The sequence below is a fragment of the Sorex fumeus genome, unplaced genomic scaffold (genome assembly GCF_029834395.1).
Source record: "Sorex fumeus unplaced genomic scaffold, SorFum_2.1 ptg000044l, whole genome shotgun sequence".
NCBI lineage: Eukaryota > Metazoa > Chordata > Mammalia > Eulipotyphla > Soricidae > Sorex > Sorex fumeus.
Genome location: NW_026606101.1, coordinates 65508526 through 65580614, shown reverse-complemented (window position 1 = coordinate 65580614; position 72089 = coordinate 65508526). Strand labels below are relative to the sequence as shown.

General features: G+C 40.2%; 1 pseudogene; it reads right to left on the bottom strand.

Annotated features, from left to right (window-relative positions):
• Positions 1-27533: 27533 nt before the first annotated feature.
• LOC130030682 (guanine nucleotide-binding protein-like 1) lies at positions 27534-51303 on the bottom strand (annotated as a pseudogene).
• Between the last annotated feature and the right edge of the window lie 20786 nt (positions 51304-72089).

Below are 72089 nucleotides of genomic sequence, written 5' to 3'. Positions count from 1 at the left end.
ATTCACATTTAGACTAGAAGAAGTTTAAAGGAAGCAAGAAAGGGCAGTTTTGGGGCTGGGGGTAAGACTTGACTGCAATGCCAGCTTTTATCTCACAGTGTCACACTATATGACACCTTGCTTCCAAGATGGCTGTGACGGTGTATTTAACTGTATCTACTGTGCTGTGGTCCAAATGACATTGCGGGTGGGGACTTCATGCTGAATACACTGTGGCCTTGAACAAAACAAGGATGAAGTGGATGTCATGGGGCTTTTCACAACCAGCTTCTAATTTTTTTCAGGTTTATCTTACCCATTTTCTCTTCAGAGAGTCTTTTTTGTGAACATTTTATCTAAGTACAATTCCCTTCCCCATTACTTTCTGTCAAAACCTCCTCTGGTTTTCGTTATAGCACTTTTTATAAAATAGTTTCCTTTTATTTTAAGTCAAATTTCATTGATTTACCATTAGTTTGCACTACTAAAATATTTTGGGAGTACAGCTTCACTTCTTTCTATGTGTGTTATTTAAGTCTCATTGTACTGGACCATCAAAGTTATGACGCAGTGTCACCCCACTCCACTCTTCCCACACTCAGCCCCTTCTCCTCTAGTAACTGCCATATATTTCGCAGAGCTTAAGAGTTCATTTTTGTTGGGTTTTGCCAGTTCTTTTGCTTTGCTTATTTATATTCCATCCAAGAGTGAAACCATTTGGTAATTATCTTTCACTGGCTTATTTCACTTAGCACAATCATCCCAAGTTCTTCATGGTTTTCATGATTTTCCTTTTTGCATCTTTGTATGTGTGGGGGGATGGGTAGTTTAATCTTCGTTCAGAGGTGCTCAGGAGTTGCTCCTGGTTCTGTGTTCAGGAGTGATCTCTGTGTTTGGGAGACCATGTGTGGTGTTGGGGAATTCAAAATATATAATTTGCATTATGTATAAATACATACTTGTATTATGTTGGTTACATAATACAAGTAACTTGCTTCTTCTACTATTTCTCTGGTCAATCTTCCTCTTTTAAAATAGTATGATTTTTGAATATGTATATCATAATTTTTTACTTAGGTAGAAAAGATCCTGCCTTTTTCTATGTTATTGGCTTGAAATACCTTACTTCAGCTTATCACTATAAACACAGCGGGTAGGGCGTTCGCCTTACAAGCGGCCAACATGGCCGACCCGAGTTCGATTCCTCCGCCCCTCTCGGAGAGCCCGGCAAGCTACTGAGAGTATTCGATATGCCAGACACAGTAACAACAAAGTCTCCAATGGAGACGTTACTGGGCCCGCTCGAGCAAATCGACGATCAACGGGAGGGCCTTTACCTTTTATCACTATAAATTTATGTTTTCTTAAAATTCAACATGAAGGGCCAGACAGATAGTACAGCAGGCAGGGTGCTTGCCTTGCACATGGTTGGCCTGGGTTATATCCTGGGCACCCCATATGGTCCTCTGAGCCCCTCCAGAAGTGATTCCCAAACACAGATTTCTCTCTACGGCCCACCTAAACAACCCAAACCAAAAAAGATGCCGTATGAGTTTCCTATATACATATTAAAAGTGAAACCTGTTTTTTGTTTTGTTTCGTTTCTTAGCCTGTGAAGCCATTTTGTCCTTTGATTGAAAATTTTGACAATTCACATTTAAACTGTTAATATCCAGAAATTTATTACTATAATTATGCCTTTTACTTTCTGTTTGTTTTGTACTTTTGATGTTTTTTTTTTATGATCTTTGGGCCATCTATGGTGGTGATTACTCCTGGCTGTGTTCTCAGTTATCACTCCTGGTGGTGCTCGGGGAATATGTGGTTTTGGGGATCAGATCTTAACCTCTATATTCTCACTCTGGTCCCTAATTTTGGTGTTTCTTTTCTCATAAATTTTTATCTGCATTTTATTTTAAGTGGTTTCTATTGGTGATCCCTTCAGCTTTTCTCCTAAGTGTACATACTCCAGCTTTCTCTTTTCCTTTTTGTGATCACCATTAGTATCATATTGTATTTTTGTGTCTGAGGTAGTCTCTTTTGTGTGCCAGGACAGACTTGTTGATCTTATTTATTTTTTAAAAATTTTTAAAAAATTTTTACTAGTGAGACATCATGAGGTACAGTTGTAGACTTACAAATTTTTGTGCTTGGGTTTCAATTATACAATGATCAAATACACATCCCTCCACCAGTGCCCATTTCCCACCACCATGGATCCCAGTATCCCTCCCACCCCCCCATCCCCCCATTCCACGCTGCCTCTGTGTCAGGGCATTCCCTTTTGTTCTCTCTCTCTCTCTTTTTTATGTTTCCTAGGATTATATATATATATTTTTAAATAATTTATTTATTGGATCACTGTGGGAAAAGTTACAAAGCTTTCAGGTTTAGGTCTCAGTCATGCAAATATCAAACACATTTCCCTTTACCAATACTTATTTTTTACCCCGAAGAACCCCAATAAAACCCCACCCCCACCCCTCCCAGTGCCTGCGAGGCAGATGAATTCTAGTTAACACTCTATCTGCTTTGATTAGATTCATTGTTTCAATAATAGATGCACCACTATTATTTAGAGTTTACCGCCCCCCCCAAATCAGACATGCTGAAAAAGCATTGTGAAGTGATTTGCTTTCTACAGCTGGGTTCAAGAATTAAATGTTGGTTTTGGATTTCCGCTATTTTACTTATTGATCCTGGAAGTATTTCTACTGAAAGTTAGATAATTAAGAGATTGGTTTCTGTGCTCTGGAGTCGTGGCCGTGCCGGAGAGACGCTCCTGGGGGGCAACTGGTGACCTCAGTAGGGCGTGAAGGACGGACCAGAACTTCCCCCTTCCCATGAGGTTTTAGTCGCCCCCAGCACCCGGCTCATACCCGCTCTCCACAAGGCTCCCATGTGGCCGCCATCTTTCTTTCCAGAGAGGAGAGGGCGAATGGGGCAACACCCTTTCCCCTCCGGGCAGACATGATGGCCTGGATTAACGTCTAGTCTGTTCACTTTTCTGCTCCAAGCTGCTGGGTTCTGCATTAAGTCCTTGTGCTTCTGGGGCTGTGGCCGTGCCGGAGAGCCGCTTGTGGGGGGCAACTGGTGACCTCGGTAGGGCGTGAAGGACGGACCAGAACGCCCCCCTTCCCATGAGGTTTTAGTCGCCCCCACACCCCCGGCTCATACCTGCTCTCCACAAGGCTCCCATGCGGCCGCCATCTTTCTTTCCAGAGAGGAGAGGGCGAATGGGGCAACACCCTTTCCCCTCCGGGCAGACCTGATGGCCTGGATTAACGCATAGTCTGTTCACTTTTCTGCTCCAAGCTGCTGGGTTCTGCATTAAGTCCTTGTGTTTCTGGGGCTGTGGCTGTGCTCCAACCTTAACTCTGATTTTCAGGGAGAAACGTTGGGTGATTTACTTGTCATTGATCACTTTGTATATACAGAGATGTGGCGCGGCCTCATAAGCGGCCGCTCGGTTTGGAGGAAAAGTCCTAGTTCCCGCATACTCGAGCTATGCTTGTAGAGGCTTCTGGTCACCGGGGTTCCATCTGGGGGAGGCGGGATGCAGCACCTACCCCATCTGGGACTTCCCGGTGGTCTCGGCTCTTTTTGGAACCTGGTGTCTTCTCCAGGAGCTGTGGAGCCAGCCCTCCATGTGGCCCTTCTCTGTGGCTGTATGCTGTAAAGATGGCGCTGGGGGCCGGGCCGTGGGCGTGACTTCCGGAATCAGAGATTTCCTGGGAGCCGGGGTGGTCCTGGCGGTTTGGAGGAAAAGTCCTAGTTCCCGCATACTCGAGCTATGCTTGTAGAGGTTTCTGGTCACCGGGGTTCCATCTGGGGGAGGCGGGATGCGGCACCTACCCCATCTGGGACTTCCTGGTGGTCTCAGCTCTTTTTGGAACCTGGTCTCTTCTCCAGGAGCTGTGGAGCCAGCCCTCCATGTGGCCCTTCTCTGCGGCTGTATGCTGTAAAGATGGCCTGTTCTCTCTCTCTTATTGGGTGTTGTGGTTTGCAAAAGAGGCAATGGGTGACAATCATGTTTGGCCTATAGTCTACTTTCAGCATGCTTCTCCAATCGTGGGAGGATCCTCCCAACACCCTTTATTTGCTGTTCCCTTCTCTATCTGAGCTCCCTTTTCCCCTAGCATGTGTGGCTGGCCTCCATGCCATGGAGTAAAATTCCTGGTACTAATCTTGGACATTCTTGGGTGTTAGTCTCCTATTTTGTTACTTTATCAGACTTGTTGACTTTAGAATAAACAATCTGTGTCATTATTTCTCCTTGGATGTTTTGCTGTGGTCTCATTTTATTTTTATTTCTGATTCTGTATTATTACTTGTTAGCAGACTTAAGATTTTATGTCTATTTTTTTTCTATCAAAAAAACTCCTTCCAGTACAAAGCTGGTGGCAATCGACTCTGTCATCCACACAGATGTGTGAACACTTCTCTGTGAAGGAGCTTGATGGTGCCTTAAAAACTTATCTTCTCAAGGCCCAGGAGTTTTTCTTGTTTGGAGTTAAGCCTATACAGCCATGATCACCATTATCTGTGTAAAGTTTCTGGGCTGGTTTTATTGACTGTGGTCCTGGCAACTGTGATGGCTTACCTCTGAGGGCCTTGGTGGGGGAGGGAAACACTCCATCTGCTATGTTGTGTTGCTAAAAATGATTAAGTTCAGAATCTAATACTACATGCAGAGTTTGGCAACCGAACAGGAGGACTTTCCCTCCTTCTTTAGAGGTTGCTTACTGGGATTTTGGAGAACAGAATCTCAAAGTCCTGTCCCTTCTAATTTATCTGAAATTCATGCTGCCACTGCTCTTTAGTTGTTGTCTTTTTCAAGAACTACCCAAAGCTGTGAATTACCTATCCTTTATTTCATCAACCAGTACAGGTTACAGGTTCCCACCGAAAATATAGGTGCTACAGCAGGTATCTTGTCGCAATATACTAATGCAAGTTGTATGAAGTCTATAACTGCTTTATGATTACATTTTAAGGACATTTTCCCCAAATGTGATCAGTTTCTCCATGCTTTATGGGTGTGCCTAATAACTTAATCCTTTAATTAATTTTCCTTATATCCCACTACATATAACATAGGAGTAAGTAGCATGCCTTTTTGATTCATTACAGAATCCTTAGAACCCAAGAAGACCATATAGAATTTTTTAAAAGAAACTTATTCATTGAATGAATGACTTAATTAACAATATTTTTAAAAATTCTAGCATATAGGAGAAATTCTTCATTCCCTTCTCAGGGTACTCCAATTAAGGGTAACCAATCCTCAGATAAAATTACTTAGTAGAAGTATATACAGTAAACTAAAGTTACTGGTGACTTTCATAAAATTAACAAATGACTAAATGCTCAAACTGTGGGATCTTATTACTACATATAGTCAATAATCAGCACTGGCCTATTGAGAGTTTTGCAGTTTGAATATGTAGAGATATAGTGCCTAAATCCAGTCATCCTGGAAGTGTTGTCCTTATTCCCACATTTATATTGTAATTGTAAGTATGCTACACAATGACCTTATTTTCCTATCTGAAAATAAACAAATTACCAAGGATGAGGACAGACTTCACTGCTTCCCTTGTATGTATGAGACCCTGGGTTCAAACTTGACCCTATAAAGCGAAACAACAACAAAACCACACTAACTTCCCACTTAAACCCCCTACTGACCCAGCACCAATGAATTATCCTAACAGCAAAATGATTACATCAAATCAGTCTACCACTAATTATATACTATAATGTGTTAACCGGGGCTGGAGCAATAGCACAACCAGTAGGGTGTTTTCCTTGCACGTGGCCGACCCGGTCAGCCCAGGTTTGATTCTTCCGCCCCTCTCAGAGAGCCCAGCAAGCTACCAAGAGTATCTCGCCTGCACGGCAAAGCCTGGCAAGCTCCCCGTGGCGTATTCGATATGCCAAACACAGTAACAACAAGTCTCACAATGGAGACATTACTGGGCCTACTCGAGCAAATCGATGAACAACAGGAGGACGGTGCTACAGTGCTACATGTGTTAACTAATCAAATTCTTAGAATAATTTAGAGAAGGAAGCTGAGTTCCTGATGAGGTGGTAGTTTTGGAGTGTTAGTGGAGCCTATGTTAGTGGTGGTGCAGAGCTTATTCTCTTATTGTTGTGTTGAAGAGTAAACATTTTAGTTCAATGCAGTTTCTCTAGGACATACCGTATCAAAAACCCATATTGTAGTATTCTTTTAAACTTGCAATATACATGGAATTGGAGCAAAAATGAATAAACTGCTTGATGTACCAGGGCAAAAACTAGTGATTCCATTGGGAGACTACAGAACAGGGAGAGGGGATATTTCTGTAAGCGTCTGAACCAGCCAACCTCGGTACTCATCCAGCCTGTATCTGTAATTGTCGAGTTATCACCCTGATTTTAATTCCAGGGCCAGCTCCCTGCTTTACTCTTATCTGTCTTTTATAAAGACATGTTAATATTGCTAATCAAAGTCCTGTGGAGTGATATTTTTTTTTCTTTAATATTGCTGCAAAGCAGACCTCTCAGAAAAACGAAATTCTACAACTAGTTTAAGGATGGGTCTAGGAAGTAAGTCTGGTAGATTTCAACTTCTCAAATTGGGAAAAACCTCTAGGGGAGAAGACAGACTGGCAAGTTGTGCAGATCTGAATTTAAGTCCTCAAGTCCTTATAATCCATCACATGTGTCACTCTCTTTAATATTTTTCTGGCTTCTCAAGTAGACCTAGCTGTGCTCAGGGACCATTCCTCGCAGTGCTCAGGAAACCATATGCAGTGCTGGGAATCAAAACTGGGTCACCAATTGCAAGGCAAATGCCATAAATAACCCTTGTACCTTGAGCAAGTCCCTCAAGTCCCTCAACCCTCTGAACCTTAATTTCTCCCCACTAAAAAAGTGCTTATGAGGCCCAATCAGTGGAGTATTGTAAGGATGTTAATGTGCTTCAAAACTCACACAATGCTAACCACTATCTAGCACCTCTCCCTTCCCCTTCAGGCACTGACTTCCCCTCTCTCTAAAAAAGCTTGCAAAGGGGATTCTTGTTCAAACAGCTTCAAGGAGATTTGACGGTGCTCTTGGTGAATCCCTCCTCCCTGTCCTTAGCAAGCCTCATTACTTGGTGTCAGTACTGTGCTCAGTGAGGAGGCTCACAGCTTCGAGGACACAAAGTGGAGGGTTCCCTGAAATGACCAGACAGAAGGCAAAATAGATGAACTATGAAGGCCCTTGAGAAAAAGAACTGGAGCTATTCTAATCACTCAGCCTGAATGTGTAGGCCTGACTTGGAGATTTACGAGCAAAGCTAGGACCTTGCTATGAGTGCAGGCTTAAAGCAAGAAGGAATCAGAAAGGAAGATAGTACAGTGGGTAAGGCACTTGCCACACATGTGCAAAATCCAGATTCTATCCCTGAGCACTACCAGGCATGATTCCTGAACTACAGAGTCATGAGTAATCCCTAAGCACTATGGCTTCAAACAGAAGGGGTGAGGACATGTGAATCTTGAAGACACACGGCTGTATAAGAGGCAGCAGGATCAGCCAGCTGCCACGGTGGGGATGAGTCACTCTGGGGGCACCTTTATCTATGTAGCACACACATCCTGAAAGTCCACCATCTCATAGCTTAATCTCAGACATGACTCACATGATTATCAACTTCCTTCTGAATTCTTCGCTAAATCTGAAAAACTATGAAATTTTAATAGTATATTTATTTTTTCAATAATTTTTCCCTTCCCTGTGTTTTTGGTACAATGTGATAGGTATTCTACTCTTTGTTGTGGTAGTCACTTCCTTAGTTGGGGCTACTGGGGGCCACTCACACTTGATTGTGTGACGGGATGCAATGCCCCGGGGGTCACATTTGTAGTGGTGCAGGAGATAATACCAACAGTGACAGTGCATTCTGGGCAATGTGCACAATGCTGGGGACCAAATGAATCAACTGCATACATGCAAGGCAGGACCTCTAACACTGAGCCCCAATCTTGGACCCTTCACTACAAATTTTCTGATGTTCCTCCTCCATATTAACTTTTCTCCACTGGTTCCAATTGAGTTCCCAGGACTCAGGCAGTATGATATCTTCCATGGAGTATTTCTGATGTTTAAAAATAGTAATCATATGAAACAGCTCAGGTCTTCACTTGTGATTTAATTAGTATGGTTTTAAACCACTTTCCATTTTACCCACCCACTTTTCTAATTGGGAAGTGGCTTGTTAACCACATACCATCAAATCTAGTTCTCACTAAAGAAAATGGCTCCAAATTCCCATACCTTCCTTTAGCCAATCTTCCCTGCCCTCTATTCTTGACGGAAGTTGAGCCTCACCTCAACTCTGTCCCTGAGTTTTTCTATTACAAGCTTTTGAGGAAGAGGCAAGTCTTCACATCTTCTTCTGAAAGTGCATTTGGATATTTGAATAAACCCCAAAGTTTGGAAATATAGTTGAAATCTCCTGACACATTTGAAATAATATAGCTGCCTGTCAAAACTGGTTTTGGTTTCCAAGCACAAAAATTTGTAAGTCTACAACTGTACCTCATGGTGTTTCACTAATAAAAATTTAAAAAAACTGGTTTTGCTTTGCTGATTCTGCCTTTACAACCCCGAGATAAACCCTTGAAGTCTTAAACCATGTAGATGGGATAAGCAGGCTCCAAGGGACAAAAACTTTTGTAATACTTGATAAAAATTTTGGACTGAATAAGTCAGAGTTTGAAATTCTTCCTTATCTCTTTCAGGGCATCCTGTAGGATCACATCACTGGTTAATCATCAACTCCAAGTTTTCTGATCATTTATAAACCCATTGAATGGTATTATCATCAGATAGGTACCTCTGTAAGTTGTTCACAGCACTACAGGAAACTCCATCAGAGATATTGCTAAAATCAATAGACACCATGCCTACTACATATCTTTAATTCTTTGTGGTTGTCTCACTGACAAATGTATCTAAAGTGCCGTGTTCTTTGTCAGTTTAAGATGATGCCAGGGAATGTAAATGCTCCCCCTCTGGGGCTTCATATGGACATATTACACAATCTGTTCTAAGATCTGATTGGCACCAAATTATTACTTTGCAAATAAGGTCCTATCCTCCTTCCAAAATTACATTAAATGTATGATGATGGGACAAAGGAGAAGGAGACTGAAATTTGTCAAAATAGATTAGGCATTAAGAATTATATTCTGATCAGACATTGTGATAAAATTCTAAATATATCTATGATATTACACACCATTAATGAATTGGTTCTATACTTGAGAGTTTTCTCTGCAGACCCAGGGGTGCAGGTATGGATGAGGGCACAGACTAGCAAAGGATTGCTGCTGGGAAGGCATCAGTGACTGGGATTCACTTGTGGCAGTACTGCTGCAAGCTAGCTTGACTGACATGTTATTCTGGGTTTGTGTTTTCTCTCAGAGATGCTATTGTCTACGTTTCAAGGGGGTTGTTGGTGGTTATTCTACCACCCCATCTCCCAGAGTGGTTGTGTGAATGCAGATGAAAGGCAGCATCACACCGAGTAAGAGGTTATTACCATGGCTTCTGGAGGAGTGTGTGTCTCCAAGTGGGATCCATGGCTGTCAGATGCATGATTGCAGCTGTAAATACTGGGCGATGCTGGAGACATACGTTGTTTAGAGTTGATCATCTTCTCTAATTGGGTGTCACCTTTCATGAGCCAAGCAGCTGCCAAAACTGATTGCCTCTGATTTAGTTTTTTGGAACTGATCAGCATATTGTTTTGTTAACAACTAACTGAGGTTCAAGAAGTCTTCTCAGTGGTGCCACTTGAAATATAACAGCTGGCTAGGGTGCAGTCTTGTGGTACACTCAATGGGATTTATATGCTATTCTCTTCTTATGAGCCAATGTGGTAACAAGCTTGAAGAGGGACTCAGTGAATCCCCACTGCCCTCAGTACCCTGTAATTTTCATATTTTGATACAGAAAATAAATCTTTGGCAATTTTTATATTATTCTGCCTCTCATTCTTAAATTTGACACTTAAAGTTAAGGAACAGAATGAAGACAAATTAGTCTTATTGTTTCTTTAATAGCAAGATAGCTGCCCCCGTGCCTGCTACTCTTTCATCTGCACTGCTGTCTATCCTCTCATCTGCACATCCATCTACCCAGGTATCTTCCCTTTCACCTACCCATCCATTCATCTACCAATAATCCACACGTGTATCTGTACCTCCATCCATCCACTCATCCATCTGTTCATCTGTCTACCAATATATCTGTCCATCTGTCCACCCACTCACACACCTGCCCATTTATCCAACAAATATTCAGATATCCAACAAAAATATAATATGCGTAAGTAGATACTAAGGTCTGAATCTTTTCTTCTAGAAATTTGTGTTTATGTAATTTATGGTAAAAAATATGGTATACAATCTCAGGGAGACATCGTTTAGTGCAGTGGAACTGGGGAACACTGGGACAAACCCAGGAAGCTGGCAAAGATTTTGATATATGAATGTTGAAGATAAAATCTTTCCAGATAGAGGGAAAGGTCAGTAGGAAAGTCATAAAGGACATATCCCATGAATACTGCATGGGAGAAAATGTTCAGTATTAAGCTTCCTAGGAAATTAATGAGAAATAAACAGGAAAGTCTGGTGGATAGCCTAGCACAGTATTCTTCAAACGTTTTAGTCAGACTGGCCTTTTTATACCTGAGCAGCATACTGGTCCAAAAACTGGCAACCTTAACCAGGTTGGTAGACCAGTGGTTTAAAATCTTGCTACACTTGTGAAACAGTGTTGGTGCATGGACCTGTGGTTTAATGGGAACCCATTAAGGATTTTTGAGAATTATTGAGGATGTAACCAGATATGTGCTCCCAAAAGACTATCTTTCTCCCCTATATCAGTGCTTAAAGTTAGAAGCAGTATGTAAGAACCTTGTTCTTTTAGTCCTGCCTTCTGATTTTTCATGTGACTGCTGCAAATGGCAAGGAAATCAGTGGTTCTATTTAGTGCAGGAGAAAGATGAAGAATCCAGTGGATTGGAGAGTGATATTCTGATTCCCCCATTCAGGACTTACGCTCATCCACTGCTGCCTAGTGTTGGCTGCTGAGGGCTCACCCTTTATGTAAATTGCCTTGGCCTAAAGAGTTCTCTCTCCTTCAAAACCTGGTTGAAGATGACTATTAAAGAAACTATAGTACATGGGTACATGCAGCTATTAGGAAAAATGAAGTCATGACATTCACTTATAAATTGATAGACGTGGAGAGCATTACGCCGAGTGAAATGAGTCAGAAGGAGAGGGACAGACATAGACTGATTGCGCTCATTTGTGGGATATAAAAGAAAAACATAATGTGAGACTAATATCCAAGGACAGTGGAAACGAGGGCCAGGAGGATAGGTCCACAATTGGCTCAAGTTCTGGGGGAGAAGGCACTTGGGATAGAGGTAGTTGGAAATGAAAACTCTGGATAAGAATTGCATGCTGAAAGTGGGTAAAGAAGCAAACACGATAACTTCTTAGTATCTGTATTGCAAACTATAATGCCCAAAAGGAGAGATAGAGAGAGACAAAGGAAGAAAGTGTCATAGAGACAGGCTTTGGGGAGGGAGAGGCATGATGGGAGGGAAACTGGAGACATTGCTGGTGGGAATTGCACATTAGTGGAAAGATGGGTGTTGGAACATTGTATGACTGAAACCTGATTGTGAACAGTTTTGTAACTCATGGTTATCCAATAAACAAACAAACAAACAAACAAACAAAAAACCTGGTTGATACAAGAGATACAAAGGCTTGGTCCTGTTGCATCAATATGAGGAGTAATTTTGGAAAACTCTGAATATCCCAGGTCTATTACAAGAACATCTCAAGACATGTCCCAACACACTTCCTGTAGTTCTCAATCTTAGAGTTAGTTTTCAGGATCAGACTTAAGGCACTGGGTCATTCTCTTCCCACTCCATCTGCTATTCACCTCTCCAGAAGATGGTGTGTTTCAGTCAAATGTCATTTTGTTGAAAATCCAGAGCTGGGAAATGCTGATCCACTTCTCAAAAGATGCCCTTTATCAATGAAAGGTTTTTGTTAGGTGGAAATCTAAGGTTAAGATCTCTGAAACTTCTTGGGTGTTATCCCAATTACCTTTGACTGAATGTTTATAAAGTACCTCCTTGCAAAAAAAGTTGTGATCAAACAAATACTCATGTATATAATTTCCAGAACTTTGTAATGAAAGGGGTCTTTATTTCATTATAAGAAGCTTTCTCCAAAATTATGAATTAAGAATGAGGGGATATTGCTCTAAGGCTTGAAAGGTTGTTTGGGACAAATTGCTTATTAGTAAAGGCAGACCAGTGTGAGAAGCAGAAGATTCCTCAGTATAATCATAGAAAAGGGGAATATAAGAATCAGAAGATTCCTCAGTGAGACCATAGGAAAAGGGGAATGTGAGAAGCAGCTCACTCACCTCTTCTCACTTTGGTTGTAAAAGTTGTAGGCAGCAGCTTTGGCCAAGAAGGATAAAAGATTTAACTGAGATAACTAGTTTACAGCAACAAACCCAGAGAAGATCCTGAAGGAACATAATGCCAGGAAAGGAATTTCAAAGAAGACCATCACCATTCCCAACCCTTCTGGTAACCGCCTTAGCAACGAACTTTTATCTAGGTAGAAGTCTATGTGGGGGCAGGTTGGAGGAACCCTATAAAGTCCACGTGCAAATGCTGGTCGAACTCATGTGCTGCCCGTGCCCACGTGGCTGAGCACATGTGCCCGAGCACATGTGTTGCCTGAGCACATGTGTTGCCCGCATCTCCCCAGTTGAGATGTATACTTTCATGCTTTCTTGTCTAGCTGATAAGATGCTTTCTTGATTTATGGAAACTGGGAATGTCTTCTTAGCTGGGAATGTTTGTTTTCTTGATAATTTGCTTTTGTATGCCTTTGTTCGCTTTGGACTCTTTTTAAGTTATTTTTGCCTTTGGAATTGTTTTTTGTGGAGCTCTGACCTGAGTCAGGATGTCTCGGACCCCACTAGCTGGTAAAATAAAATCTCAATGTGCGGTTTGCATTCCCGGCTGGATTCTTTGTCTCTCTGAATACTGAGGGCTGGTCTCGGTCCTAACACCAGAATGTGCTCAAGATGGTGGTTTTAAATCCAGGGTGAAACGTCATGAGCCTCAGCTTCCATTCAGTGACAATAAGACAAGCAGAGTGCGACCTCAAAGGCAGCCACACCCCCCATCCCCAAAGCGTTCAGGCACGCTTCCCTTGCTGCCCTTACCTTGGCACACAGGCTGATCTGGCTAGACCTTAGATTTTGCAAGAGAATCTGTATTTTTCCAATTTAAATCGCTTAAGTTTGAATTCAATTTTTTAAAAATACTGCTTTTATAAAGCAAAACAGATCTGAGTTAGATGTGGCCTAGGGGCTGTTGTCTGCCTGTATTTTAAATGACTGAAGAGAGCACTTGGGGGCAGGGGTTGGGATGGGGAAGTAAGCACATTGCTTTTCTTATCTGGAGGGGGAGATCCACCTACTAATGCTCTAAGGGAGGTGGGAAATGCTAGAGAAATGGGTGGGGATAGGACACCCCTGAAGAGCAGATAGCTGAAAACACGCTTCCAAATAAGTATTGGTTGCTTTTTTGGTGGGTAGTAGGGAAATCTGCAGGTTTAAAACAATCTTATTTGCAAATTTACTTATTTCTTCAATTCCTTTTTAAAACATTACTCTATGTTATTTAATCTTCATGGAATCCTTCAAGAATTCCCAGTTGTACACAGGATAACAGTTGGCAGTTAAGCCCCTCCTTATTAAGATTACATATCCAATCCATTCATTTATTCAGGTATGAATTCCTTTCTCTGACACATGCACACATAATTATAAAAATAATTATGCTATATTGCTCATCACCCTAGGAAGTGCTTTGGAGTAGAAAAATGAGTGTGATGGTGTCTCTTTCTACTTGGATGGCAACATAGAAAGATGGAAGAAAGATAATGTCTCATTTTACAAAGTATTTGGCATTAGTCATACTTTAAAAAATATTTTATTTGTTCTTTATATAACCCACCGAAAATGTGATTGTTAATTTTTTTCTACCTCAGAAAAGAATTGGAGACGCACGTTGTTTGGGCACTTGGCTTTATGTCAGACAGTAAGTTAAAGGAGCAAGTGCTTGGATAGGGGTCAGATATCCAAGACTTCCTATGACTCCATCTACTTGCTCACTGTCCTGTGCTTTGAGCACAGGTGAGCTCTGGAGTTGTATGGAATGGGGAACTGCACACAGGCCTGAGATTGACAAGTGGAGAGAAATGTGGGCAGAAAGGACTGTAGGCAAAACGGAGCACAGGCAAAAGTGGCAGGCTTAACAATGGAGAGATGAGAGTTGACCCTGGCATCCACAGGATAAAGGGAAGCCATGCTGGATAGTTGTGGGGTCACATGACCAGCCATAGCAGAGCCAGATTAGAAGACCCTTAGAGCTCACAGATTTTATATAGGGGGAAAAATAGAAAACGTTCATTGTTCTTATAGATGTAAAAAACAGAAACAGGCACATCATAATAAAATGGTACTTTCCTTCCCAATCAGTTTAATGAAGATTTAAAACCTTAATAATACTGCTCAGTGTTGGCCAGGGCTCTTTCTTTATTCAGTATCGGTGGGAGAGTCAATCGGGAAGTCTGGAGTACAGTTTGGCTATATATGTACATCCACATTTTTAAACTTTGACCCAGAAAAATCCATTTAGGATACATGTCTAGAAATGTACATACTTCTGAATGCACGTACTTCATCAGTGCTAGCACAAATGCTTGTACATACTCTCACAGATGTAAGGCATCATAACACACAGAGTTTAAAATGATCTTCAGCAGTGAGTGAAGAGTTGTGTAATTCAACCATAGTAATGTAAGCAGGGGCATGCTGTGGCTTCTTTTTCTCTTAAAATAAAACACTAAAACTTCGCATGGCCCACAAGGTAATCCTGTCACTGCATCCTTAATCAACCTCAGTTTTCATCACACCTCCCCAGCTCTACTCCATTTCATGGCTTCTGACTGATCTTCATTCAGACCAGGGCAGTTCCACCCAGAGGCATTTGCAATTGCTGTTCTTTCCCCCAAATATTCACACGACTTTCTCACTTCTTCTAAGTCTCTTTTCACATATCAATCTTCAGCTTCTCAGTTTTCCCTCGTTGTTTCTTCTACTGGTCCTTACATTCTGTGTCCTTGCTGTCTGTGATAAGCCAGGGATAGGTTGTGAGTTTTCTTAGGGAATCTGAGGGAAAGATCCAGCAAGCAACCAATGAGGCCTATGAGAACAGCCTGTGAGAAACTAACTCTTGCTAAGAAACATGTGAGCTTGGCTGATCACAGCGCCCAGGAGGAGAGAGAGAACAGGGGGGAATGCCCTGCCACAGTGGCAGGGGGGGATGGGGGGATGGGAGGATGGGGGGGGAGGGATATTATCCTGGTGGTGGAAAATGGGCACTGGTGGAGGGATGGGTATTTGATCGTGGTATGACCGAGATCCAAGCACAAAAATTTGTAAATTTACAACTGTACCTCATGTTGTTTCACTAATAAAAAAGAAAAAAAAAAGAAACATGTGAGCTTAGAAGTGGACCCAACCTCAGCTGAGGCTTCTGATAGCTGCAGGTCCAGCTGACACCATGATGGCAGCCTGTGAAATCCAGGAACAGAGAATGCAGCGGGGTCACTTGGAGATTTTTCCCATAGTAACTGTGAATTAACACATATGTTAAATGAAGCCATCGAGTTTAGGGGCACTTTGTTCTACAGCTATAGCTAACTGATGCAAAGCAAGCACAAAGTATTCATGACTGTGGTCTGAAATCGTATTCTCACAATGTGCTATTTCCTCCATGACAGTCTGTATCTCTTGAACGTTTTATGTTTTTCTTGTTAGTATATATTTTCCTTCCTACAGAAATGTGAAGGGTCATAAACAAACCATTGTTCTGCTCATCCTATATTCACGAGTGCCCAGAAGAGTGTCTGTCATTGATTGATTGCTTGCAATCAGTAAATATTTATAGATTAATGAAAATGCAACCCATTGAAAAAGAAAGAGCTGGTCATTCATATAAAGATGATAGAAAGTGCAACACTGCAAGGGGAGCAAGTTGTAGGTAATCTATATATAGCATGACCCCTCTTTCCTCTATAAAAATTTGTATAGCCAACAAAAATAGAAAAGGTATAATATATTAAAGTATTAAAATTGTTTTTCTATGGAAGTTGAAATTATAGATCACATTCTTCTTAGCTAGTTTTATAATTTTAAAATGTTTTAATTACTTTTAATTACCTTATCGCTGGAGTGATAGCACAGCGGGTAGGGTGTTTGCCTTGCACACAGCCGACCCGGGTTCGATTCCTTTGTCCCTCTTGGGGAGCCCGGAAAGCTACCAAGAGTATCCCGCCCGCATGGCAGAGCCTGGCAAGCTCCCTGTGGTGTGTTCAGTTTGCCAAAAACAGTAACAATAAGTCTCCCAATGGAGACGTTACTGGTGCCTGCTTGAGCAAATTCATGAACAACAGGAGGACAGTGCTACAGTTTTTATTATTATTCTGGATTCATATGGACTGAATGAAGACATCATCTAGACTTTGTAAGGCCCATGAGCCACTTGTGTTTCAGAATAATTCTCATCCTGAATTGGGTCACAGCTTCTGCCTGGGAGCCAACAGCCTCGGTGTCTGTGCTGGTCACAAACATCTCTCCCTGCACCTTCCTCAGCCACACGGCAAACCACGCAGAGGAACTTATCTCTCTCCCCCATGATGGACAGAACCCTAGCATGTTTCCCACAAATGTTTTGTTTGCAAATAATTACAGATTAGGAAATCAGCATTTGGAAAGAAATGAAAAGATAGTACAGCAAAAGTAACTTTTTTGGTAGTTAGCCTTGAGGGGCTAGTGGCTTCACAGGAGCTGATGTATGAAGCAGAGAGTTCTCATTTTCTGCTCAACTTGGGATAATGTTCTTGTGTGGATGCTGTGGTGAGGCCCAAGGGGCACATAGACTGGGATCTGGGAAGGCTGTGGTGAGGCCCCAGACACATGGGCAGGTTTCTCATCATCAGTACTGCGTGTGTCTATGCTGGAAGGTTCCTGGAAGAGGTCCACCTAAAACTTCAGGGTTCCATGTAGCCTTTGAGAAGTATAGGAGAGGGGTGAAGTCAGCCTTGCCTCCATCCTCGCATGACTTGGCTTAGGGATAGTTTTTGATCAAACCCTGTAAAATCAACTCTCCAACATCCCTACCACAACTTCCCCAAACTTCGTTTATCCCTGGGTCTCCTCTGGTTGTTGCATGGTTTTTGTGTGCTCTGATCAAGGGTGTGATGGAGAGAAAACTCCAGAAGAGGGTGTAAGATTTTCTGTCCTGTGGATCATTAGTGCCTGGTATAAGGACAGCGAGGTAGGTGTTTCAGCAGTTTTGATGATGGAACAGAGGACCACACTCACACTTGAGAATGTCCTTCTCAGTGTGTGCTCAGCGTGGTCTAGACAGCAGAGACAGCAAAATTGTGAATCCCTAGATTTCCATGAATGTATCCTAATATGATATTTTTTGGCAGTCAATTAATCAGTGACATAATTTAGTCGTTTTATTACCCTGACCTTGGGTAGTTCATTTAATGATTTTTTTCTTTAAATGTTGCATTTATGTAAGATAATTTAAAGCTACAATATTTTAAACATAATAAATGTTCATGGACTCTATCTCATGAACAAATATTTTATTTTCTTTTACTTTGCATTATAAGAAATAAAATCTACAGGTAAATTGAGGTCTCTTACCTTTTCTTTTTGTCTCTTTACCCCTAAAGGTGAATATTATTCTGAAGTTGGAGGGTGTCCTTTCCAACTGTGTTTGATAATTTATTTTATATGTATATATCTATAAAATAAAATGTCATATGTAATGTATCAAATCTTATTACCTGATGACTTTTATAACTCAAAATTATGTATTCAATATTGAATATATTGATTCATAGTACCTAAGGTATTCCTTTTAATTACTGAATTCTATGGATTGTCATAATTTGTCTACTCCCCAGAAGCTGTGTGTAGAATTTATCACATCTCCATTTTCATAAGTTCCCTAGTTTTATTGGACTTTAATAATTTGCCATCTTTATAGATATGAAAAGGGCTGGAGCGATAGCACAGCGGTAGGGCATTTGCCTTGTGCGCAACCAGCCAGCTGAGCTGGGTTTGATTCCTCCACCCCTCTAGGAGACCCTGGCAAGCTACAGAAATTCTATCTTATTTTATTTTGTATTTTACTCATAACTAGTCAGGCTACTGTTTTAGGCACTTATTTGCCTTTCAGGTATCAATTGCCTATTATTGCATTGTGAAAGGTTATAAAATTGACCCACAATAATTTCCACATAAGATCATTATCCCTGGGTAGTTCCTACTATACTGACTCCGTGCTTAGACATGGGACCATTTTTTGTGGCCCAAGAAACAAGAAAATGAAAGACTTTGAAAACACAAGAGATTAAAAGGACTTGTACCTGGCACTTGGTTTCTCTTGCTGTTTTTGGGATGAGTGAAACTACCGTGATAAATGAGTAGAGACTACCTGGCTAAATTATCAGAGTCACATTATCCAGTGTCTTCTCTTAGACCAGTTACCAGTTACCAGACCTGAGTGAGTCCATTCATTTGACTGATAGCTTCAGAGTGGGCCTTCCATCTCCTTTGGGCCCAGTCCAGACTGGAGACCGAGCAAGAAGAGGGCTATTGTTTTGTTTGTTAAACATCATTCATACACATTTTGTCCATTTCCCCTCTTTTTGTTTGTTTATACTTTTTATTTATTATTGATAATCTCTTTCTTATCATGACATCTCCTAAGACATTGAGTAAATTTATTAAGTAGACATTATCATTATTATAATCATCATTCTATAAAAGAGGAAACTAGGATTTTATGTTTATTGGTATTTCAAGTATCTTGCAAGTAGCAAAAAAAAAAAAAGAAGAAAGCGAGATTTGGATTTTTCCCTGACTACAGAGTCCAAGGTCCTAAACTATTTTACTACAATATTTCTCTCCCATATGAATTTCAGTGACTCAGACAATTGAAATTCATTCTGATAAGGCACTATGCCACACCTTTTCTCCCTTCCTTTCTTCTTTCTTTCTTTCCTTTTTACCTTCCTTCCTTCCTTCCTTCCTTCCTTCCTTCCTTCCTTCCTTCCTCCCTCCCTCCTTCCCTCCCTTCTTCTTTCTGGTTAATTCTTGGTGGTGAACTGGAACCAGGCCATTGGCTCATGAAAGATAGTATTGACACTTTTTCTTTATCAAATTCTGAGTTTAATGGCATCTTGGCATCATTGAGGTAGCAATATTTCTACCATAAAAAAATAGAAAAAACTGTAAATTAGGGCGTTTTCTTTTTCGTATTCTAGAGAACACCAAATCTATGTTCCAGCACACCAAAATCTGAGATGATTGTCTTCCTATATAATATGTACCTACCTTTAACTTGCTTGATAGGATAAATTTGTAATACGAGTTCACCATTGACATATTTGAAATCCATCTGCACTTCATGCTATAGGCAAATAAGTATATATTAGAAGCTTTAAGTATTAAAGCTTTAAGATTCAAATATTTTTAAGCTGTAAGCTTCAAATATTTAAGTATATATCTGAAGTTCTGAAGCTTTAGTGAAGACATCACTGGAGCTCTAAGGGCTGTGAGAAGAAACCTCTTTGAAGGTTCACTTGCTCTGTTAACCAAGACTGTATTCCTCTAATATCCAGCATTCAAAGGTATTTACCAAGTGCTCAGAACTATCTTAAATCTTTAACTTGCACTTAATGTATCAATCCCCTGAACTGCCCCACAGAATAGGGATTTCATACACAGAAGCTGAGTTATGTTCTACTTGGTATGGTGTATATTTGTTGACTGACCTGGGATAAAGACCCAATTTTCTACCTTTTTACCTTTCTTTATCCAAATGCATTTTGATCCATGAGACATGAGGCTCTATGTCTACCAAAAGATGCCAAAATTAGATTTGAATTTGGTGAATAATAGGATCTGGCAGGCAAGAGAGAGTCATGGAAAGTTTTTGAGTGAGAGAATGGTACTGTTCACACAGAATTTAGAATATTTAGTCCATCTGAAACATAACAGATTGGCTCCAAAAGGAGAAAGGCAAGGGGTAGGAAAAACACTTGTGTTTTATAATCATCATTAAAACCTTACGATATCTGTGGAAATGAAACCATTCCCACGTGGGCTTATATTCCAACTGGGTCAGGCTCTTACCATCTCAGCTCTGTTGCCAAAGTTCTGTTCATGCTATATCCCCGGGACAAATCCAGGACAAATCTCTCTATCAGCTTTATTTCTTTATATGTAAAATTAGTTAAAACATAACTACAGCTTATTATGATGTTGGCACTTTCCCACATAATTCCCCTTAAATACTCATCATCTGATTATAGAGTTTTGATGTAATACTTTCCTCCATATTTATTATTTCTCACCAGTGAGTCTTTAGGTTCCTCTAGGGTAGAAACTACATCTTAAACTTTGGCATGCTCTGCAGCACTATGATCTTCAGAGTTATTCCATAAATGCTTGTGGAATATAACAATACATAAATAACCCTCCTGTTTTTTTCCACTGGCAAGCTCATTGACAATAGGTGCCTAGAGTAATATAATTAGGAAGGTCCAAAGTAAAATTGTGTTAAGGAGCTACTTAAATGCTGTAAAGGAAACGAGAGAAGACAGCCAATTAGTACCTATGAGCACCCATGATTTCTACATAATAGAAGGAGTCATTTATTGAATTTAATTGACTTGGTTTTCTTGCTAGAGGATGTCCCTGGAGTCTTTTATTGCTTCACCCAAAAGGAGGAAGGAAGGGGCCCCTTCAGGTTATGAAGAATTCAGACTGAGAAATCCAAACCCTACTGGAAGATTTGAGAATGTAGCTCAAGAATTACGGGACCTGTGTAAGGGAAATAGCACTGTAACAAGACTAGAATGTATAGACCCCTGATAATAACTGTAATTTTCATCCTTATCATAAACTTGCTAGATACATTTGGGCTTCCCCTTTAAAAGATAAGAAAATATATTTCTGAAAAGATATGTAATTATCCCTGAGTACCTAGCTGGTAAGATGCAGAAAAGGGATTCAAATCCACTTCTGTTGTACTCTAAAAACAACACTTTGTTGTTTATTGAAAAAAAGTACTAGATTGGTAATGTAGATGTGATTTGGGCTACGTATAAGAAAATTTGAAGAAGTTTGTAAAACATGCTACATTTCATACCAGAATTTTAAAACTGCTAGTCAACAAACAAACAAACAAAAAACTGAAACACTGTCAACACAATAGCACAGTATTTTCAGGATAGACTTTACTATTTGAAATTCTTATTTGACCAAGAATTTACCAAGTTGAGGATGGGTGCCTTGGATTCTTGTGACTTTTTCTTTAGTTGTGTTTGTTAGTTACTAAGTCTAATCTAGAAACTCCAATAGCTTTTTTCAAGAGGGGAGAAGGTAGGCAACGCAGAAAGTGTCAGAATACTGAGAACAAAGACATTGTTAGGAATTCAGCTAAGGTAGACATCTAGAGTTGGACTGTGAGCCAACATGCTTCAGCCAAGAAAGTGGACAGTGAGAGACATGCCATTGTGTAGCAAAAATTCTGGAGGCCCTGGCCAATGAACTGTCAGCGGTGTTTAGAAGTATAAACAGGAGCTAATTCCAGAGGAAACTTAAAGTGATAGTAAAAGTGGGTTGAGGGAGAGGTAGAAATCGGTGGCAAACTCGGAAAGTAGGGCTGCAAGCCATAACCCCAAGGCTAATGATTCAAAGCAATGTATCTGGAGGTTGGGGAAGAGAATACAGGTTGCATCCTGGGGAACCAGCTGGGAATAGACAACCGAATCCTTTAGAAGAAAATAATATAATGATTTCAGAAATAAATTTTACAAATTAAAAAATCAATTTGTATTTTAAATGAAAATTTTAATTTAAAATGTTGTCACTATGATTGTATGAATGTTAAGGAAAAAGAAAGGGAATTAGACTCAGTGGAAAGACAGGAATAGAGTTCTCTAGTTGTTTTCTAGAACTTGCCCTGGGCAATAGAGATCCTGTTCCATTCCTTGCAATTTAAGGGGCATCTATATCACAGGCCTCTGTGAGCAGCACACACTCTTTCCCCACAGAATTGTTTCTGTCACTTGAGATCCAGTTGCTGTTATTGGCACTTCATGACCTGCAAGTCTCAATGCTTACTCTCACGGCTAACACCTTTCAGATCACAGGGAAACTTCTCCATGTCTCTTGCTCTACCTATCTTAGGTCTGCTGACAGGTAACTGTTGTCCTTAGGAAGAGTGACCACAGGGGAATAACTAGGTAAGAGAAAAGACAAATTAGCTCCCCAGTACTTTAAGATAGCAGGAATGTAGTAGTCTGCCATCAGAGAGAAAATTTTCCAGTCCTGTGTCACAAATTTGCTAATTTTTTTGGGTGGTGGGGTGGGGATGGGGATTCTCCTTTTCCAATTTGTGGTTCTAGGAGCTATCAGAATTAATATGGAATTAATAAATTACATATTGTCCATGAAATATATCTTGAAATTTTAGAGATTTGTATTACTCATAAACTCGCATTTATCTTGATCTAGACATAATGTGTGGAGCATGGTTTAGTCAACTATATGGGCATTGACTGTTCAGATGGAAAATAATCTTATTTTATAAAATATTAATTGGCTTTAATTAAATTTTTGAAACACTGATTTAAAGACTGAAACCAAATACTAAAAGAATAAAAAATTAAAGTCTATTTTGATGTTAATTGTAATTTATATATGATAATTTAACTTTAATAGACAACCAAATCCTTTAATTTGTAAAATTGTATAATGATTATATAATCTTATAAATAATTTAATGTTTAAATTTAAATAATATAATGATTGAGAAATTAATTTTACAAATTAAAAATTCTATTTGTATTTTAAATGAAAATTTTAATTTAAAATTTTGTCATTATCATTGTATAAATTTTAAGGATAAAAGAGAAAACTGTGAGTTGCCATATTTTTTAGCTTGTCCAATTTATACCTTTAGAGTGTTTAGATGCATACTATGTGAGTTCAGTGGCTTGAACTGTGGCTCTAATGAAACATGTCTAAGCACTAACCCATGGTGCCTAGGAATGGGACCTTACTTGAAAAGGGTCTTTGTAAATAAGTGAAGAATCTTGAAGTAAGACCCACCTGGTTTCCCGAAGGTGAGTCATAAGCCCAATGGCAAGTATCCTTATATGGAGGAGAAGACATAGCTTCAGAGAGAAGGCATGTGAAAAGGTAGAGAGCCCCAAGTCCAGGGATGCCTGGATTCCCCAGAAGTTCTAAGAGGTAAGGAAGAATAATGGTGCTGCCTCCACAAGAGGGTACATGACTCTGTTAACACATGGTAGCAGAGGTTTCTAGGTTTCTTAAAATGAGAGAAAATATATATATATGTATATATATGTATATATGTGTATGTACATATAATATATATATATATTCCTTGACCTACTTTCAAACTCAGTTCTTGTCCAGAGTGAGTGTTTCCAATAATGCTGTAATAATGGACTCTCCTCTATCTTAACCACCCTCCACCCTATCCCCACACCCTTGTACTAATTTCCAACCATGTTTGATCAGTTCTCCTGGCCAATTGCAAACCATAATGTCTAAAATGAGGGAGAGAGAGAGAGAAAGAGAAGAGAGAGAGAGAGAGAGAGAGAGAGAGAGAGAGAGAGAGAGAGAGAGGTGGGGGTGGGTGGGTGGGTGGGAAACTGGGAACTTGGTTTAGTTGGAAAATTACAGTGGTGGATAAATGGGTGTTGGAACATTGTATGACTGAAACCCAATTATGAAGAGCTCTATCTTATGGCGACTCAATAAAATAAAAAAATGAGAGAATATATTCTTACTACTTAAATCCAGACTGTGGTGATTTCTTATGACAACTATAGGAAACTAAGACAGTGGGCCTTCCTACCTTTCTAGTCTTGCTAATATTTGGAGTGGGGCTGGGTGCTAGGTAGTTGTTAGAATCAGTACAAAAGTTCTTATTCTATTTTAGTTCTTATTCGTTATAACAGAGTCTATTAATCAAATTGTATCAAAGATCAGATAAGTCAATCAATATAAAGTAAACATTACAGAGCCACTACCACCATCATTATCACCACCATCACTCTGTCTCATTAATATTTTATAAATATTTGTCTCAGGGACTTCACTAATGCTGTGTTTTCCTTCTGCTGGATATATGCTCACTTTTACTCTAGTTATTCCTACTCAGAGTCTTCTATCAGCTGAAGCCTAACTTCTATAAATTTGCCTCTCCTAGATAGTGTTTCTTAAATTTTTTAAATTTAATTTAATTAATTTAATTAGTTGAATTTAATTAATGATTTACAAAGCTAATGATGGTTGGGTTTTAGGCATACAATACATGGACACCAATCCCAGCACCAGTGTCATCTCCCCTCCATTGGTGTTCTCATGCTCCTCCTGCCTTCCCTCCTCACCTGCTGTGTTGAGAGGCAAAGTTTGATGATTGTAGTTTAGTTCACATTATTTCAGTGTTGTTAAGTCTGTGCTTTGGATATATAGATAGTTGTACCACTCTCCCACATCACTGAGACTCCTGACCCTCGGCTCCCCCATTATTTCCCTTTCTCTTCTTTTTCCTTCCCTCCTTGATTTATTTCTTTCTCTGTACGTCTCTCTATTATCTGGGGTCAAAACTGATCACGTCATCCCCCCCTTTACTACATGACATTATTTCCTCATTCAGTTACTCTATATACCACTGATAAGTGAGATCATCCTATATTTGTCCATCTTCTGGTTTACTTCACTCAAAATATCTTCCAGTTTCAACCAGGTTGCAGCAATTTGCATGATTTCATCTTTCCTTGTAGCCTCATATCATTCCATTGTGTATTTCCTGCAAGTCTGTGAGCTCTGGGAGAGTAGAGATTATGTTGTTTAGGGCACTAATGTGCTGTACTCAGCAAAGGTCCTGGCACATAGTAAACAAAGATAGTTATTGAATAAACGCCTCAATCTAATTTGAGACTATAGGAAGAAAAATCTCAAGGAAGAGATTGCTATTCTGGCAAGAAGATTAATCTGACTTAATTTCTTTACAGGCTTTTTTCGACCTTTCTCACCTTCATCTTATTTGTAAACTGAATTTGGGTTCTGTCAAATTGCCTACAATCTAAGGTCTTTTTGGAGAGAAGGTGTAAGAAATGGGATCCAAGATGCTCAGGGTACAACGGTTTCCATGTTGTGTATGAAATAACTGACTAAAATTTTGGTCCCATTTTGGCCCCTGGGGCATCTGTGTCAGTACCTGGCAGGGTCTCTCCTGGAAAATAGAGCCCATCTGGACTGAAATTAAAAAGCCCTTGTATTTGACTTGCAGGGTGCCTCATACCCATTAGTAGAGCTCTCTGCCAGAAGCCAAAACAAATGAAAGGCATCATCAAGAGTTGGCTGGAGCCCAGAGCTTAGTTTGGACCCTTGGGGTCTTGCCAAGGGACCAGGATGGAGGTAAGCATGATATAAGGTTGGATAGTGCTTATGAGACACAAGATAGACCATCTCTCTGCAGAGCTCTGCACAGTTTCATTTTTGAAATAGGTGCCAGGGATCTCTTTCTTATCTAGTCAGTGATAAAGATTTGCCTTGCCTGCTCTAAGGGACTGTGGACATCAGTCACCTGCTGCAGGACACTACTTAAGAAGTGGGCTGGGAGCCATCACCCTTCTTTTGTTGCTATCAGTCTTGAGTGGACAAAGGCAAGTCAAAATGCTACATGCGTGAAGAAGTAATCAGGGACTGGGCAGCTAGGTTTCAAGGCAGGTTTAAGGATCTAAGCTAAAATGAAATCTATATCTCCACAGTTTGATGCAATAATATTATGTATGCTGCTTGTCTTTGCCAAGAACTGAAGCTCTGTGTCAAACATGCAGATAGGATTTGAGACATTTCCCAGACCTGCCACAATAACCTGTGACTTTGGCCAAGTCCCCTTTTCTTCTTCCTCCTCTAAAATTCATGAATATCTCATCTAATTTTGATAATGTTCTATTACATATTTTTAACCCCCAGGGGGTGGGGACCAACAGAAGAAAAAGCACGTGACACAGAAAAAGTTCTTTACATGAACATGTTGCATATATCAAGTATTATGCTAAGTACACCATCTTGGGGAAACCTCAGCAACATGGAAATAGAAACTCAAAGACATGCCATTGTCCAGTCTATAAAGAATACAACAGGAACTTAGAATCATTCTTTCTGGCTCCTAAGGTCATGTGTATAGATTTGTCACTCTACTCTGCCTATAAGTATAAAAATGTCGATGTATATATAAGTATAACTTAAAATGCTAGTTAATATTTCTGTTAATATATCTATATAAAAAATCCCTTGACTGACTCCTTTGGGTTTCTAGGGTCTGCTCCACACTATTATCTTGAGAAGCAGGAATTACAGCATTCATATTGAGCCACTATTGTGTACAATTTTCTTATACTCTAAACACCAACAGGGATTGGTAATTTCCTTCCTGGCTCTTCAAGTTTCTATAGTCATCTATACAATACGAATTTCCCTGTTTTCTAAATCCTGGGATCTTGAATCATTGGATAGAAATGAAGATGGTTCTCTTTTCTGAAACAGGTTTCCAATCTGTTGTGAAGGGTAGAGATTTGACCTGTTCCATTTCCTTTATTCCAAGTCTGGCCTGGTTTCTCTCCTAAGCACTACTGTGGTGAAGAGATAAACGAAAGATTCACCATCAGTCTAGGTCCACAAAGGGAAGGAGGAAGTAAGATGGGTTTGGTACCAGCACATAAATTTAAAGGTAAAATGGATCATCAGACCAGAGCAACAGGGCAGGGTTATAGCTAACTGTTTGGAGACAGAAATGAGCTGTTGGAGAATGAGTTAGGAGTCTTGATTGTACACAAGTAACTGGCTTTGCCCAAATGTTTGTAACAAGTCTGAGTATCATGGACAGTTGTTATTTTCCCCTTAACATCACTCTCCCTTCTTGTGGAAATGGGACCTTGATTTGATTGGAAAGAATTCTTCTGTCTCTTAAATCCCAGAGATTCTGGCAAAGAAAATGACCCCAGAAGAGAGCCCATGACATAAGTCAAATCAGCCAGATGGGGACATTTTGTTCTCTACCCTAATCTCTTTAGACATAAGACAGTGCAGCAGGCTCTCTGAGACAGTAAATTGTTGTGATGTGTGATATGGAAAGGATTGGCGATCATGTAAATAGTTTAGACTTGAAGTCAACCCAGAAGCAGCAAAGTTGCAAGAAAATTCAGCATATTATTTAATTTCTGAATTATGACCTATCCTGGGTGTTTCAGTGATACTCAAGATACATCACGATACTCCTTTCCCTCCTCCTCAAAGGATCTGCTCAGCTCTTCCTCTTCCTCCTCTTCCTCATCACCTGCAGGACTGGCCCTGCCCTGGGAGCCACCAGCTCCATGGTCTCTGGATGGGACTCCCTTTTGCTCGCTGTAGCCTGGGGTGGGGGGGGGCGGTGAAAACACAGGCTGAGGCTCCCATCCAGCTCCAGTCACAGAAGGCTGTTGGCTGCTCTGTACACGTCGTTCTGGGCTGCCTTGACTGTCTTATAACCATGCTTCTTTGCCCAGGCTTCACAGATGTCCCAGGCACACCAGGGGTGTTCGCCTGAGGGGTCCTTTGGACTCTGGAGGCCAGGTAGCCCATGGCAGTGCATGACTTCTGGATCTGGGCGATGGGATAGATCCCCATCAGAACCTGCAACTGCCTGGGCAGAAAGGAGGGAAATATGAGTCCAGGGCAGTCACACAGTTTCACGGGGGGGGGGGGGGGTGTCAGGAAGTAGATCTGAAAGTACTGAGTGTGGTAGAGTATTCTGGAGACACTCATGAGCTTCTATCCCAGTAGCCCATTGATGAGCGAGGACTTCCCCACATTAGGGAAACCCGCACAGCCAGTCACCACTCCATCCTTGTAGCACTCCCGAGTAGGGCCAGTTGGCTGTATTGCTGAGTTAGTCTGCTGCTCCACCAGCACCATGGACCCACCCTCCTCCTCGTCCTCCTCGTCCTCGTCCTCGTCCTCGTCCTCCTCCTCTTCCTCTTCCTCCTCCCGAGAACCATTACCCCAGGTGTCTCCCGTGACATCCCTGGCAATCTTCTCCTGCCAGTTGCTCAAGTCCACCTTCCCTGCAGTGATGACTTGACAGGCTCTCAGCAACTGCTCTGGCCCCAGGGCCTGAGTCCATCCTCTCCCTCGCTGGTGACTCTTCTTCAAGATACTGCCCAGTGTCCTGCGTAGAACAAGGATCCTGTGGGAAAGAGGTGAGAAAGACAATGTACAGCTGAGGATAGGGATGGTGGAAATAATGTTTCCAGGCAACCATGAGAGCTAGGGGAGCCAGGTCAACCTTGTTCAGGACCAGCACCAGGGCCAGTCCAAGCTACCAGTCCAAGCTCTCCAGTCACATAGTCATAAAGTGCTGGTGGGAAATTCACAACTGGATGCCAGATGTCAGTGATAAGCAGGACAATGTCAGACACCTCAAACACCTGCCACAGCAGCCTTCATGTTTCTAGACTGTGCTGAAATTAGCTGAGTTTCTCAGAGGAGTAAGCCCCATGAATCTTCCCAAGATACTCGTGGAAGCTCCATTCTTCCTGGTTCATTTGTTGCTCCTTGGACATCTCATAGTTCCAAGGAGGACAATGAGGACATCTCATAGTTCCAGTACTGAGCCGAGCTGGTCACTGTCACTGTCACTGTCCAGCTCCAGCAGGTCCAAGCTAACAGGCCGGAGCACTTGTTCACAGGGAGCTCTCTTTCTTCTCTCACATCCTCCCAACTATCTCACTCAAAAGGCAGCCAGTAGCGATTTGGGTCATAGCCTCACAGGCCCAGCCCCAGGGCAGGTTCCTGGTTGATCCTGCGGATGTGATGGGTCTTTCACCTGTGTCAATGATGTTTAAGATTTTTTGTAAATTTTGACTGAACTAGAACTGACTGATGCACTGACCTTAAGCCACTAGTTTACTTCCTGTTCCCATGGACCAAGTAACTGAAATGAGTGAGGTAGGTTCATATGGAATGAAAATATATTTTCGGTGAATTGTGATAGGTATTCACTTTAAGGGGAAAGTCTTATCTCATTACTTTTTCCCAAATTACTTTAACCTTTGATTCCCTTGATAATATCTCTTATAAAGGTTAACACTGTTCAGACATCCTGCATCTTCGTGTCTATCGTGGTGTCATTAAATGACATCCTGCATGACATTTTACATTAAGAAGCTTAATATATTTTCTTTTCATTGGGATATAGGTATAGGTAGAATTGGGATTTTTTATTTCCCTAAGAGTTTGATATGCCTGCAATCCCTTACTTCTACTGACCTTGTGGGAAGAGAGTCAGTCATGACCCACTCTGAGTAATATCACTCTTGGAGTCCTCATTCCAGTGAAAATTCTAAATTTATACTCTTTCTTTTATTTGTTTCAAGGCAACACCTGGCTGTGCTGGAGTGTTATTGCTAGCTCTATCACTGTACTGGTTCCTGCAGTGTGCAGGGGACCATGTGGTGAGAGGGATTAAATCTGGGCCCTGGGCATTCAAAGCCTGTGCTCAACCCACTGAACTCTCTTTGGCCTTCTAAATTTACGTATTTGAAAAATCAGACATCACTGTATGAGAACACATCTCGCCAAAACTCACTTTTTGTATTTTCCAATTGTGGAATACAAAAAGATTTGTGTATGGGGGGGGGGTTGAGCTTGGAGAGAATTGCAAAAGACGTGGCAATGTAGAGAGTGTTTGGGGGTACAGACTTTTAAGAATGTTTACTCACAGACGCTGGACTTGGCTTGGTGTCTGATATGGCCCCAGTGCATGGAGGTGTAGTATAAAGTACGCAAATTCTATAGATTTAGACACACTTTTTTTTTTAAATCAGTAAGGGCCACAAACTGGCCCCATCATTGACATATTACTGGGAGCCTATTACAGATGTAGGAGCTCAGGTTTTATCCCAGATCTACTATATTGGAGTCCCCAGGTGATTTATATGCAGTGTAATGTTGAGAAGCTCTGATCATACAGGCTGACTCCAGTACTTCACTCAATTCAACATTTAATGAATACCCACTGTGTTTCAGGCATTGTGAAATGAAGATGAATAATGGATAGTCTTTTCTAAAGGGCTGCCCACAGTTTATTTACTTCTTAATTCTTTCTCTAGTCTCTCTTCAACTCTTTGCTTTCTGATTTTTTGCCCATCTCTTTATGGAAAAACTTCCTTTGAAGTCCACTAATGACATGCTTGTTGTGAAATTCAACTTTCTATAGAATTAGATGTGTTTTAGCAACAGTTACTATTTAAATGCTCTTTTCTCCTGGTCTATGCTGACAAGATGTCTTCTTTGTTTTCCCCTTTGTTTTTGTCTCATTTACCAGCTTGTCCCCTTTCTTGCCCAAGTACTCCTCACCTTGATTCTTTTCTTCTTGCCAGATTACTTCATCTAGTTCAACAACATGAATTGCTTTTATTATAAATGAGTCCTTGACCTGGAAGAATCTCAGAACTCTTGCTATTAAAAGAATACCCTGGGTATTTCTATCATATTGGCTTTTTTTTGGGGGGGGCTACAATCAATTGCTTCCAGTAGGGAATTAAATTTGCACAATGTCCCTGAAATGAAGATAGTAGGTTTTTTTTGTGAGAATTGCTGTTATAATAAATGATCATAACCTTGGTAGCCTGAGTGTTATAGCTGTATAGATCAGAAATCCAGTATATGTTTCACTAAGATCAAGGCATCCAAAATGCTGTGGTCTTTTCTGGAGGTTCTAGGGTAGAATCTGTCACCTCACCTTTTCCAGATTCTAGAATCAATCTTCATTAGTTGGCTCATGACACATCTTATTATTATTATTATTATTGAATCATCGTGATATACAGTTACAAAGCTTTTGTGATTGAGTTTCAGTCATACAATGATCGAACACCCATCCTTCCACCAGTGTAAATTTTCCACCATTATGTTCCCAGTTTCCATCCTGCAATCCCCACCCAGCTCACCCCCACCCTCTGCCTCTATGACAGACAATTTCCTTCTTACTCTCTCTCTCTACTATTGGGTATTATGGTTTGCAATACAGATACTGAGAGTCCATAATGCTTGGTTCTTTATCTACTTTCAGCACGCATCTTACACCCCAAACGATCCCTCCAACTATCATTGACTTAGTGATCCCTTCTCTATCCCAGCTCATGAGACAGGCTTCCAACTGTGGAGCAATCTTCCTGGCCCTTGTCTACTGTCCTTGGGTGTTTGTCTCATTTTATGTTATTTTATATTCCACAAATGAGTGCAATCATTCTCTGTCTGTCCCTCTCTTTCTGACTGATTTCACTTAGCATGATACTATCCCTGTCCATCCACTCATATGCAAATTTCATGAATCCATCTATTAACAGCTGCATAGTATTCCATTGACATAACACATCTACCTTTCAAACCACTAAGATAGGTATGATTAGCTTGCACTCCCTGCCCACAGTGTGAGATAAGTATGATTAGCTTGTCCTAATGCTGTCATTTCTATAGTTTTCTGCAACCTGAAAAGGAGCTGTACATTTTTTATCTTGCTTTGGGGGACACCCCTGCCTGTGCTAAGGGATTACTTTTTACTCTGTGCTCAGGAATCACTCCTGACCATGCTCAGGGTCCCAGATGTGCCCAGGGCGAAATCAGGGATAACCACATGCAAGACAAACTTTTTAAGATACTATCTTTCTGACCCCATCTCTATACTTTTAAGAACTTGTGTGATTGAGTGGTTGGGACTCACCTGGATAATCCAAGTCAATTTCCTATCTCATTATTGTTAGCATCAATTACATTGCACAGTCCCTTTGTTATGTAATGTGACATATTCATAGAACCCAGGATTTATGTCATTTGGGGTGATTAATTTTTGACCCTATCACACTGTGAGTGAGAAAAGATGAGATTTCTAAGGAAAGGAGTAATGACTTATTCCCTGCATCACATAGGGTGGCACCAAAATGAGTTTACTAGGTACCTTAGCTTCTCAGTAGAGACAGTGGGCAGGGAGTGCAAAGAAGGAATGGGATGAGGCTGGCATGAAAAAGATGTTGAACTCAGGCCATTGTTCTATGCACCAAGAGCTCCTATATGCATCCCAGTTACGTGGAAGGGCAGCAACTCAGCTACTCAAGTTAAAAGTGGGGCCCACTGTCATTAGAATTAAATGAAGTTGAGTTTTTTTTAAATGGACCTCATTGTCCTCCTCTTGCTATTCTTTCCCTGTTTCCTCTGTGTCTGTGAATGAGATCACTGTTTAACTTGCTTTAAGGAATAAACTTGAATCATCTTGATTTTCTCTTCCCTCATTTGTACAATGCCTGATGGACTTTTGCCAAGTCTGTCTGTGTTTCTTAATTATAGTCTGATGCCCAGAGTCAGAGCAGCCCTTTATGACCTGCCTAAGATTAAGTTTCAGACCAACTTCTTGGTCTCTTTCACTATCTGGAAAATTAGTTTCCCAGTCTGATGTCTGCAGTATTCCACAGATTTCCTTATATCCAGCTTTAAATACCTCAAAAACTTCCCACTACCTTATGAATCAAATCCAAATGGGGCATTCTTTACAAAGACAGTTTAGCAACAACCTTCATATATTGCCTTGTTTTTATTTTGGGGAGGTTACCCCTGGCTGTACTCCAGGATTGGTGCATGGAGATCACTCCAGGAGGGTGTTAGGTTACCTTGTGATCTTGTGGTGTTGAGAATCCAACTTATAACCTTAGACAGGCAAGGCAAATGCTCCACCACTGAGCCACATCCTCAGCCATTTTGTCATATTTTATTATCTTTCATACTATGCTTTATATGCCAATCTACTGAACTATTACTCTTCTTTATCCATGACCTTCTACTTTTTGATACTTGAACAAATATTACTCCATCTTATTGTCACTCCTGATACCATCAGACTAATCTCAGTTAATTTTAGGTAGACTTGACTTCACTGTCTTTCCAGACTTGCTCAGTTTTCTGCATACATTATTTTTAAAGCATTAAATGTTTCTCCTTGTACAGTTTTACCTGCATGTATTCCAGTCTCCCTCTCAAGATCAGTCAGGGACTTGTTGGTAGAGACCATTTTTTGTCACGATAGAATTTAATCCATGTATTTTAATTACCAACAAAGATTTATTTGGGGCATATGGCTATGTTTAGTTCTTCACTATGACACACCATACTTTGGGAAAGAAACCCATCTATTCACCTATGTACTCCCTTTGCTTTGCACAGTGCTTGGCATACTCCAGATGTTCATGTTGAATAAATGAATGTTATTTCTTTAATAAACTTGGATATCTACAACATGAAGTCCTTAGCTACACACCCAGTAGAGAAAAGCACTTGCATAACACTTCCAACCATGGAAATTTACTTTTCTTGGCCATGTTTTCTTTTTTTCCCCATGTTTCTAGTTATGCCAAAGAAGATGAGGCCACTTGTCTACAGGAAAGGCTGAAGGGTATAAGTACTTTGGGGTCTATTTATAGCTTAGAGATGATGTAAGTTCTTTCAGGAGAAGCTAATAATGGTTTCTCAGTAATTAGGCTCAAAGAGAATCTGGAATTAATCCACTATACAACCTTCAGCTTTCTGTTTGTATGCATTTAACTTTTATTGTCTTTTTTTCCCTACTTAGTTGATCAATATTATCTCATGTGTGCCAAGTCCCATTTAATGCCAAGATGAGATAAGAAGGGAATCAGAGGCTTCTGTCCTGGTAGAGTCAAAGTTATTGTGTGCAAGTAGTAATTATGCTGAATCATCATCAGGATTAACATTACATGAATAATAAACTTCACTATTGGGTTCAAAGGAGCTTAGATTATGTTATGAAGGCAACCAAGAGCCTCTGGAGAGTTTTTAACAGTATTATGTCATGATTAAATCAGATGACTGCTGTGGGAAGCTTTGGAATGAAGTGGCATGGTCAGGAATTTTACAGCAGGTGAGGGAGCCAGGTAAATCCAGAAGGGAAAAATTATGGGAGTAAAGACCCAGGTAAGATAAGTTAAAAGAGGATGTTAGGAGATTAGCTTAATTCTTTTATGTAGTTTATAAAGTCTCTGCCTAGATAACTCAGAAACTATTTGGGTACATCTATAGATCAACAGCATAAATTTTTCAGATTTAAAGGTATATTGAAAGGATTTTTCCAGATGAAGACACTGAGATCCTTACTCAGAGAAGCAAGAAGTTGTGGCACTATGGCATAGACCTTATGTGCTGCGCCGTCCAGCATAGCATCTTCTTGCTTTAGACCCAGATTACCTGGAGTTAGCCTCATGGAGATGATGCACAAATACATGTTCAAGTTTAGGGCTCTAAAAATCTATTTATCCAAGGGGTGTATGCCAACTTCTCTTCTTTGGGGGCATTGATTATAGAATAAATAAAGAATCTTATAAATAATTTGTAATCGGCTTAGGTCCTCTGATTGGTAGCCTATCTGGTGAAAGTGATGACCATTCCTGGCTCTTTGGAAATTATATAATGTTCTAATTATTCATGCAAACAGTGCTGTCCTCTGCTCTGTTCCAAAAACACTGGTGCTGGCTCAGAGAGAACTTGCCAGTTATCTCGTTGACACAGAAAGACATTTAAACATTTCTAGACATTTAGACCAAAGGCCTGGTCAGTGAACAAATTAAAGTTGAGAGGCCTAGAGAAAGTATCAGGGAATCACAAACATTTCAGACCATGGGAGATGCCATGGCCACCACCCACTTTGAGATTAAATTGTCTTTTCTTTTGCAACCCCTGAAATTTCTGAGACACATAGTGTCTATAAGCTAGACAAGACCTGAGAAAAAAATGACCCCAAATTTTAATATTTCAATTTTAATTAAAAATACCCATGACTTTCACATGAAAACTATAGTCACACCTTTTGTCATAAATATGGTAATTAGATTCTCTATTTTATGCCATCTCTCTTGAATTTAGCAGCATAATTTTCCGAGGCTTTAAAATTTTTTGGTATTCTTTAGCTATTATTTATTTTAAGTGAAGATTTTGAAGTATAAATTACAAAATATGTCAGGATAGACATAATAATAGTGCTTATCATTTTTTGCAAAGTGAACATTCATCCTCACATAACCATCTCTAAGACAAAGATGTATATTAAGGTACCTCGAAAGTTTTGTGACTCTCACAGTTATTTATTGATTTATGTTTTCTTGTCTGTTGAAATTCATAGAAGTAGAATTACTGTCACACACATATTTGGCTTTAGTAGATGTTTGCAAACATTTCTGTTAAGGGATTTTATTAATTCGCAAACCATTAGTGATTTGTGAGAATTTCAATTGCTTCACATCCTTGCTAATAATTGTTTCAGTTGTTGATATGTAGTAGAGGCTAATTGTGATTTTAATTAGCCTTTTCTTGTCCACTACTAATGTTGGTGTTTGTTGGGTTCTTGATACTGACCATACTGTTTCATCATCATGAACAACTTTGTAAAACGTTTTGTTTAAATAAAATGGGGGTGGGGACACTAAGCAATACACTTAAACAGTATGGTCAGTATCAAGAACCCAACAAACACCAACATTAGTAGTGGATAAGAAACACTGTCACTTAGTGCCCCCACCCCCATTTTATTTAAACAAAACGTTTTACAAAGTTGTTCATGATGATTTGTTTCAGGCATTCAATTTTCCAATACCAATCTCACCATCACTGTCACCTTCCCTCCACCATTTTCTCTATTTTATCAATCACCCCTCAAGCCTGCCCCCATAGCACAGTAATTTATTTTATATTGCTTGTTACCACTAAATGGCTAATAGGATGATCAAAAAATATTTCAGTGAAAAAATTGTAAAAACTGTTGTATCTCACACTGGGGACATTAAGTTCTGATCTGAGGCTTACCGAACTTTTGTTGCAGGTTAAACCTTCTGGGTTAATGCCTTTGTTAGTCAAGATTAGTTAGCTTCTATACTACATTCCCATTCAATCTGGTCTGCTACTGCGGGATGCCAGCACTGTAGAGTTTGTAGCCATGTTTGTGACAACTTGTTCCAGAAAATCCAGAATACTTAACTATACATTCCAGCTAAAGGCATGGTGACAGCTGTTGGGGTGTGAATGTGGCTTCTGAGACTTTGGTATGGTGGAAAACTAGCTGGTGCCCCTCTTGAGATTGCCCAGAAAAATCTCAGCTGGGACCTCAGTGTAAGAGAAATTTTTGCAACTAGTTGATCTCTTTCGAGATTCATTTATGACTCTCTGGACCAAGGCTGCATAGATGAGCTTACATGGTGGTGGTAGATGAACGTGGGATTTCTTAGTTTTTGATGGGTATAAGTTCTAAGTTATAAATATGTGTATATATTTCAGATATTAGAGGAATGATATAGCTATATATAAACAAAATATGTGATGTAGTGTTGGATATTAACTCAAAGTGTTTTAGACTTCATCATAAATTGCCCACTTTCCTCCCTGCCAGAAAAGCTTACAGTGCTCATAGGAGTATCCCTAATCCCCCAAGTTTATCTTATTTTTTTATGTTAGGGTCACACCCAGTGATGCACAGGGGTTACTTTTGGCTTTGCACTCAGGAATTACTTCTGACGGTGCTCAGGGGACCATATGGGATGCTCAGAATCAAACTCGGGTTGGCCACATGCAAGGCAAATGCCCTACCTGCTGTACTATCACTCCAGCCCCCCAAGTTTATCTTTAACCTTTCCTTTGTGTTAGCTACTAGATTCCCCAAGTCAGTCTTGGTTACTTATAAGGTCAACCTTCTAGTGACTCTGAACTTTATATTTGTAGTGTATTACTTGCTTTTTTTAATTTTCCTTATAACATTTTCATGTTTTACTATAGAGCAATGTTCTTTGCTTAAACACACAAAGACTGTTAATGCTGTGCTCATAATATTTGGGAGTTGATTGACTCTGAAATACATCTACTTCTGGGCATCCATCATGATTATCTGACTCAGGCTTTGGTTGTTACAGTTCTTAACAGCCCCCAAAGGGGGGGTCCTGCTGTGGAACTTGAATGGACCCGGGGCAAGTGGCAAAGCTACCCACAATGGGCCAGTCTAGAAAGCATAAAAGCATGATCTTGATGAAATCTGTTTTTTTTTAAAATTTTTGTTAGTGAAACACCATGAGGTAGAGATGTAGACTTACAAATTTTTGTGCTTGGGTTTCAGTTAAATGATTGAACACCCATCCCTCCACCAGTGCCCATTCTCCACCACCACGGATCCCTGTATCCCTCCCACCCACCACCATCTCCCCCTTCCCCCCTCCCTCTGTGGCAGGGCATTCCCTTTTGTTCTCTCTCTCCTTTTGGGTGCTGTGGTTTGCAAAAGAGGCATTGAGTGGCAATCATGTCCGGTCTATAGTCTACTCTCAGCACGCATTTCCCATCCTGGGAGGATTCTCCCAACACCCTTTATTTGGTGCTCCCTTTGCTATCTGAGCTGCCTTTTCCCCTAGCGTGTACGGCTGGCCTCCAAGCCATGGAGTAAACCTCCTGATACTTATCTCGGCTATTCTTGGGTGTTAGTCTCCTATTTTGCTACTTTATGTTCCCCAGATGAATGCAATCTTTCTATGTCTGTCCCTCTTTTTCTGACTCATTTTGCTTAGCATGATACTTTCCATGTAGTAACACTTTTGATGAAATCTGTTTTGACTTAAGAGAGTGTACCACATGGGGAAAGACAAACTGAATCAACCTGAGGACTTAGTCTGGGATTTACGGTAAAGGTCTTGCTTGCAGTCAGAGCCCAGAGAACTATGTTTTTGGAATCTATATCTCTTACTGTGCTTATCCAAATAACTGCAAGTACTAATAAGAAGTAAACTTAATATATACTCGTAGCAAGAGAAAGAGAAAAGCAACACAATGCTTGTTGCCCCTAGGTGAATCTATCTGTATAGTGCCTGGGAGACAGAGGTGTTTTCTTGAGTTAATTCCCCCAAGAGAATTCCCTCCATCAAAAAGCTTTACTTCTATAAATGATCGATCATACCTACATGCAGTCCTATGCCTAGAATCCCCTCATTTGTTCTATAAGTATGCTAATAGCTCTGCATTTAACAGGCCATTTTTACCACCTGTCCTTGAATTCTCTCCCCACCCCCCGCCCTTTTTCTCTCTGTTCCTCTCTGGGGAGGCCTGAGGAGGCAGTTCTCGACCACCAAACACGTCACGCACTTGAACTCAATAGAAGTGTACATATCAGACAAAATATCAAGAATATATCTTCTCCTATTCCATAGCTTTTATATTTCCATACCAAAAATGTTTATTTAGATATGTAAAAAAATTAAATTTTAATAAAGTCCTATTTATCAGTCTTTTTCTTTATAGGTAGCACACTTGACATCCTTTTCTTTGTTTTTTAGTCACACCCAAATATACTCAGTATTCAGGGATCAAACTGTCCTAGCACTTGTTCAGGGGTCACTCCTGGTATCTTTAGAGGCTCATATGCAGTGTCGGGAATTATAGTGGAGTTTACTGTTTCCAAGGTCAGTACCTATCCACTCTACTATCTCTATGGCCCCTTTGTGTCTTGTTTTGGATGCATTTGCCTGCTTGAAGTTTATGAATATAGTTTCCAATGTAATCTCTCAACTTTAGATCCACCAATGGGTTGAACTTGGGTTGTTATACATAAGTACATGGTGTAAATTAGGAGCAAGGTTCTCCCCCCCCCCCCCCCCCGTTTTCTATTCATATTTTACTAACCTGGGAATATTTCTCTCTTTTTGGAGGTGGGGGACACTTCATAGTTCTTGACATTATTGCTAATTCTGTGTTCGGGGGTCTATGTGTTTTTGGAGATGAAACCTGGGCTTCCTAAATTTGCAAAAAATGCACTCAGCCTGGGGCTGCAGAGATAGTACAGTGAGTAGGATGTTTGCCTTGCATGCAACTGATCAGATTCAATCCTTAGCATCCTTTTTGACCCCTGGAGTCCACCAGGATTTATTCCTGAGCCCAGAGCCTGAAGAACCCCCTGGGCACTGCCAGAATTGGCCTCTAAACAAACCATTCTCCCATGAGCTCAACCTGTTGAGCAAGTTCTCTGGCCCTAACCTGGAGATATTTTTTCCATTTTATTGAATTACTGTGAGATTCACAGTTACAAAGCTGTTCATGGCTGGATTTCAGTCATAAATGTTCCAATACCTCTGCCATCTTGGAGATTTTAATTTTAAAAGTCCACTATTTCCCCTCACAGGAACCATTGTGACACCTTTGTCTTTAATTGTATAAATGTGAATGAATGCGTTTCTAGATTTCTATTTTGTGCTGTTGATCTTTTTATGTATACTGGTACTATTCCATACAATCTTAAATATGCTAACTTTATTTAAATCTTGGAAGTAATTCAATGTTTTTTCTTGACTATTTCTGGGTCTTTGAAATTTCACATAAAATTGCATATTCAGAGTGTTTATTTTCACAAAAAATGGAGCTTAATATTACTTTTATATTAAACCAATCTCAGTTATATTTCTCAACTCAGTGTTCCCTATGCTTAATCCACATATTATCCTTTTGAATTCTCTTTGTTTCTTTTCACTTTACCTATTCTTATATAAGTTCACTTTTCTATTGTATTGGAACTTGCCTTAGCATTTCTTATTAATGTGGCATCCTGAGGACAAATTTACTCAATTTCTGCCTTTGTTGGGTGTCTTAATTTTGTTTCATTTTTGAAAGTGATATTTGTTGGACATATAATTCTGGGTTGGAATTTATCTTCTTTCATCACTTTTAAATGTCACTTCAAAGTCTTTGTCTTCCATAATTTGCTTTAAAAATAATCTTCATATTTTGGGGTGTCATTTTTCTCTGATTTCTTTGTCAGATTCATTTTAACTTGTATATATACCAAATTTTCTTTTATGTATTGATGCACTTTAAAGTATATTGAACCTGTTTGAGTCTTATAACATTCTTAAATTAGTAATTTGATTTCTTTGCGTGCATTTGATATATTTTCTTCTTACATATTTTCATTTGGTATAATTTCTTCTTTGCTTTATGGAGATAATGTCAATTATGTAGTAGTGTAGCACTGTTCTCCCCGCTGTTCATTGATTTGCTCGAGCAGGCACCAGTAATGTCTCCATTGTGAGACTTGTTGTTACTGTTTTTTGCATATTAAATACATCACGGGTAGCTTGCCAATCTCTGCCATATGGGCAGGATACTCTTGGTAACTTGCCAGGCTCTTCAAGAGGGACAGAGGACTCGAACTGGGGTCTGCTGCATCAAGGCAAAAACCATATATGCTGTGCTATTGTGCCAACCAATCTCAATTATAAACATGAAAAATGTTTTATGTTTGTTTCTTATCTCTCAAATACACATTTGTTTGTTTAACATTCCTATATATATAGCATGATCATGATAATGTGTAAAGTTGTTGTTTCTTTACCAACATCAAAGTGCCAAGGACCCTCCATCACATTCCTTATGTTTTTCTCTCTGTTGTAGTTTATCCTGATAAAAAGGTCATTCTCCTGCTAATTGTCCTGCTATTCATAGGTCATTAAGCTTTTCTTCTGCTGTGTCTAGTCTGTTCTTAAAGTCATACATTTAGGTTTTAATTTCAGTCATTGTATTGCTTGCCCCTAAAACTCCTATTTGATTCTTTTTCATATATTTTGGTAAAATTCTTTCATTTATGACTATTTTATTGAGCAGGTTAACAACAATCATTTTAAAATAAGAATTTGATACCATAAAGTGTTCATTGATAGGGTTCCCCCCTGCCTTGATTTTGATAACCATTCTAAATCTTTTCATGACTGGTTATATTTTTTATATGCACAAAATTACATGAACACATTGCATTTTCTCTACAAATAAAAATTGTATAAATTCTCTTTGATGTTATTTTCTTTCTCAGAGGATTCACTTTTCTTTTGCCCAATGGTTAAGCTAAGGGCAGATCACCTCTAGGTGATGATGGATAAAAATATTTCAAAATTTGGTTCCATGCTTTGTAAGGTTAATCTATTCACCTTTGCCTTTAATCCCAAAGAGAAACATTTTAGAATTCTCAATGAAAAAATAGACATTATCAGAACTTCTTCACTTTGGTGATCCTAAGTGTTGACATAAACTAGCACTAGTAAATAAATCAGCATTTTTCACCTTTCCTCAGCCCCTGAACTCTCTTCTCTGATGATGGATAGTTAATTTGCATCCACAGGAAACATAACTACTAACAAAGCTATCTTCAGACAGAGAAATTGCACCCCCACATCCACACTGTAGGGTGTAGACCATTACCATATCATTCTATTCCCACTCCATCATATACCTCTCTCTCTCTCAAATACTTTATGCATAACTGAGGAAACCCACTTAATTTAGCCTCTCCTTGTGAGCATTAGTGTTTTTATGAAATCACACAGTTCTGTCTCCTAGATACACAGTGAATTGGATCCACCATGGGGAGCCTGTTGTCCTTAAGGCTCTGTATTCTTAGGGGATGCACTTGGGATCACAGCAAACACAGTTGTCGTCTGTGTTTATACCATTATACCATTCTGCATATCCCTAGTTATAACAGTCACTGTCAAAAATTAAATCTTCTCCAGGCATCCACATCTTTTGCAATCTCATCTCTGAGCAATTTGTACATCTCCTAGTTATATTTTGCAGCTCTCCTCTCCCTAAATTGCTTGCTCTGTGCCTTCTGGAATGCTCTCTTCAATTACACTTACCTGACTCCTCCTGTTTTCTCATACTATCTCTTGCACTTAGGGAACTAAGTATCTTCTCAGACATTGAGAAACAGGAGCAAGTCATTCTTGATGTACATTCTTATGATATGAATTTCTGTCCCACAGAATTCACTCAATAAAATAATTTTTTCTACACCCCTAAGTTATGGGTGCTTTTTATACAGCAGTGGGTAATCAGAACAGATTCCACCCAATCCCTGGGTATATAAGGCAGTTTTATTCCAAGACTCCCACATTTGTGCATTATCCCCAAATTTTCATTTGAGCCACAGATTCAAATAGCCAACTGCTTCCTCAACATCTGCACTCCAAGCTCTATTAGATACCTAAAGTTAATATTGAATACCTTGAGTCTCTGACCCCTAAATCTTCTCTACACACCAAGTCTACTTAGTACAGCAAATGGCAGAATTTCTACTTCTTATTTTATTCCCACATCTAGTTCATTTGTATGGTCTGAAGAATCTGCCCACCTATCTTCATCTTTCTGAATATTGAGTCACTTCCTGAATTTAGATACCTCATGATGTCCGCCCATGGTTCTGAAAACATCTCTGATGTCTATGCATGGAATTCAATTTTTTAACCTCTCACTGCTTATTAAGTGATTATTCTAAGATCAAGTCTTATACTCATTACCCAACATAAAACACATTGGCTCTTCCTCAGTATTCAGTAAGATACAGTTAAAATTGTCAGTCACCTCATGATCTTGACATTACAAATCAGACACCAGCCTCCCTCTCTATCTGACATTATATAAGCTATACAGAAGTATCAGTTTCCATGAACATACTGTCCTTTTGCCTAACATTGTGCCCATGTTGATGTAGTTCCATTGACCTAGGATTTCTCTGCCACCTCCTCCTGCCATGAGCATTGAAAACATTATTTTCTCAGACTGTTCGCAGGGTCTTTTTGTTGTGTACTCCTCCAGCCTCTGTTACATGAAATAGCTAGAAGTTATTCACTTGTTTCAGTGTGACTTGCATGTTCACATCCCAAAACATTCAGAAGGCAGGGAGGGAAAAACCAGTGTAATATGTCCTTTGTTATCCTAATTTCAATTTTTGTTTCCTTCTGTTTTATCTATATGCCTATTTAATATTTATCTGGGTATATATGTACAATGCATGTGCATGTACATGCACACAGTAAATAAGCATATGCATGTATATATACACACAAGTGCATATATACTAGCATACACGTGTATATAGATGTATGTGCATACATAAAGTAAAGTAAAGTAAAGTAAAGTAAAGTAAAGTAAAGTAAAGGCCCTCCCGTTGATCATCGATTTGCTCGAGCTGGCCCAGTAACGTCTCCATTGGAGACTTTGTTGTTACTGTGTCTGGCATATCGAATACTCTCGGTAGCTTGCTGGGCTCTCCGAGAGAGGCGGAGGAATCGAACTCGGGTCGGCCATTCTAAGATGAAGTCTTATACTCATTACCCAACATAAAACACATTGGCTCTTCCTCAGTATTGATTGATTACTATTGATTCCTCCATTCCCCTTGGAGAGCCCGGCAAACTACTGAGAGTATCCCGCATGGCAGAGCCTGGCAAGCTACGCATGACACATTCAATATGCCAAAAAACAGTAACAAGTCTCACAATGGAGACGTTACTGGTGCCTGCTCAAGCAAATTGATGAACAACAATTGAGGACAGTACTATATATGTATTTATATATAAATATATTGCAAAAATTCATAATTACACATTTTTTAATTTCATGAAGGTTTGCACTTTGCTTTTTAATTTAACATATTAAATAGTATTAATAAAAATTATTAAAAAATTAAGCCCTCAGAAACAAATAACCCATAGTAGTAAATGATTAAGTAAATTTATGATCTCCATTACAATGTCATTAAAATTACAATAATCGTATTCTTGAGTCAAAGGGTGAAGTATTATCAAGTTTTTATTCCCAAATTGATCAGTAGATTCAGCATATTCCTAATCAAAATGTCCATAGAGCTTTTAATCGAAATAGCTATGCTGATTCTCAGCTTCATGTTGAAGGGTAGAGGACTATAAGTAATCCTAAACACTTTAAGAAAGCACAGTTGGAGGTTTGTCACTTCCTTATTTTAAAACTGGCTATAGAACTATAGAAATCAAGACAGTGATGGATTGACGTAAGAACAGATATGAAGAACAATGAGACATAAAAAAGTCAAGAAAGAATCCCACACAGTTAGTTGACTATCCTCAAAAGTGCCAAGGTAATTAAATGAAAAAATGTTCATTTAAAGTAATGCTTGTGAAAATGAATATATATATATATACATATATGTATAAAGAACAATGACTTGTCAGGCTTAATTTGTACAACAAATAAATAATAATTCAGATGCATTAGAGTCCTAAATTTATAAAACTTTTTGGAGAAAATATTCAGAACCTGGGGTTACGTTTGGTACAAAAAGCATGAATCATAGAATTTAATTGAACTCTATCAAAATTAATAACTTGCTTTCTTTGAAACTTGATGTTAGAAAAATCAATAGACAAGCCCAGGAGAAAATATTTGTACAATTGATGTTTAATATCTGATAAAATGCTTATATCTAGAATAGAGAAAGAATTCCTAGCATTCAACAATAAGACAAATGGTCTGATCTAAGAATGTGCAAAACATTTGAATGGATATTTCAGCAAAGAGCACATGCTGAACATAATTAGTAACTTCAAATTAAGTGTGAAATATAAATAACTAAAGCAAATGAACTGGCAAAAAATCAATAAAACTAACTCCCAGACTCCGTGAAAATTATGGTGGCAACCAGAGGGGAAGAGGAAGTGTGTGGGAGAAGTGGATAAAGGACTCATTTGGCTGGCGGGACGGCGCTGAAAGTATAGTAGTAGGTATGATGAGTTCTGTACAGATACAGTGTTAGTCAACGCCCCTTTAAATTATATTATGCAAACCAGTGTCAAGTCAATGCAAATAAAAAGCCAAATCAAAATAAATAAAAACACAATGTGGCTATTAGAATAGCTAAAATGGAAATGTTGGTGAAGATACGAAGGAAATAGAGTTTTCATTCGTTGCTGCAAGGGTTGTGAAATGGTACATTCACTTTGGAAGCAGTTTCTCGTAAAAGGATGCAAACACATCATGACCCAGCAATCCCGCTTTTAGGTATTTATTCAAAAGAAGTGAATTCAGACATATTTTCATAGGAAGACTTTTGTAATAGCTTTCTCTCTGTAATTTCTGATTGTCTATAGCCTGGTGAGTGGACACTGGGGTGTCCATATAATGGAATTATACTCGGCTGCAAGAAGCAACAAATTATGGACACACACAACAGTATGGATGAATCTCAAAACCATTATGCTGAAAGAAGCCAGATACAAAAAAGCATAAAGTGTGAGATCCAATCTGTAAAAAGTTATAGAAAAAGCAAAGCCATAGTGACAGAAAAATTAGAGGCTGCTGGGGGCTGGAGGAGTTCAGGGAGGTATGTACAAAGGGGTGTGAGAGATGTTCGGAAGTGATGAAAATGCTCTGTATTGTGATTGCAACTGCATGTACTGTTAAAATTGATTATGTTTTATACCTACCACTGTTGAATTTATGGGCCATAAAATATATCTTAATAATGCCCATAAAGATTTTGAAGTTCAGTACAATCTATGGTTACAAATGTGAGTTAGTAACATGGAAATTGTAGATTTCCATGCTCGCCTTGCTTCCGCTTTGTGATTTGCCTGTGCACATTAGTTTTACCTTTTTATGTCCAACTATCGGTTTGCATGGCTATCTTCTGCTGACTGTGGCTTCTTCAAGTCTGGAGCTTTTTCAATTTATCTTTGTATTCCCCCAAGATAGAGTCAGGGCCTAACACAGAGTATGTGCTCTGTAAATGTTCCATCTATTCAATCAAAAAATATTTATTGCAACAAATGTTTAAAGATCACCAGCTCAATAATCACTTGAGAAATCTGACCTACATTGCTGCTCACGTCTTTGAGTCAAGTGGGAGTCTGTTTTTTGCAGATTCTGTTCTTTTCTTGATGGGAAGCTGAAAGAATAAAAAAAATGTATTTTATTTTCAAAAACGTACATGGTGCCTATTATAAAGACTTTATAAATATTAATTTCTCAGAAAAAAAGCCTTAGAGGATAGAGAATATAATCATGATTTTTATTTTGCCACAAAGGTGACTGAGGTTCTGCTATACATGTTGAGTAAGTGAAGATGGGATTTGGGTCCAATTTCAAGGTCGGACCGTAACCCACTACCCTTGGTGTGGACCCATGGAGAAGCTTGTCCTAGAGGACCCCTAAGAAAGCAAGCGAGCTTTAGAGATTTCTCTTGGTTATCACATTTTGCACTTCTCATAACTGCTCTTTCTGCCTTGGTCTTTGCCCCACTCCTCTCTCCTAAGAGATGTTCTCAGGCTCTGTTTGTTGAATGCTGAATCAATCACATTTATAGATGCAGTTATGGGTAGATCATGGAGAGCAACATGGACCTTCTGAGAACAGTGCTGGGGCTGATCCTTAGCTTGCCTTTGTCCCTCGGAGAGGAGCCAAAGACAAGCTTTCTGGAAGGATGCTTGAAAGTTATTGTGCAGACTCTGGGCAGATTCTTCAGGTGGACAGAGCAGCATCCTTTTCCCTCTGCCAGCCAAGTTCTGGTGCTGGCTGGGACTGCTGAGTGGGACTGTCATGCTAAGAGCTAGAAGGAGCAGTCAGTCTGAAGGAGAGTGTTGCTGAACGGAAGCTTTCACATGAATGAAAAAGGAAGCCCCCCTCTGTTCTCTCCTCACAAGCATTTGTTCCTCAGCTCCCCCATTCCCGGTTCTTGTGTGTTGGGGAGTGAGTTCGTATGGGCAGAAGGCTGCAAGTGCAGTGTCCTGTCTCATGTATAATAATGGAGCAGGCAGATTTGAGAACGCCCAGTGCGGATTAGTCACAAGTAAACGTATGATTATCAGCATCCCAGCACCAGGGAATTCCTCCCGTTTAGCGAAGTGAAGAGTCACCAACAAATGCTAAAAGGGGATTGTGTATTCTGAGTTGTGGGAGTGCTGATTTAAAAAATAAATTTTTTTCTAGAAAAGGATTATAGAAATGTAAAACAAAAATATTTCGACTTGAAAAATACTTTGTAATTATATGTCATAAAATAATTAGGTCATGGCAAATTAGCACAAATGTTTACAGCAAAATTGCCATGTAAAACATTATCGGTAATATTATGCTAATTGCTGCAGAAGCAAAAGCTGATTATGTTTCGGCAGGATTAAAATTTGCCACGTTTGCGTTTCTTGCCAGCATCACTGGCTCTCCGTGAGGGGACCCAGCCTGTGATTCCAAGGGGAGTTCAAATGCCAGTCTTTGAAGCGCTGATCCAGAAAAGGGATTTACTGAGGGCTGAGCTATGATGATCATCAGTAAGAGGGAGTTCCTGAAAGTGTTCTGACATGCCCCAGGAAGGCACCAGGTCAAACTCTTTTGGAAGTGCAGAGTGTGCTCTGAAGAGCAGAAAAGAGATGAGCTAAGGTTGGGAAGGGCATCCAAATCAATTAAAATGCAGGTGCTTCTGTGGCAGCATGTCTGGGGGCCTGTGCTCTCACTAGAGAATGGTGGACTGCTGGTCCATGGGGGTTGCATTTTGAACAGAAAGAAATAAGAATAAATTGTCTCTGGGCTTCAAAGTCAAAAGTCTTCAGGGTCAGGAGGCAGTGGTGAGAAGTGATGGGACTCAGATAATTTGGGCAGCAGAATTCTTTACCTTGAATCCCTTTCATAGGCAGGGTACATGAAAGGGATCCAGGGAAATGGAAAGTAGAAAACAGAAGGGAGAGAGGAGGAAGGGGGAGGAGAGGTAAGTGGCAGATGGTAGGAACGGGCAGCTGGGGAGGTCAGGGATGCACTACTAGATGAGACTAGAAATCAAGTCAATCCTGAGCAAAGCGAAGTTTGGGCAGTGGAAGCAACGTGTCCAAGGCCCGCAGATGGCCTGACAGCACCCAACTTTCCCTGCTTCTCTAATGTTGAGGGCAAGGTGCCCTGGACTTCACTTGTGCTGGGGCCAGTCACTCACTTGAGAGCACTGCCATCTGTTCAAAGTGCTCTGCCAGGCTTCTGGCTACCTGTAATTGTCCCCAGAGGCATGTCCACAAGGCCCCTGCTGCTTTAGTGGGACCCTCACACCAAAGGAAAGAGGTTGACCTGATCTTGCTGCTTTGGCTCATTGAAGGGTCTTTTGTGTCTCTGGGCCTAGTTTTTCACCTGTGAAATACAATATTAATTTTAAGGGCAACAAATCCGAGGAGAATCCTCTTTCTTATGCGCAGACGTTGTCCCTGATTGCAGTCTCAGCTACACTCCCTTGCTGTTCATGTGCAGCTTCGCAGAGCTTCACTTTCTGGGATACAGAGCATGGGCTCAGACCTCCTTTAGGGTTACAGTCTTGCTTCTACCTCAATCTCTGGGATCCTAGGTGGTAATGTCTCTCTACCTTATCCATTCTCCCAGGCATCACTGAACTGCGCGTCTAACTCACAAGGAGCTCACCATGTCTGTGCTAGTCTAGGGCCCTATCTTTACAGGGAAGGCCTCATTTCATCCTCACAGCCTGTGGCTCTTTCCTTTCCACTGTTCAGATGAGGAAACTGAAGCTGGGAGAGAGGTCAAGCAATTGTTTCAGCAACACAAAGAGAGCCAGAGCTGAATCCAGGGCCCCTAGCTCTAGATCAGCATTTATCTCTGGGAAATATCATTATTCCTGCTACCTGGTGTGTGCACCCAGGGGACTCAGCAACCAAGGAAGCCCAGATTCATCCTTAGGAGTCCTCTGCATGTGGTACTGTGTCTGACACAAGATATTTGCCACTTTCATATGAAAGTTATTCTGATGTTGGGCTGATTCCTCCTCTCAAATGGCTCCTGGCATCTTGCAAAGGGAAAAAAGCCTTTGTGTGCAAAGATGTCTATCTTACTAAATCAGTCCACTGCTCAGGGAGTCCAGAGGATGAAGGGCATAGAGGGTTGGGCTCCTGCCTACTCTCTGTCCTTCATTCTTGGATTTGGAGCATAAGATTCACAAAATACAATTCAAATTTTTATATTATTTCCTTCTGCTTAGAATCATAACCCTCTTGATTGTTATTCTTTTTTATTATTTATTGTGTGCCCTGGGGAATTTTCATTTTAACCAAGACACCGGTTCAGTTGCAAAGTTGCAAAGAATGATTTGCAAGGAGATCAGTGTTGGGAGCTTATTAAAACATGTATTTAGGGGATGCTTTGGAAATAGGAAAGGAAAATCTCTCAGTAGAGGAAATACTTTCAGCAGTTGGGAGGAAATCATGGAATGTGAGGGAGGAAAAATAGAGATGGTAAGTAGACAGGGAAAGCCTATTTGAGAAATAAAATGAATAGAATAATAAGAGGTAAATGGAGCAAATAAATGTGAATTTGTGAAGAAGAAAACAAACAAAAATTCTCAGAAACAAAATAGGATCAATTTTGCATCCATTTGAAGCAGAAGAAGATTGTCCCTGCATGCTTGCCATCTACAGGCTCCCAGGCGGGTTTGGGCCATTAGCCAGATTATTGGAATGTTTGCTCTGGAGCAATGGGAAATTCACACCACCCTGAGAAATATCTTAGTCCTCTCTGAGAAGTGCTGGGATCAATCAGGACACCTCAGGGACCCCAGGGAGCCTGTTCCCCACTCCAGAGCAGAGGTTGGGTGTACCTCTGTGCCCTGGCAGTTTGGCTCTTATTTTATTTTGGTTGTTGTTTATTTCTTTGGTTTGGGGTCCATCCCTGGAAATATATACAGAGCTCACTTCTCACTCTGCACTCAGGGTTCTCTCCTGGAAGGCTTGGAGGACCATATTGGTGCTGGGATTGAACACTGGTCAACAGTGTGCAAGGAAAGTGCTTTAACCCACTGTACTATCTCTCCATCCCCTGGTTTGACTAAGTATGTGGATTTTTCAGAGACCACTCCTGTCCTTCTCAAGGACCCCCAAATTCAGCATATGCCTTATCAGAGACTCTCTTCAGTCAAGAGGGCAAGATTTTTCACTCTCAAATGTTCCCAGTCCCATGTGTAAGAGGGGGCCCAGAGCTCCTCACTGACGAGTGATGGGATCTATTCTAGTATAAGTACAACCCAGCCTAGGCACGTCTGCAAATGTTTCCCACATGGTTTCAAGAGGTGACCTTAGCAGAGGTGTTTCCACACAGGGAGCATGGTGGTCTTCTTAAAAGCAGGGGTTCACTGCTGACACAGACTATAGTCAGTCCCATGACAGTCAGGATAATTTTTTTTCTTGAGACCACCTTTTCTGAAGTGAGAAGGGAGAAGTTCTTGAATTCTTGAGTTTCTATGTAGAAATAAATTCTGCAGTGAAGAATCTTGGGAATTTAAGTTGCTCATTCCTACTATGGCTTTTTAAGAGAGATGCTGCAGAGTCGTTTCCTGCCTGTTCTCTCTAGAGGTTGCTGTTTTCAGCAGTTACTACGTTCAGAGTCTCAGATAATCACTTCTCTGGCCCATGAGTAAATCACGCATGCTCACATGCATGCATATGCACACACGCATAGCAACACACACACAGACACACATTCTGGGGGGTGTCTTGTTTACTCAACTGAAAACAGACTGAGCTTCACTTCTGAGCTTTATTCACTCATGTCAGCAAGAGTGTGTTCTGTCTCTGAATTCATGCCTTTGTGTGTGTGTGCTGGCTCAGAGGCAAAAATAAATGGGCATGTAGGTACTTCTTGGCAATCAATGATATAAGGACAATCTTTCCTCCAAAATTCACATTCTAATAACCAGAAGATATGTTAGTTTCAGCATGGCAAAGGGCTTTGAAAAGGTTATTAAATGAAGGATCTTGAGAATGGGGATGGTGTCCTGGATTATTTAAATAGACCCAATGTAGTTAGCAAGGCCACCAAAAGATGAATTAGGAGACTCAGAGTGAGAGAAGAGCTGACATGAAAGCAGCAGCCAGAGTGGTGTAAGGCCGCAAGGCAAGGAATAGGAATGACCCCTGCAGGCTGAAAGGGGCAGAAACGAATGTGCTCTGCAAGCCTCTGCAAGGTGTGCAGCCTTACTGGCACCTTCCCTTTTCTCTAGTAAAACCCACTTTGCAGTTTTGAACTACTGAACCGTAGGGTCATACATTCATATTGCTTCATGCAGCCCAGTTTGTGGGATTCGTTTATAGCTGCAGTATCAACCAGCACAGATACAATGTGCGCCATACTGATGTGAGGGGCGCAGGGAAACATACCCCTGTGTTGAAGTCAGCAGTTTTGTGACATGTGTGCCCGGCCAGGCCTCTAAACAGTAGGAGGAAGTTAGAAATAGGTGGGGCTCATGTGTCATATGTTGTGAGGTTCAAAGAATTACAAAAAGCCTAAGTATCAGACTGTATATCTGTGGTTGAAAGTTAGTGAGGTTTCTAGTTTAAACTGAGTTTAGTTGAAGCATTCTTGGGTAAATAATAATGGTGTCTGAACCCAGACAGTGAGCAGGTTGCCTGTATAGGAGGGACAGGAAAGGAACGAGCAGGGTCATGAACCTGCTGGAGGAAGTGGCCGAGGCTGGCAGGTTGGGCCAATGGCAATGGAACTTCTTCAGACCTTTGGTTTTCTACTTCTGTCTGCTGCTTAATGACTTGATTCACCCAGAGAGCCTGACAAAAGTACAGATTTTGGAGGTCTGTCCTGGAATGTCTGAGGTGCTCAACAGCAAATAATTTTGATGCAGAAAGTTTTGCTGCAACAGGTATAGTTAGTATCTTGTGCCTCTTAGTCCTTGGACCGGTCTCTGGCTCCCATTTCAATTCTACCTTCAATTATCACTCATCTCAACCTGTACTTGTCTTGGGGTTGGTCGGCTGGTTACAGTCACTGAGGAAAGAACCAATCAGTGCTTCATTCCTTGTACATAGTTTCACTCCTTATCAGTCAGTTGACCAGGTCAGGTCATTGAATAGTTGCGCTCAGAGTATGTGGACAATTCTGCTTCTACAAGTATATCAAACTATGTCAACAGAGAACCTCAATTGTCTTTGTTCTTTCTATTTCTTCCATCATTTTAAATTGGACCCTAGACATTAGGGAGCTCAACAATTTTTTCTCCACCAGACAGGGTTTACTGGGATTCCTGCACCAGCCTTTCACTTTTACTATCCTGGTAAAATTTTATTACTCTGATTTGAAAAAAATGCATTTTCATTTTCTCACTGCCTATTATGTATCCATACATCTATCCATCAAACCATCTATCCATCCATCTATCCATTCATCCATCCATCATCTATCTAACTACTATATACCTATTTACCTGACTAAAAGGTCCCACTCTTTAAGCCCAGGAAAGAATTGTTCACTAATTAAGACACCTGACAGTGCTAAAATTCCTGATTCATTAGTTCTGAACAATACTTAATTGACCTGGAGCAAGTTTCTAAGTACCTCTGATCACAGTTTCTCCATGATGGAGTGGGGAAGAACAAGAGTACCTAGCACATCGTGTTTTTGTCAAGATAAATGAGTTCATTTATGTAAAATTCTTAGAACAGCTTGTGACAAGTCATGAGAACTCAATAAATGTTAGATGTTATTGTTTGGCTGCCCATTGAAGAGATATTTCTATGAGGAAAGGAGAATTTTAAAGGTAGCCAAGTTTGATTGACCCTTTGTTCTAAAACCACTCTCACCAGTTTGCCTCTTGCCTCTTCAAACAATGGTGAAAGTAATTTCAAACTCAGTCCGCCTTTCTGGCCCTGCATCCTTTTTTTTTCACAGTTGAGCAAACAAGCAGGAATAAGCTCCAAAGGTACAGAGTGGAGGGCGGGAGGGGCCAGGCTGCCTGAGCTCAGAGAACTGAGAGGCAGTGGAGGGTGGCCCTGTGAATCTAATCGGCACACCATCTGTTTGCTGATTTTCCCCTCTGGCCCCCTCTTTCAGGAGCAAGACACTGAGCAGGCGGAATTGAGGGCCCGGCAGACAGGTGGCCCCGGCCCTTCATGCCAGAGTTTTCAATTACGATGCCAGTCAATGGGAGAGAGAGGAGGGCGAAAATGAAAATGGAATATTTGGTTAGCGCTCTGACAAGCCATGAATCAAAACCAAGTGAAATTGCTCTGGGGTTCCCGGGCCTGACAGCCTCCACCCTCCATTCTGCTCGCCCCTCGGCAGTGTAATTCCCAGTGCATCCAGCGTTGCAGGCCTCGTGTGCCACACAGCTGGGCCTTTCTGCTGCCCATCCTCCCAGCTGCACACCTAGTGGAGTATGGAAAGTGCCTCGAGGGTAGGACAGAGGACTGGGGCAGCAGGAGGGGCTGTCAGCATCACAGAGCCGGCATGCCTGCCCCTTCTTTCCTTGGCTCATTCATGGATTTGCTGCCAAAAGACCATTCTCTCTTGCTGGAGGTGATCTGACAGTTACTGGAGGTGTCCGTGTTTTCGGGGGCAAAGCCAGGGGTACTCAAGTCAGCAGAAAGGAAGGGGGGATGCAAAAAGGAGTCTTTCCCATTAGGAACCAAAGGCTTCTCTTTGCCTAGGCCCAGTAGCTGTGGCTTAATGTCCATTAAGGTGAAAAAGGATTCCCATTACGGAGTCTATACAAAGGGGTTGCTGGGTGGATGGAGCAGATTGAAGGATGATTTCTGGAAAGCAGGGGACTACATATGTTAAAGCAAATTCACCCCCCTTCTAAGTTCTATATCCAGAGGGTGGAGAGAAGGTTTCTTCACCCTATATTCCTTTCACTCATCTCTTCTTCTGGTAAGCATCTGGGGATTCTGGCATTATGGCATTCTCTGACTTGCAGGACCATCACGATCAGAGGAAGCTCAGTGCATGGGATGGCACAAAGGAGGTCAGCCCTGGGTTTGGGCATGTCCTATGGATAAAATTTCTGACATCTGGGCTCCTTCATGATCTATGACTTGTAGGGAGATACCATTCAGGCTGATGCTCAGGGTTGTGCAGGTTGTTGACTTCCCCGGAGCAAAGCATGGGAGAGGGCCAAGATCCATTCATTTACCACTTAATCACCGCATGCTATGATAAGGCTGGGTCTGTCCAGAAGACTGGGTGCCCTTGTGTTCCCAATAAGGCTTCACATAGACAGAGGAAGTTGGGAGACAGGTGACAGAGGAATCAGGATTTTTTGTAGCTCTGGAGCAGAGCAATCAGGAGCTTTTCAGGAGCTTGTAGCTGCAGAACAAGAACAAGGCAGGACCAGGTCCAGTGATGCCAGAACATAGCCAACAGCAGCTGATACCAAGAGGAAAATGTACAGTAGAGTTAGATTGCTTCCAACAGGCCAATCAAGATCCAAGGTGCCAAAAGGGGATGGAAGAAAGGGTAAAGCCAAAGGTGTACTATGGAGCCTGGCTTATGATTTATCTTTCTAGAAGGTCCCTGGCCAAAGTCATAAGGTCCTGATGGCTTTTTAAAGTTTCCTCTTGGCTTCCAAGATTTGTTTCTGTCCCAGAAACAACCTGCATTGGAAGTTGGATGGCATAAGTCATGAAAACCTGTGAAGCTCATTTCATGTTAATGAATATTGGAGGTTGAGGCAAAATCAGGGAGTGTCATTTCTTGGTGGCTTGTTTTGGCTCAGGATAGACTAACTATCAAAAAACTTATTTTATGTGCTACTAAGCCCTCTACCACTGAAAGTGGTCTACTCCCCATCAGGGACCCTGTCAAAGAGATTCCTTATGCTGGGTGAAAAGGTTAGCAGGAAGCCTATAAGGTCTCTCTCAGGCCCATATACTGAGTCTGTGGAACTTTAGCTGACTTTTATCCTTGTCAAAGAGGATTGATTAGGGAGGAAGTTAGATAGCATGATTTTTAAGATCTTAGCTGTATTTACTTTTCTCCCTATTTTTTGGCCTGCTCCCTTGCCTCCAGTGTAAATCTGTTGCAACAGTACTTGAATATAAATTGCCCCAGCCAGGAACTAGAAGGAACCAGCCATAACGTACACAGGCCCTGCCTCTTTGTCTTGAGCATTTCACTGCAATGACACAGATGCTATTTTCGCAGATAGGGACATAAGCCACTGGAATATAGGAGAGCGGAGGCCTCAGTGCAAGGCCTTGTCCACCACTTCTGCAGGCTACACAGTGGGGAAGGATCTGGCATTGGTCCTACAGACCTGTTGGCAAAGGCATTGCTGCAGGATGCTTCTATAAGTGCAACATCTCTTTCCACTCCTGAGGCTTGATTTTGACATTTCTTTGGAGAATCATACATTGAGGTTCTTTATCATGCATCGAAAACCTGGAAAGTGTATGTGCTGTATCCCACTGGCTGCAATGATTGGATCAGGGGTGAATGTGTGTTAAAAACCAAGCCAATGAGACGCAAATCCAAGATTATGTATGGAAGTATAGAACCACAGAAGCTCTAGCTTGCTTAGTATCAGCCATTAGCATGGAAGAATGTGAGCATCCAAGAGCCACTGTTAAGAGAACTTAAGTATACAGCTAAAAGAGTTAGAAGATAGTACAGTGGTTAAGGCTCCTATAGTGTGTTTGATCCCTGGCACCACATGACCTCCTGTGGGCGTGGTGTGACCCTAAATGTTCCCTGAGCACTTCTTGAGTCACTGAGGTGGTACCTGGCACCATTGAATTTGTTAAACACTGTGTCTTAGGACTCTAGCACAGAACAACTTCTCTTAGTGCTCAGAAAGACACAAGCCTGACTGTCTTAGTTTCTCTAGGATGGCCCCCAAATAAGACAAACATGAATGCAGCTAACACAGGACTCAGAAGGTAGGTCTTGGAAAGAGATCAAAGCTTTGTCTCCAGCTTGTCCTGAATCAGGAATGTTCTTGGACTTTTTGGTGACCCAAACTAGTAAAATTCTTACCTAAATTTTTTGAAATGGTTTGAGTGAGATTTCCATTTTGTCATCTTAACTTCACCTGAATAGATGAAAAATGTTCCTGAAGAAGCTTAATTTCTAAGGTGGCATCAAATTGAGAGCAGCATGGGAATTGGGGATCCCTTGAGGTTTTGAAGGACTCACCTGGGGCACCCTGCTTCCTTGACTGCCATGATTTAGACTGAGTGGAAACCCCATCCCCTGCAGCTATTTGTCTCTTGGCCTCATGAAGTTAGTAACCAAAAGGATCTCCAAGATTGGGGTGTTTTGACTGGATTTAATATGTGCTCTGAAGCATGGTGTCTCTGAGGAATGATACAGAGTAAAAGGTCTGTATGCACTGAGCTTGGGAATTGGGCCCTTCTGTGGGAGATGCACTCTATGAATGTTAACAGCTCTGAGAACTCCAATAGGAAATGAAACCTCTTAACTTGGCGTGGTCATCATTTATCAAACTTATTTTACATTATAGCTCCATTTTTTTTCTATCACTAGAACATGCTTGGGGAAAGACTGAACTGTGTTTCCACATTTCACAGTTGGTAATGCCTCCCATCATGAAATATTGGGCTGTGAGACATGATCTAGTAGCTGAGAAATCATTGTTTTCCTTCCCAAGCTCGAGTTTAGCTGTATACCCCAGGCAATTTCCCACAGGTGTCTTTTTTCATGAGATATTAAAAATCCCCTGGGAAAAGTAATAGGACCTGAAAACACTTCATCTTGCTTTCAATGTTATTATCCAGAGCTGTGAAGGAGTGATTCTGACTGGATTCCCCCAGTCTTGACCGTGAATACTTCACAACAATGGTGGCAAAGACCTCCGAGAATTGGGAATTCAGAGGCCAGACTAAGCCTTCACCAAGGGTCTTGAACTCCTCAGTTTGGGATCAACAGACACTACCAAGGCTTACCCTGGAAGAGAACTATACACCACACCCTCAGAGAACAAATAGGAAGGAGAAGAGAGAACAAGGATGAAAAAGTTGGAGGGCATGTGCCAAGATGTCTGTGTTTTTCCTATGACACAACATGAATAACCCCCTAGGACTTGCTAGAGAGATTTGAAGAAAGTCTGGTAGACAAGTGAGAGCTAGAATTTGGGTACTGTGATGAGATGATCCCTGAAGGAAGTGATGACAGCTGTAAATGGGCAATCCAAAGCATTTGATTCCAAAGGCTGCTTCTTCTCTGTCAAGGTTTAGACTTTAGAAGAGAAAGTCTGACCTTTGAGCATGGCCGTGAATTTCCCTGGAGTACCTTTGCCAAGTGAGCTTCAGGTCATTTCACTGTCCTTTTACCCCTACTCACATGTCTAACACTGTCCTACTAAGTTGAAGCTTCATTCCTTTGCTGATAGAAGCAGGCTCCTGAAACATCTCTCTTATAAACTCTGGGAACTGATAAGATGGTAATCTGATGATTGGTAGAAAAGTCTATTGGGCTCTAGCTAAAAACATTGATTTGAAACCAGCCGGCCTCTGGCTCATGCCATTGCCCATCTTCCTACAGCACTGGGGAACCACACAGCCTGATGGTCTATCTTTGCTTCACCTTCTCCAAGGAGTTGCCATTCCTGCTCCTTCACCTGGCCCTCTCCTGATTCTCCATTTAGGCATACTCAGCATCATCTCTTAGGTTCTCCTTGATTCTACTGGTGGACACTTTCTAAGAGAAACCAGAATCCCTTCACCAATCATTTTGTAAATCTAGCCAGGGGTGGACACTCCTGGTCAACAGATAGCCCTCTGTGGTCAGTTCCTTTAAAGATTGTCCCAAATGCAAAACCCCCTCTTGCAAAGGCCAGGTCCTGTGGTGTGGTCCCATTCAATGACTGGTCAGTGTAGGAGAATAAGGATCTGGATACCAGGAAAACTCTAATGATGTCTAGCAACAGTTTATAAGGCCTTTATGGTTTGGGTTGAGGCTATTTCTGGGCCTGTGTCATGACTCAGGTTCTCCCTTTGCCTAACCCTCTTTTGTCTCTTCTGTTTCAGAGATTTCAATCCATTTACACTCTGTGCTAAATCCCACTATTGACTCTCCTTCTGAGTCTGCTTCCCAAGAAGTTCAGTTTGCAGTGTCCCAAGCTGGATCTAGTAGCCTGCAGAGTACTTTGGCTTCCTGTCTACTTTGGACCCTGTCTCCTACCTTAATCATGACCTGGTAGCCCAGATTCTCTGCTTTACTTTTCTCAAGTGCTCAGGAGCTAGAGGCCAGAGATATATTATAGCAGGCAGGATGCTTGCCTTGAATGCAGCCAAGCTGGGTTCAATTCTCGGCACTGCATATGGCCCCCTCAGCCCTTCCAGGAGAGAGCATGGAGCCAGGAGTGCACCTTGAGCACTTTCAAGTGTGACCCCCAAAACAAAAACAATGAAAACAAATGCTCAGTACCTAACACGGTGCCTGAGCTTCTGAGGTGCTTGCTCAAAAGGGAAGCTTGAATATGAAGGAAAGTGCTCATTCCGAGGATATGAGCATTCAGTAGGAAGAATCAAGAGGTGTCTATTTTTGTACTTTCTTGGAACTAGATTCCTCTTTGAGGCAGTTCTGTGGGCAGCTTTTTGGTCAGGTTATTAGCTAGTGCGATGATTTGATAAATCACTGCAGGAAACTAAGTGTGTTGGAAGCTGTCGCTTCCTTCTGGGACCATACAGTTGATTTTGTTTGGGGTCCCAAACCAGCTCCCCAGAACACAAGGAAGAGGAGCCCCACAGCAGAGGAAGGTGGGTACAATCTATGCCATATCCCAGGCAGCTCAAGTCAATGGCTGGTGGTAGGAAGGAGTGGAAGGGGCACTTGCAGGCTAGCCCTCACCCCAGTTGTTGAATCATCTCCTGTGGAGGTTTGCTGGGGAACCACTTGGTTCAACTATTTTACTTCCAATTCAGGGTATCCTTAGGAGCCCTGAATATCTTCCCCAGTAAAAATCTTCCCCAGTTCCATTCCCAAGAATACAGAACTAGAATGTAGTTCCTCCTCATACTCCTTCCCATCTCAGGACATGGATTCTTAAGGATGCCTTTCTAACTTAGGAGCATTTGGATATTTTTGCTTTATTGCTCTCAAGCTGTGCTGCTTCCAAGCACCGATAAGCAATGAGGAGTCGCAGCAGAGATCAAATATGCATCAAAGGTTATATTTGCACAACTGGACCCTCCCTTTCAGCTTGGAACCCAGCCTGGACAGAATACTTCAGAAATAATGTCCTAATCAAATGTAAAATTGGCAAAATTCAGCAATAAGGCAAATCCATTATATTATCCTTCCTACATTTTCATTCAGTTACAGTTTATTAATATTTTCCTTGACTCTAAAAACATTGATCAAACTGACATAACTGTGGTACCCCATATATATCGATTGAACCTAAGAGCTAAAACATAATAAAAATAGAAATAGTAAACAAAGTCATATCACCCCGGTTCTGTTCTAAATGCTCTGCCCATGTTTGCTGTTTAATTCTCACCATGACCCCATGAGATCGTTAACATTCTTATTTTGCCAGACGAAAGAACAGATGCTTGAGAAGTCCTTGCTGCCCCACAACTGGTAAATGACAGAGATGGGGGCAACTCAGCTCTCACGCTTCAGGCTTCTGTTTTTCATTTGGCTGTGATTACTGTGGGTTAGCACAACAACGAGGAGAGATTTTTTCTTTTTTATTATTTTTTAATTTTTAGTGAATCACTCTGAGATAGACCCTGACAAAGCTGTTCATGATTAGGTTTTAGTCATGCAGTGTTCCAACTCCCATCCCTCCACCAGTGTACATTTCCTAGCACCAGTGTTCTCAATTTCTATCCCATCAACCCCTGCCCTCCACTCCCCAGCCTGCCTCTATGGCAGGCACTTTCTCTCTGTCTGTCTATCTGTCTGTCTGTCTGTCTGTCTGTCTGTCTGTCTGTCTCGCCCTCTCTCCCCTTCCCCACTTTTAGGCATCATGGGGAAGATGATGATACTAAAAGGTTGTCGTGTATATCCCTTTTCTACTTCTAACCAGTATGAAAATAACAGTTGGAAATGATCATGCTAGATGAGGACTGAGTATTGAAAGTATGGTTTTCTTTTTGAACCACACCCATCAATGCTCAGTGCTTGCTCCTGGCTCTGTGCCCAGGAATCACACTCCTCAAGATGCTGGGAGTCAAACCTAGGCTAGTTGCACCTAATGGACTATCTCTACAGCCCCAAACACAATAGCTAAATGAAGAAAACTGTTCTTGTCTACCACGTTGGATTTTAGGGAGGTTGAAGGGCTTAGGGAAAGGCCAGACACTTCCTCCAAATACCACATGGAGTATTTACAGCAAAGGAGGACTACAGGTATCCAAACTTGACAGATAGAGTCATTGTTTTAGCATTTTAATTTCTTTTAGCAATGAAATTCTATATTTTCCTCAAACAATATATTAAAAAGCCCTGATTTATAAGACAGATAAGATTTGTTTGATTGGAATGAATAGGTTTTGTAAGTTCAAGGGTATAATATTTACTTATTGCAAACCAGATAGTAAGAAAATCAGACTTTTAAGATTAATACAGCCTTTGAAATTAGCTTTGGGGGATAATATTTGCAGCCTTAGTTTAGTCTCAACATTTCATTTACATCTACATTCTGTTAGGGTCCCTAATATTGGAAAAAATCCTTATTCACACAGTTATTAGGTACACATATTAATTCCTGAAAGCTTGCCTTGTGATCTCAGCCTATAACTGAAAGCAACTGATTCAGAGGTTTGAAAAGGAAGCTTCAAGATATTTTTGTTTCAAAGGTGAATTACTCCCTGTGACTGAGAATTGCTTGCATTTCTTAATTAGTAGCATACAAGCTAGAGGGAGATGATGAATGGGCTCTTCAGCTAGTTTAAAAACAACTGTATGGTAGAAAACACCTTTCAAATTTATGTTGTAACATTATGAGATGTTCAGCAAATATCATTAAAAATGCTCATATATCCTAGTACCTGTCTCTATATATAGTCACTCAAAATTTAAAATTAATTTTTATTTGTTTGTATTTTAAGTACTTGCTGTACTCTGATGGGAGTGATCTGCAGGATGAGAGAGGGGCAAGTAGAAATAGAGTCTATAGACAAATAAGTGCATTTATCAGGTGGGATGCTTCATTTTAATAAATGACAAATTACTTTTTGAGTTTTAATTTTCAATCTTTATTTTAGAAATTCACATATTTAAGTTTTACAATTTTATATCTAGAAATCAGTATGATTTATAAAATGATATTAAGTATGCGTTTAATTTTATTTAATAATTTTATTTAATAAAAGGTTTGAAAAACTGTTATTATTACCAAAATATAATGTCATTTGGAATTTGTGGGTTGTGAATTAGAAATAAATACACAAATGAAGGGCTGGAGAAGTAGTTCAGTGAGTAGGGCACTTGCCTTGCACAAGGCTGACTAGAGTTTTATACTGATACCCCGTATGGTCTCCTGAGCCTACAAGGAGAATCCCTGAGCACAGAGCCAGGAGAAAGCCCTGAACACTAAGATTCAAAAATACTAGGCCAAAAATAAACAAAAAAAATAGACAAATAAAATTAAGCTATAGATTTTAGATATTTGCCATTAAAAAAATAACTTTACATCCAGAGAGAAAGCATAAGGATAAAGGTAACTGCCTTGCGTGCAGCTGACCCTGATTCAATTCTTAGCACTAGATGTAGACCCCAAGCCCTGCCATAAGTGTTCCTTGAGTACAGAGCTGGGAGTTAGTCCTGAGCACTTCTGGGTGTTGAAAAAACATCACCTTTTGTCAAAAAGTCATGCCACAAGGTCCAGTGATAGCTCAGCAGCCATGTATATATGACTTGCATGCACAAGGACCTAAGTTACACCCCTGGCATTGCATGTCCTGCCATCACTGGGCATGGCTCTGCTGGCCCTCAGGCAGTGCCACCATGGTCCCTAGAAATCTCAACAGCCTCTGGTGAACTCTGTTGCTGATCCTGAGCAGTGCCTTGTCTTTGGACTCTAACACTGAGACTTACCATAAGATAGCTGATCTAGCCATAGAGAAAAAGTACAGGCCAGATGGCAGTGTTTAACATATATAATAGGTTAGGGGGGATGGGGGGATGGGGGTGGGAGGGATATTATCCATGGTGGTGGAAAATGGGCACTGGTGGAGGGATGGGTATCTGATCATTGTATAATTGAAACCAAAGCACAAAAAATTGTAAATCTACAACTTTAAAAAAAATAAAATAAAATAAAGGGATAAAAAACATATATAATAGGTTGAATAAAACAGAACCCCTAAATTATTACTCTATCTAACTTTTTTCACTCAGATTCAAAGGAGTGATGAAAATTTTGCAAATAAGATCTAAATAATTTTATGGCTACTAAAACTGCTTACCAGAGAGCAGTAGATTATATTCTAAGAAACAAATAAACCATATTTGGAATTAGCAAAGTACCAAAGGGTAAAAAATAACATATAAAATGTGGGAGAAGAATAGAGTAATGAACATAAGGTCTTGTATCATGAACATGAGGCTCACTTGCCTTGAACTTCAAATGGGAATATATATGCTCATAATTTCAAAGGTAAACTTTATGGTAATCTTAAAACAAATAAGCCTAGAAGATCCAGCAATGACATAAAAGGCAGATATCCAAGTACAGGAGAAGAAAATATAAGAAGGCTAAGGAAAAGATGATAACCAAACTTAAAAATGTGTCTGTCAAGAAGGCAGGAAAGGAGGGGGCGGGGAGACCTGGGGACACTGGTGGAGAGAAGCTGACACTGGGATGGGGCTGGTGCCAGAACACTGTATGCCTGAGACTCAAATATGAATAACTTTGTAAATTATAGTGTCTTAATTAAAATCTTGCAAAAATGATGATAAATCATTTCAATAATCTCATTTATTCAATAATTTCATATAATTTTCACAACAATGGACTGTAGTCACCATTAAAAGGGACAGATTGACCTGATGGATCAGAAAACTAAATATTTTTTTCTTATTTAAATTATTTAAATTTTTCATTTAAAGGAATAAATGGAAGACCTGGGTTTAACAGACATGTTTAAGGGCTCTCTACCACTCTAAAGAAGAAAAATTTCTCTAGCATACGTGGGACAGTCTATAGGAGAGATAAGATGCTAGTCACAAAACGTGTCTATTAAAAAAATCATGAAGATAAAAGTCACAGAAATTACCTTTTCAGGTCTATGAAGGTGGGAAGAAATCACAAATAGAAACTAAGAAAAACTCAAACACTGAGAAGCTAAACAGCATGCTACCAATCAAATATTGGCTCAGAGAGCATCAAAGAAGAAATAAAAATATTCTCATAAACAAATGAATATAATGAAACGTGGTACCAGACATATGGGATACAGCTAAACCTGTACCAAAAGGAAAGGGCATAGTCATAGGCTTTCACCAGGATATAAGAAAAGGCATAAAATTTATTTCACATTTTAAGGACTAGAAAAAGAACAACAATAATATAGAAATGAAAAAATAAAACAAAAGGCCAGTGAAACCAAGAACTGTTTTTCTTAAAGAATAAACAAGTTTAACAAACTCTCAGACTCATATAGAAAAGAAGAGAAAAATTTAATAAATATGGCGACAACAGAAAAGAGATAATTGCAGCATATACCACAGAAATACAAAAAGTTACACAAGAATACTATGAACAACTTCATGGCATGAAATTGAAGAGCCAAGAAACAGTTAAGTATTTGGAATCCTATAAACTTCCAAGGCTGAATCAAAAGAACAAAAAAACCTAAAATGGAAAACCTGGTGGATTTTTCTTTCTAAAGAACAATTAGTTTTTGTTTTATTGAGATTCTGTAATTTACAATGCTATGAATAATGTATTTCATGAGCATAATTCCAACACCACACCCATCATCAAACTTTTCCCTTGTGTCTGGTGCGCCCCAGAGGGTGAATGCATTTATGTTTCCCCCTCCAGCTCTCTGAGGGACTCGCCTGAGGCCTGCTCTTTTCCTTCCCTTGCTCTTCCTCTCCCAGGGATTTGTTTTGGGGGGGAACGGAGGTCAGGTCGCTGTTTCTGGTTTGTGATTTTGAGACCCAGGGTTGATTATAGGTCTGTTTTCAATGCCTACAAATTAAGGTTCTATAGACAAAGACTTGCAGAGTCTTTGAGGAGGACTTTGGCCTTGCCAAGCCAACAGGAGGCCAAGTTGATGGGAGACTGGGGTTGAGCAGTTTTATAAAAAAATGTTAATATATATTAAAATTCGAGTTTTGTAGTCATTAAACCATCTTTCCTGGATTCTAGTTCTTGGTAAGGGTTTTGAAAATCCAAGTATTGTAAGGATGGGATACATATTAAGGTTAGACACAACTATCTTTGGTCTCACTAAAACTGATTTGAAACTCAGTTTTGCTTTTAAAGTTGTGCAGCCTTGGGACCATGTGTAATCCTATAAGGCAGAGATGATCCACTTCCTATATTGACTGTATATGTAAAACATCAGGGACATTTAAGATTTGGTTGAATCTTTTTGCTTCCTCAAGCCTAGATCAGCCTTGGGAATACTGGTCAGCAAGGAGTGACCACGGAGTTAGATAGTGCAGGGAAACCAGTTCTGAGGTTCATAGATACAGAGGCAAAAAGAAAAGACACTTTGAAGAATCAAAAGACATTGAAAAGAGAACTTTTCATGTGTTGTCTGGTTCTTAAATTTTTTGCTTCATTTAGCTATGTAGCCTAATCCTTTTAACATAAATCAAGGACATAAAGGACAAACAAGATTTGATAGATGCGTGAAAATTTGTTCTCAGGAGAAATAAATGAAAAAATTAGTTATTATTTTAGAACATTTCAAAATTAAAAAATAAAAGAATAACAACCTTAACTTCCCTTTGAACCCTGCCCATTATTTCTACTATCCCCATTCTTTTCCCCTCTGAATTTTCTTGTTAGTGACCCTTGATTCATTTCATTTCATTTTTTCTCCTCATCAATTTATATCTTCATGTTGCACATGAGGTTAAATCATCTAATATTGATCTTTTTCCTTGTGACTTTTATTTTATTTCACAGAATTCCCTAGGATTTTTCCATCTTATTAAAATAGAAAACCTCCATCTTTTTATATGTGAGTATATAATATCTTATTAGGGCTGGAGCGATAGCACAGCGGTAGGGCGTTTGCCTTGCACGCAGCCAACATGGCCGACCAGAGTTCGATTCCTCTGCCCCTCTCAGAGAGCCCGGCAAGCTACCGAGAGTATCTCGCCTGCACGGCAGAGCCTGGCAAGCCACCGTGATGTATTCGATATGCCAAACACAGTAACAACAAAGTCTCCAATGGAGACATTACTGGGCCCACTCAAGCAAATCGATGAACAATGGCAGGACAGTGATACAATATCTTATTATTATTTTAGGGTTGGTGATCAGGGCTTATTTCTGTGATCAGAGGTCATTGGTATTAGTTGGGAAACAATATAAAATGCCAGGGTTTCAGTTGAGGCCAGCTACATGCAAGATGATTATCTAATCACTGTATCTCTCTTTCTCTCTCTCTCTGCCCCCCCATATACTGTATCTTCTTTATTCACTCATCTATTAATTGGCAGTTCTGATTTTCCATATCTCCATTTTCAGAAGTAATGATCTGATTAACATTATGGCTTATTAACTTAAAAATCAGTTATTAGTTTTTTTTTTCCCCAGGCCACACCAGTGGTGTACAGGTACTCAAGGACCAGTCCTGTCAGTGCTTTGGTGATCATGCAATGCCAGGCATCAAGTCCAAGTCTCCTGTATGTAAAGCAGTCCTTTGAACTATCTCACTGTCCCCTTATAACCTTTTGAGTTACTGAGTTGATATTCTTCAGGTGTAGGAGAATTCTTTTTTTAAGCCTTCTTTCCCTTGCTAAGTACATGGCTCTGGCTTACACACCTACTAGATTAACATTATTAGGATCAATCCTTAGCAGTTTTTAAGAAGTGTTATTTCAAGTTACACATCAGTATTCAGAAACTATAAGTTGACAACTGTCTTCAGTTCTCTTTATTTAAAGAGAACTAGTCAAGGTAGTTTTGAAGTTTCATATAGAACAAGATAATTCTTACACCTCAGTTCACTTGGAAATTTTAGAAATATCTTGCTTTAACTTCTGTTTTTCCTGTGTGGGCAGAAGCTTTACATTTGTTAGCATCCTCTGCACTCCAAGAATCCCTGTCAAATGGTTAATGATGTAAAAAAACAAGTACCTAGATATGTTAGGGTCACTTGGCACTCAAATAAATATTGTCATAGACAATGAATCATGCCCACATAGCAACAGCCTATACCACGTGGAGTCTCAGATTTTGTGTAAGTGGACAAGGATTTAGTTGAAGGGAAATGGGTCAGACAGATTTTATAGCATTTGGGGGTAACATTTACTTACATACTGTGGTTACTTACTGCTGTGTAGAAAGTCTACTGTTTTAAGACTAAAGAGATAGTTTAGAATGCTGCATATATACCTTGTATGTTGAAACCCTGAGTTTGATCCCTAGTAATCATGTGCTCCTATTCCAACACCAGCAGGTGTAACCTATTGGCCCTAACACAACATTGAGGTCATTGGGCCTGATAGTCTAGTCTGGTTAGCTGAGGAATCGATCCAGTCCCCCCATTCTGCCCCCATGCCCCCAGCACTGCTTAAGAGGTCCTTAAAAAAACATTTTAGGAGGTCAGAGGCATAGTACCAAGGTTGAGGCTCTTGGCCTAGCATGTAGCTGTTGTCCCAACACAACACTGGTTCAAATGCACAACACCAAGCATGGTCCTAAAACTTATGTCCAGGTCTGACCCCTGAGCACCATTGAGTGTGGTCCTGAAGCATAAAAAAATAAAATAATGACCATCTTATTAAATTTTATTTTGTGAGTCTAATATTAGGACTGGGTTGGAGCGATAGCACAGCAGATAAGGCGTTTGCCTTGCATGCAGCCGACCTGGCCGACCCAGGTTCGATTCCTCCACCCCTCTCAGAGAGCCTGACAAGCTACCAAGAGTATCTCGCCCACACGGCAAAGCATGGCAAGCTACCCGTGATGTACTCGATTTGCCAAAGCACAGTAACAAGTGATACAATGGAGAGGTTACTGGGCCCGCTCGAGCAAATTGATGAACAACTGGAGGACAGTGATGGTGACAGTGAATATTCAGACTGAGTTGGCTGAATTATGCTTCTTTTCCCTGAGTCATGAACTAAGTTTGTGGCTGGGTCATTCTGGAGAATCTAAGGCTACTTACATTTGAACATCTTAGCATGATATTCAGTAAGAGAAATATTTGTTCTTCGTCCCACATCTGGCACTAAGCTCTTAAAACCATTGAAATGTTTTAAGTAATGAGAGTAATGAGAGAAGTTATAAAAATGTCTTTTATTATGTTAATGAAGATTACTTTTGGAAAGCACCTAGGTAACCTAAGGGTGGGGGCTGGTTGCCAGGGGACCCAAGTCTGTGATTAGAGGTTTGGAACTTTCAGTCTCCCTCTTCCTCCATCCCTTGTTGGGGGATATGACTGGAAGTTGGATCCAACATTAATCACTTGTGATGTTTAATAAAACCTCCAGAAGACCCAAAAGAATGATGTTCAGGTACCTTCCAGGTTGGTAAACACGTGGAGATTTGGGGAGAGTGGTAAGTCAGAGAGCATGAGTGCTCCACTCCAATTTTTCTCTGCAGGTCTTCATTCTGGCTGTTTCTTGAGTTATATCCTCTTGCAATGAACTGGTTATCTACAGAGTATATATTTCTCTGAGTTCTGTGAGTTGCTGTAGTCAGTTGATCAAACCCATGGAAGGAGGGCAGTGCACTCTGTGGCTGACTGGTAGGAAGCCTCCAGGACAATGTGGACTAATGATTGACAGTTGGAGTTGTGAAATGGGGCAGAATCTTCTAAGATTTAGTCCTTTGTGTGATCTGATGCTTTCTTGAGATAGGCAGTGGGAGTATAGGATACCTCGCTCCATATTGGAAAATTACTGATATAAATAATAATAAAGTAACAGAGAACCATATAACAGAATTGTGTTTGAAATCAGAATGGGTGAAAGCTGTTTAGCTGGGATTGTCCAAAGGAGCACCTATTTGTGGCTTTTTAAAAAAAATTTTATTAGTGGAACACCATGAGGTACAGTTGTAGAATTACAAATTTTTGTGCTTGGGTTTCTATTTGTGGCTTTTTAAACTTGGTGATATCAGAAGAAACAGGCTTTTTTTATGTGCAGATAAGTTCTCCAAGAGCGAATGTTACTTGAGAACCAGGTAGTAACTTCATGGCTTCTTCTGAATTGACATAGAATCCATCAGTTAATATACAGTTGGACTGGTGGGTCATCATGTAGGATAGATTCAGGGAAACACATAAGACTCTGCCTCTTATTGGGGGATCCTACTGGCCAAAAGCATGTTGCATGAGAGAATATTATTGTGACTATTCTTGGAAAAAACAATCTGTCACACTCATACCCTAATATTGGGACTCTTTGCCTGTTGGCTGCCATATTCTATCATACTATAACCAAGAATCTTGATTGACAGCATTTTTTAAATTAACTAAATCATACAGAGCTTTTTGTTCAGGATTTTGATTAATTTCAATCTGATCTCCCTCATCAGCACACTATGACATGAAATCCAAATCTTGATTTTGCTATACCCCCAGCATGTTGTCAGTCATTTTGAAAGTTGTCATAAACATAATTAAATATTAACATTAATTAAGTGATAAATATTTGCCACTTATGCCTTTGAAGATTTCAACATTGTTACAGCTGCAACCAGACAAGCTATGACAGGGTATTAGCCTCAACTCTTTAAAAAAAGTGAGAACCACAGATGTGTAGCCTAAATACCACTCATGGATAGAATTCAGAGGAATGATTATTTCAGGGGCTGGGGCAAGAAAACTGGTAAGTTTTTCTAAATACAACTGGTTTTATCTATTTATTTATTTATTTTTATTTATTTTGGCTAAGAATGGACCTTTGTCCCTGCCACTTTTTTTTCTTTTGCTAAATGACTTCTGTGCAGATTGCTATTATTACACTGTTTCTTTTCTGTGGGAAGGGGTTCAGATGTTCAAGTGTGTGTTGATGAAAATGAATGTTACCATCCCTGGTTCTTACCATGTTGCTTCATGCTGCTCCTGGTGGTGCTTAATACATTATCTCTGATGATTTTATGGCAAAACATTTAGATCTGGAATTGCAGTTGCTCTGGACTGTCAGGAAAATCTCTTTTTTTTTTTTTATCATACATTGCCTGGATTTCTTAGAAACCATATATTCCTCTTTTTTTGTGGAGTGTAGGGGCGCTGAAGTCTTATTGGTATCTTTAAATAATTCCTTGAGCAAATGTTTTAGGAATCAATTAAATTGTTCCTATTGTCTTGACTGGGCTGGAGCGATAGTACAGCGGTAGGGCATTTGCCTTGCACGCAGCCAACATGGCCGACCCGAGTTCGATTCCTCCGCCCCTCTGGGAGAGCCCGGCAAGCTACCGAGAGTATGTCACCCACACGGCAGAGCCTGGCAAGCTCCCCGTTACGTATTCGATATGCCAAACACAGTAACAACAAAGTCTCCAATGGAGACGTTACTGGGCCTGCTCAAGCAAATCGATGATCAACGGGAGGGCCTTTTTTATTGTCTTGACTAAGTCTTTTTTTCTTTCAAAGTTGACATAAAGGTGTTTGATATCTCAAAGAAAAATAGATTGAAAATTGAAATATCTGGTGCTTTATGATGATAATTTATCTTTTTATATTTTTCTGAATATAAATCTTTAAAACCTTTACTTTCAAAATCTGCCAAATATAGTACTTCTTTAAATATACTTGGATATTGATTTTGTAATGGAGTGATTATTTTGTGGGCCAGAAGTGTATATTTGGTAGTATTCTGACATATCCTTGTTCTTACTTCCCTCATGTTTAACAATCTTTTACAATTGCCACTTTTTCAGAACTGGAGTGAAAACATCTTCAGGATGATACTTGGGTGTCAATCTCCTGTTAGAATGTCAGACTGGGAAGGTGGGCTGAAGGACTATGCTTTGGTCCAGTCCAGTTTAGTTTAACAGTAAAAGATCACATTTAACCTGCAAAGATCACATTATGAACTGAGAGCCAAAGGGAACAAGACATTAAATGGGAAGGGGCAGAGCAGATTAATGCTCAGGGAGCTTCTTTTTAATTCCAAATCTATTGAGATTTAATTAACATATAGATTCTGTATTTTTTGATGTATAACATGATGCCTTGATCCATGTCTGGCTAAAATGATCACAGTCAGGTTACCTAATACATCCATCATCTCTCATAATTACTTTCTCCCCACTTTTGCGGTGTGAACCTCTTGAATGACCCCACATGCATCCAGGTGGAAACCCCTTCTAGTTGCTTTGCTAAGTAGGCCGAAGTTCTCTTCAGCAACACATTGCAATGAATGTGGCTTCCTAACTTCTGAGCTCTGAGAATCACTAAGGCAGAGAATTTCCTCTTCTAGGGGGTTGAGTGAGAAAAGAGGCAGTTGGAAAACTTAATTCCGTATATTTTGACCCATCTCAGATTGGTACACAGGACCTGAATGTTCAGAATTGTAACCATATTCTTTGTCCTAAACTTTTTTTTGCAATTTATTTTTTATATGTTACCTATATAACTATAACAATATACTTGTCTCTTTATTTCTTGATACAAATATGTTTGCGCTCTCCCCTGTTTTTACTGGTACTAAATAATAGTATGTGCTTTTGTTTTGAGTTTTACTGAAACTCAGTTTGCTGTCAGTGAGGTAAAACTCAAGGATCCTGTTGTTTTATTTATTTAGGGGTTATTGCTTACTATTACATGTGGAGTGATACAATCAGGCTGGAGTGATGGCACAGAGGATAGGGCTTTTGCCTTGCATGCGACCAACCCAGGCTCGATTCCATTGTCCCTCTCAGAGAGAGCCTGGCAAGCTACCGAGAGTATCCTGCCCTCACGACAGAGCCTGACAAGCTCCCTGTGACATATTTGATATGCCAAAAACAGTAACAAGAAGTCTCACAATGGAGATATTACTGGTGCCTGCTCAAGCAAATCGATGAACAATGGGAGGACAGTGCTACAGTGCCACAGATATGACTTTTAACTGTGTAAAATGAGAAAATAAATGCATTTTCAATCTTTCATCACCCTTTGGCTCTCAACTTCTCTCATTTTTGTCCCATTATTTTTAGATTAATAATATACATGTCAAAGGCATAATCAAACCTCCATATTTTACTTAAAGCAATCCTTAAAATTATATCATCAATAATTTTCTTTATACCTATTGATTTCATATATAGCTTTTACTTTTATTTATTCTAAAAATTCCAATTACTATTTTTTTCTTATTTTTCTATAAACAAAACAAACCAAAACAGAAACATATCTTAAACACATCTGTTAAGTGAAAAAATTTAAACAGTTTTTTTTTCTAGAATTTTTCACAAAGATTGTTCTTTTAGTACACCAGCATATTTCTTCTTTGGTCATTGATTGCTTAGGAGTGTGTGGTTTAATATCTATATTTGTGAATTTCACACATTCCTACCTATAATTATTTCATATATTTATGAACTCTTTGTGGTGGTTGGAGAATATTACATAACTTCAATCTTTTAAATTTATTCAGACTTGTGTTATGACTCTATGTGGCCTAACCTGGAGAGTGGTTCCTATGTTCTTGAGAAGAATTTCAATTTAAAAAGTGGAGTATTCTACAGATGTCTGCTAGGTATAGCTTATTGCATTGTTCAAGCCTTTGATTTCTTTGTTGATCTTTTACCTATAAGTTTTATTCATTAATTAAAAGCAGCACTTAAAAAATAAAAGGAAAAAAAAAGCAGAGACTGAGCCAGTTGCTCGAGCGGGCCCAGTAACGTCTCCATTGGAGACTTTGTTGTTACTGTGTCTGGCATATCGAATACGTCACGGGGAGCTTGCCAGGCTCTGCCGTGCGGGCGAGATACTCTCGGTAGCTTGCCAGGCTTTCTGAGAGGGGCGGAGGAATCGAACTCGGCTCGCCATGTTGGCTGCGTGCAAGGCAAACACCTTACCACTGTGCTATCG